The sequence below is a fragment of the Mchenga conophoros genome, linkage group LG11, assembly GCF_057382185.1.
Source record: "Mchenga conophoros isolate Kocher_MC1m ecotype Shallow Benthic linkage group LG11, M_conophoros_male_GT1.1, whole genome shotgun sequence".
Taxonomy (NCBI): domain Eukaryota; kingdom Metazoa; phylum Chordata; class Actinopteri; order Cichliformes; family Cichlidae; genus Mchenga; species Mchenga conophoros.
Window position 1 is genome coordinate 15,981,681 of NC_140536.1, and position 51,022 is coordinate 16,032,702.

The 51,022-nt window shown below is 40.9% G+C and overlaps 1 protein-coding gene and 1 pseudogene across 1 annotated transcript; one reads left to right on the top strand and one right to left on the bottom strand.

Annotated features, from left to right (window-relative positions):
- Positions 1-2,556: 2,556 nt before the first annotated feature.
- Positions 2,557-32,369, top strand: LOC146563810 (uncharacterized; annotated as a pseudogene).
- A 2,419-nt stretch (positions 32,370-34,788) lies between these two features.
- On the bottom strand, positions 34,789-37,561 carry LOC146563811 (uncharacterized). Its single transcript, XM_085291127.1, has 5 exons — positions 37,199-37,561; positions 36,599-36,940; positions 36,347-36,481; positions 35,191-36,265; positions 34,789-34,922 (listed from the first exon to the last, which is right to left on the bottom strand). The coding sequence occupies exons 1-5, from the start codon at positions 37,559-37,561 to the stop codon at positions 34,789-34,791; spliced, it is 2,049 nt and encodes a 682-aa protein (XP_085147253.1).
- Positions 37,562-51,022: the final 13,461 nt, after the last annotated feature.

Genomic DNA, 51,022 nt, shown 5'->3' on the forward strand with positions numbered 1-51,022 from the left:
ATTGCCCATGAAAAAGTTGTGTATTTAGGTGTAGATCATGGTTACTAAACCTGAATGTGACAGTGGGTTTTTTCAATAGTGCTTTACTTCTTAGCACAATGCACTGCCATGGTAACTTATGCTGCAGACATGTGTGGTGTGAAACATTTTTGGCTACTGTCCAGATTTCCTTTTTTTGTGTGTGTATGTCACACTTTCATGTTTCAGATCATCAAACAAATTTAATTTGACAAAGATATTATACAAAGATAACACTAATAAATACAAAATGCAGTTTTCTAAATGAAGGTACTTATTATTAAGGGGAAAAGATTCAAACCGACATGGGCCTTACTGAAAAAGCAATAAGATAAATTATACGTTCGTGAGTTATAAGATAAATTAACTGTGGTGTATCACATCTTTTGAAAAGCTGACTTTAATTTCCCTAGCCACACCCAGGCCTAATTACTGCCACACCTGTTCTCAATCACAAAATCCTTTAGATAGGACCGGCCTGACAAAGATGAGTAGACCAAAAGATCCTTAAAAGCCAGACATCATGCCAAGATCCAAAGGAATTCAGGAACAATTGAGAAGCAAAGTAATTGAGATCTGTCAGTCTGGATAGATCTGGTTATACAGCCATTTCTAATGCTGTGGGAGTACAGCATCAGAACCCCAGTGAGAACCATTATCCACGAATGGTGGAAACATGGAACAGTGGTGAACCTTCCCAGGAGTAACTGGCCGAACAAAATCTCCCTAAGAGCACAGCAAAAAATCTTCCAAGTTCACAAAAGACCACAGAAAAACATCCAAACAACTGCATGCCTCACTTTCCTCAGTTAAAGTCAGTGTTCATGACTCCACCATAAGAAAGAGACTGGGCAAAAATGGCCTGCATGATGGAGTTCCAAGACGAAAACCACTGCTGAGGAAAAGGAACAGAAAACGCTTGTTAAAAGCCAGACATCATGCCAAGATCCAAAGGAATCATCAAGGTGTTTTGCCAGAAAACACCTTGATGATCCCCAAGACTTTTGAGAAAATACTGTGTGTGTCACTGTGTATGGCAGTGTTTTTCCGACAGGTTCATGTTTCGTCTCCTGGGTGGAGTTGACCTAGTTTCCTCCCTGGAGCCACACCTGGATCTCATTATCGTGGCAGTACTTAAGGCCAGCGCTGACTACTACTCCTTACCAGATCGTCTGCTACCCAGTTCAAGTCCATGAATCATTACTCACCTGTGCCCGTGGCTTTTCATAACCTGGTCGCTGGTCTGCTCGCAAAACCTCCGCCACAGACTCCAGTCTCATTCTGACCTGCCTGCCTCTCTGCCAACACATTTGGACTTATGAAATCGGATCCTATCCTTAACCCTCACCTGGACCAACACTGTCTTGCCCTCCCTCTCGTGACATGCCTCCATCTGCAACCAAAGTTTCTGTCTTCCGGCTCTCAATCTGCCTAATCATGTCAGCATCATGAATTGCTTCCTGGAACCCTGTTGCATAATCATCTCCATGACCCCCAAGTGCTTGGAGTCTGTATTCACAGTCATAGATCCCTGCTCTAGTTCTTATTTATATTTTTCTCTGTTTAGCCATAGTTTCTACGTTTTCTAAATAGTATTGTCGTACTGTTGTATATAGCCCCCCACGCACTCCCCTGTAAATAACTCCCCGCACATCTCATTAGTGCCTGTGCTCTCTAGTCATTGTAAATAAATTATTTCACTTCATGCTTTGAATATCTTTGTTCGAATCTGCACTTTGGGTCCACTCTGCCTGGCAGCCACACTGGCCCTGACAGTGTGGACTGACAAGACTTTTTGGAAGGGGTGTGTCCCATTACATTTGGCATAAAACTAACACAGCATTTCAAAAAAGGGAACATCATACCAACAGTAAAATATGATGGTGGCAGTGTGATGGCCTGGGACTGTTTTGTCACTTCAGGACCTGGAAGACTTGCTCTGCTAAATGGAACCATGAATTCTGCTCCCTACCAAAACATCCTGAAGGAGAATGTCCGGCCATCTGTTCATGATTTCAGGCTGAAGCGCACTTGGGTTCTGTAGCAGGACAATGATCTAAAACACACCAGCAAATCCACCAATGAATGGCTTAAGATAAACAAAAAGAAGACTTTGGAGTTGTCTAGTCAAAGTCCTGACCTCAGTCTGATTGAAATTCTGTTGCATGACCGTAATGCCAGGATTACAAGGCTGGACTCAAGTGCAGGACTCAGAACTGTGCAAACAGAACAGGGATTATTCAAAAAACCAGGTGGAATATTTACATATGTACACTGAGAGGGGGAATTGGGGTCCAGGGATTCCTAGGGTAGGTCCAGGGCTGGGGAAAAGACACTCCTCACACTCGTCTTTACTGCCTTCCCTGTGTCCACGGAAGGCAGGCTGGGGTCCAGGGAGGTCTGTGCAGGGGAGACGGAAAAACAACGATTAGCCAGAGAACCAGGTGGCACAAAGAGGAATACAATAGAGAACCAGGCTACACTAACTGAGAATAGTACAACAATCCAACGAGGAATAGCATTCCACCAAGACCTTAAATGGTGTCAGGGGCAATCAGCCAGAAGGAGCATCAGGTAAGTAGATGGTGAGGGGTCCGAGGAGGCACAGGTATCCAGACATCCCCCAAGGCGAAGAAGGTGAGTACAACAACCCGACCAGCCACACAGAACCCTGACACTTAGCAACAAGTCTGCAAAGATGAGTGGGCAAAAATTCCTGGAAAAGACTGATTGCCAGTTATCGCAAACACATGATTGTAGTTGTTGCTGCTAAGGGTGGCCCAACCACTTATTAAGTTTAGGGGGCAACCAGTTTTTTTGCTCTTAGTAATAATCACCTTCACTTAGAACCTGCATCTTTGTCTAATATTAAAATCTTAAAAGTCTTAAAAATTAAAAAATTTTTGATGATCTGAAACATTTATGTGTGACAAACATACAAAAGAAATAGGGATCCGGGAAGGGGGCAAGCGTTTTTTTCACATAGAATATTTAAGAGTGTAGTCATAAAAAAGAAATTTCTATAGAAGCAATTGAAAAATAGAAACTTTTTTATCATTTAATTGTACATTGCTTATTTGCTTTGTGTAGTATGAATGGCCATAAGTGAGGTATTTATTGGTAGGAAAAGCTGTAAATCTCCAAAAGTTGATTCTGTTCATCTGGATGTAGCGTTTTCAGTGGGAGAAACCTTTCGTCACTCATCCAAGTGACTTCTTCAGTCCCAGCTGACAGCAGGTTTTCCCAATCTTATAAACAGTACATTTGCATAATGAATGAAACCAGCCCACTTAAGGAACAGTGGGCAGGGAGGTCAGTTCCTTCATACTAACGACCAGTGTTGGGCAAGTTACTTTGAAAAAGTAATTACTTATAGTTACTAGTTACTTCTTCAAAAAAGTAACAGTTAGTAACTGAGTTACAAGATTATAAAAGTAATTAATTACTTGAATAGTAACTATTGGGTTACTTTTTAAAAAAATGTTTAACCCTCTGGGGTCCAGGGTATAATTCGCTATTTTTAACTACTTTTGATTTTACCTCTACATTTCATCTTTAAAAACTATTTACTTTGCCATGTTTGGTGTCATCCTTTTCAGCACAACCTCACGAGTCTGAATTTACAGTTATGTTTTTATTTTGACATACTGTATTAACACAATTGATCTAAAATTAGACACAAAACACAAAATCAGAGTAGAAAAAGTTATATTTTTTACTGTAACAACCACAAACATTAATGAATCATATTTCACAACATTTGCAAACAACAAAGTTATTTGCAGCCCTTTACCTTTTACCCCTTTTTTAATAACCATTTCAAACTATTTACATAACAATCAGGTGTTCTGCATTCAATAAGATGCCACACAAATTATTTGTGCCATTGCAAAATTTTCTGTCCACTATAAAGGAGAACATCACAGCCTGATACCTGCAGGTCTGACAGCAGGAGGCGCATCACTCCTGTTTTTTACCTGGAGACAGCAGTTGCCTCATTGTTCTGACACACAACACAAAACTGTCCACAACACTACACACTACCTACACAAGACAACACATTAACTACACACTCCAAACATGCTAAACGTCACAAATCTCTCACATCTCAAAACTCGCTCTCTCTTTTTTTCTGCTGTCTTTCTCTCTCTCTCTCTCTCGCTTTCTCGCTGTCACGCCTCAAACTTCCCCCTCTTCTTAAACAACCAAATGTCATGTTGCCATATCATTTTTGATTGGTTGACATGGTAAATTTTTCCACCAACAAAGGGCAGGTTTTTTTGTTTTTTGGTCATAAGCAGAGAGTGCTTGCTAGCGCTGTCCTTAGATGTTAGACGTGACGAAATATTGAGGAAAAAACGTCGCGTATATATTGTTTATCATGACTCTGGTTTTACGTGGCCTATCAACACAATTTAAAAACTGGTATATATCACTTTGTTGCTTTGTCATCTTGAAGTGGTCATGTGATTGGCTTACCACGACTACTTTATTCTTCCTCAGTCAAACAGCAGCACTCTTGCGATTGTTTGCCCCTTAGCTCCAGGTGTTGTGCCAAAAAGTGATTGTCTGCTAGAAAGTGATTGCCGCCCGCGGGAGTGCGCACAGCTGCTTAAAGCTGTAGCGCCCAGATTACTTACAGCTACTTCCGTGCAACTGATATAAGATGTGGTAAGCTGAAGACAGCTTCAACCGTCTGTTTGTTGAAAAATAGTAACGCGACCGCACCGCATTTTCTTGTTAGTAACAGTAACGGCGTTGTAATGATAGAAGTAGCAATTAGTTCGTTTACTCGTTACTGAAAAAAGTAACACCACTAGTAATGCTGTTGTTCACATCACTGCTAACCAGTGTTGGGACTAACGCGTTATTAAGTAACGCGTTACAGTAACTACGTTATTATTGTGGTAACGAGCACGGTAACTAGTTATTATGCCAAAACCGGGAACGCGTTACTCGTTACTGGGATTTAGATAGGCTCGTTATTCGTTACTTCGTGTGGTGGCTATCGCGGAGCTTCCACAGATTCAATAACATTAGCAAGTGGTGGAAGCCAGCAGGTGGATGAGAGAAAGGGAGGCAAGAGGAGAGACCCGAAGCGGCCGCCGGTCCGAGAGTGTCAGGTGAACTGAACTTCAGGTAAGAAGTTATGACCTGCAGTCTATCTGGGTCAGATATGAACCAAGTTTAAATGGAGTTTATTTTCGTTATGCTGACTTTTTCGTACTGCGTGCTAGCTAGCATGACGGAGTTTCTATACAGCTGGGTGGGTGCTATGTTACTGATGTTGAACTTTATTTTGTTCATAAGGTTAATTATTAGAGTTGCCAACCGCCATGTAAAAAACAGAATCGTCTCGTATTCAGAGAAAATATTACGGGTTTCGTATTGAGGTGAAAAGGAACAGTTTCTCCCAGACTTCAGCTACAATGAAAAAGACACAAAGCTGGAGTTATTCTGTGTTTACGCTGCACAGCTGCCTCTTCTTCTCTCATCCTCTCACCCTCCCTCTCCTGTTTCTACTTCAATCATGAAACTGATCAATGATCAGCTGATTGGCTTTTCTCTCTTGTTTATTTATCGCCCACTTTGTTCCAGAAAGAGGAAACCAGCGGATGTCGCGGTAAACAACAGCAGCACTTTTAAGCTTGATCAGCTGTTGTTAGAATTTATTTAATATTAATTTCTAGTATCAGCTGATGTTGGCTGGAGCCACAGCTGTAAACCTGCTGGTTATGATATTGGTTTGGTTATGTGATGAGAGGGAAACATGAAGATGAAACCAGGAGATGTCCTTACTGAATCATCAGAGCTGTGATGGAGAAACAGGTTTACCTTTTAGGTGACATGAATGAGTTGAAGGGAAGTTATGAACTGTTTCTGAGAGACAAATAACATCAGGATCCTTTTCTAAGCAGCTGACAGCTGGTAACTGTGCAGGGGCGGGTCTAGCAAAGTGTTGCCACAAACAATTGATAGATTGATACATATATACCATCAGAACAGTGTACATCACAGTCACAACAGTGTTTATTTTCATTCAAAGGCTTTATGATTTTTCCTATAATGGTGGGCCGGTCTCTAGTCAAAATGCCCAGGACGATTTTTTTGTCCCAGTCCAGCCCTGTATGCAGCTCATCTGCAGTCTGGTGTTACCTACATCTTCCTATTCAGAAGGCAGAATTTCCGAGTTCTGAGTACAATCGAAAGCACCACGACTGCAGTTTTCGTGTTGGATGTAAAAAGCAGGCTAGGATAGAATCAGGCGTGGGATTTCTCTTGTGGAAATGTGCACATTATTTTTTCCTTTCTATTGGTAGGTGGCACAGTGCACTTGTGGCAAGTAAGCAAGCTAGAAGACTGGCAATCTTGCCGGGTATCCAGTTACGGAAGCAACACATTAACAAGAGAATTCTGAGTAAAACCAAAGTTACTTTCCCTAGTAACTAGTTACTCTGAAAGTAACGAGTAACTTGAAGTAATTGAGTTACTTTTGATAGAAGTAACTAGTAATGTAACTAAGTTACTAATTTAAAGTAACTTACCCAACACTGCTGCTAACGACGTACAACAAGTAAGTTTGACTTACTTGTTGTACGTCGGAAACCACAGCACATTACGTTGAGTGTCCTCAGCGGCCAGAAGAGAGAAGGATGCGACATCGAGGATGTGGACAAGTGGGTGAAGAATTTGTCTGACAGACAGCTCACCCAAACAGAGAAAAACATCCTTGCTAAAGGGTTGAATTTTGCTGTCACGCCGAGACAAATCCCGCTAGTGGAACTGATCACAGCCACAGAAACAGCAATTCGAAACAACAATATTGCAGAAGTGGAAGCAGTGCAACTACGGATAAAAGTGTTGGCCTGTCTCAGCAATGCAAAGCCCCCAGCATCCAACATCACCATGGAGGAGGGGAAGGCACTCTCTTCCATGGTGAGGAGAGTGCCTTAGTAATGACAACAACATTATCATCCTTCCTGCAGACAAGGGTAGGTGCACAGTATTGCTAAACCAGAAAGTCTATCATGAGAAAATTTTGTCACTGCTCAGTGACGAAAATACTTATGAGCCCCTGAAACAAGACCCAGGAAGTGACTACAGGAAGAGGATGATAGACTGCCTGAAGCAGTTAGAACAAGACAAGGCTATCGACCAGACCTCATACCACAGGCTATACCCAGGGGAATCTACACCAAGTCTGTATGCTTTACTGAAGATATATAAACAGGTTACACCTTTAAGACAGATTGTCTGTATGATCAACTTGGTCGGAAGCGTTGGAGGTAGTTCGTAAGAGATTACAGGATGACCCCAATCTCAGCAACAGGACCACTCTCAGCATTGACCAAGTGTTTTTGCTTTTGGAACTGTGTCTTCATTCCACCTACTTCACATACAAGGGTCAGTTCTATAGGCAGAAACATGGGTGTGCCATGGTTTCCCCAGTTTCATTCATCGTGGCCAGAGATGGGCAGTAACGCGTTACTTGTTAATCTGATTACTTTTTTCTAGTAACGAGTAAAGTAAGGGATTACTATTGTAAAACGGTAATCAGATTACCATTACTTTCCCATAGGAACGCTGCGTTACTGCGTTACTAAAACCGTGATTTTTTTGCGGGAATGTCTCATGACACGTAAGCGAGTGCAACGTTCGTGACAACAGCTGTGTGCAGATTAACAATGGATAATATATCGAGTGCGGGAGAGAGTATGAGCATGCAGCGTTTAAAGCGTGGAAGTACTGACCTTACTTTGAGTTTGATTCCATAAAAAGTGACAAAAACATTAGTGTCCGTTGTGCGTGGGAAGAAAACTTCTTTTTACAGCGAAAAAAACCCCCTAAACAAGCACCGAGTGCGCAACGACATAATGGGAAATTTACAGAGAAATTCACGGATTCTTCCACTGACTGCTGCGGCACACCTGCACCAGGGTAAACCTCCGCCTACCCTAGTCCTGCTTTACAGGTGAAAATAGAGCAACAGGACCGCTAATCTTTGATTTTATTTATTTTCTGCTGTGTTTTACTTGCATGTATTTGAAAGACTGAGTGTAAACACAAAAAATATTTTATTTTATGTGCTGGAATGTGCAGACAATAGGTTTAAATGTTAAACTAATTTCTTCAAGTCAGAGAATGTTGCATATAATTAAATTTTTGCTTGATGCATAAAGTTAAAAGATTAAAACTGATAAAACAAGTTTAAAAAAAAGAGACTTTTCCATTTGATTACATTTTGTATGATGGATTATGCAGAAACAGTAGAATTGGGCTGAAAGATCTATCGCTTTATCACCTATTCAGGTTGTAAATCGTGTTTTTAAAAAGTAACTAAGTAATTAATTACTTTTGAAAATAAGTAATAAGTAAAGTAACGGGATTACTTTTGGGGGGATGTAATCAGTAATTAGTTACTGATTACTTTTTTCAAGTAACTTGACCAACACTCATCGTGGCTAATTTGTATATGGAAGAAGAAGAAAAGAGGGCGTTGTTATCCTACACTGGAACACCACCTACACTACAACAGAGCGAACACCATTCCCACAGACACAGCGGCCAGGGAAGCAGAAGAACATCACATCAAGAAGGCCCTGAGTAAATGTGGTTATCCCAGCCGGACTTTTGTCAAAGCTGGGAAGGAGGCAAAAGAAAGCTCCAGGCAATCCAGGAGAGAAGGACAACCGCTGCCTAAGCGAAAACCTGTAGTGATCCCGTATGTGTCAGGAGTATCGGAACAGCTGAAATGCATTTTTTCTAAACACTGTGTGGCTTTTGAAGCACCAAAAATTGGTCCAACCCAAGGATCGGGTCCCCCGACACAAACAGAGTAACATAGTGTACGCTGTTAAGTGCCCAGGAGGATTGCCAGGATTTATACATCGGGGAAACCAAACAACCTTTGGCAAAGCGGATGGCACAACACAGAAGAGCTACCTCGTCAGGCCAGGACTCTGCAGTTTATTTACACCTACAGGCCAGTGGACACTCTTTTAATGATGAGGATGTACACATCCTGGACAGGGAGGAACACTGGTTAGAGAGCGGAGTCAAGGAGGCCTTTTACGTGAAAAGGGAAAGACCATCTCTGAATCGAGGAGGGGGCCTAAGGGTACATCTTTCACCATCTTCCAGGCTGTGATTGCAGCTGGGGATTGCTTGTGGTGAGCAGCAGATCAAAAGACTTAAGGGTTATTATTATCATTATTATGTAATATTATTATGTAATATTCAAAACTGAACTGTAAATGTTATCTTTTTCAATCATTTTTTCAAGGACGTAATTTTTTTAATCAGTGTTTTCATAAAAGCCTTTATGCATTTAATACTACTAGGGGGAACACACATGAGATTGAAGCTGGACAAGTTTGAAAATAAAAATGAATATCACTTTAGCAGGCTTCTAATTTGAAAAGATTCTCCACTCAGCTTTGCAGTTTCTAATATGATTGAAATGCGGCCAAGATGCTGCTCATTTTATATTTCCACTTGTTTCTCCACTTTTCCCCCGATACAAATGCATTTTAATCCGGCTCACCCGTCTAACACATAATCCAGTCATTAAGTCTGATGTCATTAGCCATTTCCGGGTCCAAACTCCACTACAGGTCCCAAAGTCAAACGAACACTGAGAGTTACAAACTGTCTAAATTCTTTCATCTTTAATAAAATGATCAGTGTGGCTGCTCTACCAGGTGTAACAATTACGTTTAAAATGCAGGCATCACCTGCACAAAGAGTAGTAAACGTCAGAGCAGCAGTAGCCCTGAACAGCTGATCACAACCAATACACAAATAAAACCTACTGGAGCTCTCAATAGAAATTATTGTGAGTTGTGAATCTTTTTCCCTTCCTCAGCCACTACAACTGATTTTAGAGCTGCCCTGCACGCTGCATCCCACTTTAACACTTCTACCTATTCATTTTCTGTTTAGAGGCAAAGTCACTCTCTACAATTTAGACAACAGAAAATAAAGCTGGTTTTTTTTTCTCTGCTTCTGTTCATGTTCCTGTTGATAATTTAAGTAATTCAAGCTTAGTATTAGAATTACAATTTAAACTGAAGTAAAATTTGTTATCTCATTATTCTTTTATTACATGAATATCGTGCCATGGTTTATTTATATCCGTATTATGCAGGGCTCTAGAGTGCGACCAAATTTTTCAGTGGTGCGACTAAAAAAAAATATTTGGTTGCACCTGTGCGACCAACTGTTCGGGTAGCAAAAAAAAAAAAAAATCTGTAACCTTCCCTGTGGTCAACAACAGACACACATTTTGCCCCTATCGTGGACTAAACCAATCAGAGATAGTAAGGGGCGGGACCTCTCTGATTGGCCGTGGTCCAGTTGAAAGTGCAGGTGGAAGTGGGAGGAGAGTAGCTTGAATAAAGCGATATCAATTCATTAAATCCTGAATCGACTTTTAAATAGAACTGTGTTTTGCCAGAAACACCAGATTCTCAGATTAAAGCTCACAAAACCATTTCAACAACAACCAAACAGCAAATGAGAGCAGGTACACGGATTCCACACAAAGACGTAAACACAGAGCGGACCGACGCATCAGAATCAGCTTTGTCTTTCTCGGCTTTCTCACCCGACGGCCCGTAGACGGACACGCTGTCAGAGCTTAGCGATCCTGATGCGTCCGGTCCGCGCTGTGTTCACGTCTTTTTGCGCTGATTCTGAGCTGCAGGTTTTGTCTCTCTCCAACCAAAATTCACTGAGCCAGCAGCAAAAGAAGCAGCAAACTGCGCTTCACATTTGATCAATGTCGTCATGAATTTTGCTGTTTTGCTTCCACGACTATTAAAATCACACTCCATGCACAGCTAGCTCTCTCTCTATCTCTCTCTGTACTTCAAGAACAGTTTCCCGTCTCCAATCTCTGTTTTCTGTATTACAGGGAGTGCAGAATTATTAGGCAAATGAGTATTTTGTCCACATCATCCTCTTCATGCATGTTGTCTTACTCCAAGCTGTATAGGCTCGAAAGCCTACTACCAATTAAGCATATTAGGTGATGTGCATCTCTGTAATGAGAAGGGGTATGGTCTAACGACATCAACACCCTATATCAGGTGTTCATAATTATTAGGCAACGTCCTTTCCTTTGGCAAAACGGGTCAAAAGAAGGACTTGACAGGCTCAGAAAAGTCAAAAATAGTGAGATATCTTGCAGAGGGATGCAGCAGTCTCAAAATTGCAAAGCTTCTGAAGCGTGATCATCGAACAATCAAACGTTTCATTCAAAATAGTCAACAGGGTCGCAAGAAGCGTGTGGAAAAACCAAGGCGCCAAATAACTGCCCATGAACTGAGAAAAGTCAAGCGTGCAGCTGCCAAGATGCCACTTGCCACCAATTTGGCCATATTTCAGAGCTGCAACATCACTGGAGTGCCCAAAAGCACAAGGTGTACAATACTCAGAGACATGGCCAAGGTAAGAAAGGCTGAAAGACGACCACCACTGAACAAGACACACAAGCTGAAACGTCAAGACTGGGCCAAGAAATATCTCGAGACTGATTTTTCTAAGGTTTTATGGACTGATGAAATGAGAGTGAGTCTTGATGGGCCAGATGGATGGGCCCGTGGCTGGATTGGTAAAGGGCAGAGAGCTCCAGTCCGACTCAGACGCCAGCAAGGTGGAGGTGGAGTACTGGTTTGGGCTGGTATCATCAAAGATGAGCTTGTGGGGCCTTTTCGGGTTGAGGATGGAGTCAAGCTCAACTCCCAGTCCTACTCCCAGTTTCTGGAAGACACCTTCTTCAAGCAGTGGTACAGGAAGAAGTCTGCATCCTTCAAGAAAAACATGATTTTCATGCAGGACAATGCTCCATCACACGCGTCCAAGTACTCCACAGCGTGGCTGGCAAGAAAGGGTATAAAAGAAGAAAAACTAATGACATGGCCTCCTTGTTCACCTGATCTGAACCCCATTGAGAACCTTTGGTCCATCATCCAATCTGAGATTTACAAGGAGGGAAAACAGTACACCTCTCTGAACAGTGTCTGGGAGGCTGTGGTTGCTGCTGCACGCAATGTTGATGGTGAACAGATCAAAACACTGACAGAATCCATGGATGGCAGGCTTTTGAGTGTCCTTGCAAAGAAAGGTGGCTATATTGGTCGCTGATTTGTTTTTGTTTTGTTTTTGAATGTCAGAGATGTATATTTGTGAATGTGGAGATGTTATATTGGTTTCACTGGTAAATATAAATAATTGAAATGGGTATATATTTGTTTTTGGTTAAGTTGCCTAATAATTATGCACATTAATAGTCACCTGCACACACAGATATCCCCCTAAAATAGCTAAAACTAAAAACTACTTCCAAAAACATTCAGCTTTGATATTAATGAGTTTTTTGGGTTCATTGAGAACATGGTTGTTGTTCAATAATAAAATTATTCCTCAAAAATACAACTTGCCTAATAATTATGCACTCCCTGTATTCATTCGCTTATTACCCACCAGTCTACCGTTGTTTACAGCGCTGTCGGCTGCTGTCTTTTTCTTTTCTTTTTTCACTTAAATGACCTCGGACAAGAAAGCCTATTTTTTCTGTTGTTCAATACTGAAGAAATTTAAACTTTATATGCAGAACATTGTAGAATATTTTTAAGGTTATCTGCTATAAAAAGCCAGACCAGGAAAATCTCCTTCATGTTTTTCTGTGTTTTATTCTCAGTTACTTTCACACAAAGGCATCTGCTGTGATGTTCACAATTCTGATGAAGTCAGTACTGATAAATGATCAGAATTATAATATTTCTGACTGTCTGAGGCTAAGTTGAATCCAATCGGGACTTTGAAAACCGGAATCGAATGGATTATAGAAATCAGTGATGATACCCAGCCCTAGTGAGCAGCCTAGGCCCGACAGAAGTGGATGTAGCTGTAATAGGAAAAGAACTATTGCTAACTTTTCTGTTAAGTTAAGGCCTGATCCTTCTGAAATTCATAGCCAGTGCTCTGACACGGTGTCATCAATCTTTGAATGCTGAAAAAGCACAGTGTATCCAGAAAAACACATTATATTATATAAATTATTATAAAATTTGTGTGCGCCTAACTTTTGTGCCGGTACACCTAACTTTTTAAAGTTAGGCGTACCGGTACGCCCATGGCAAAAAGTTAGTCTAGAGCCCTGTTATGTGTTTAACCACTTCATATTTTTCTAATATGAAGGGGTTACATCAAAGTTTACTTCCTTTGTAAAATGAATCGCTAGACATTAGCCATTTTTTTGTGAGTGGTCAGATGCTGGCAGCACCACTCCTGTCACATGAAGATACTCCTAGCTAGATTGATATACCCTGTTTTAACTTCTCAAGTTGATAAACACCTTTGTGTGACTACCACAAATGTTAAGGTGGGTTAAGCCAGATAACACAGGTATTCTGGGTATATCAAACTTGCAGTCCAGGGTGCAGATGCGATATCTACATAGGCTACTTAATGTTTTGTTCTTACTGCACTTCAACTACATATACTCTGTTAAGAGAAATTTGTGTAGGGTAGCATCTAGATACATACATAATTAACTTACAAAGGTAAATAAATCTAACTAATCAATCACAGTGACCAAAAGAAATGGCAGGTACTGAAAGTTAGAATGAGATTGTATGAGCATATACTGGTTTCAAAAACTGTATGTATTAGAACCTGCCCTACAAGCAGTTTTTGTTAGGCTTGTGGTTCTTTTTCAAAGTCTTAAGTCTGTATTTAGTGGTGATTGGAACAGGATCATGGATGCAAATCTTGCTGACCGTTTGGTGACTATTTACAGGTTACATACACTTAGCATAACACTGGAAAGAAAGTCAAACGCAAACAGAGAGCTTAATATTGCTCACAATATCATAGTAGTAGCAATTGCTAGCTATTGCTGCTACTATGATTTCTTCATAGGGGAACAATGAAATTAACATAATATATATGAAAAGCAGCAGAATTAGAATCTGTAATAAATGGGGTTTAAAAAAACACAGATTTAAATACCCAGTAAGTTGGAGATGGGGTATATACAGACATTTACACATATATATGCTATGATCCTTATGAAGAGGATTTTATATGAAGAATTTAATATTCATTGTGTTGCTTTTCATCTTTTTTCCATCTTTTCTTCTCTTTTTGGCAAATTTCCAGGCAATATGTGTCAGCATAGCCGCTGGGACTAATTTAAGTTCAGCACCATTAGGTTCTATTCAGTTGGCAGTTGAACAATACTGAATAATACCGACATCAATATTCCTGACAACAATCTTGAGGAAACATTTACAGCCTGACTTTTCTGCCATATTGCCCTATTTAAATTTTAGAAAAGTAATTAAAGGTAATCTATTAAGCTACAATATTTTAATGAAGTAATAAAGCACTTCTATTTTTTAACAGGGTAGTTTATTTGTCTGTATTTCTAAAGTAATCTTTGCAAATCTGTTAGCTTTGGTACACTTTGGGGTTGGAATGCAGGAAAGTAAGTGGAAGTGCAAAGACATGGGAGAGCTAAAAGGGCAGGCAGGCTGAGGGCTACCAGGGAGTTAGGGAGTGAGAATTGTGCTTGAATTAAGAAACACAGCAGCTGTGTATGCAAGTGTGCTTGTGCATGTACATGAACATCAGAATATGTAAGATCATCAAAAGCAGAGTGCATACTCAAAGGTCCTCTTAATAATGTGTTTCTGTGTTAGTGTCTGTCATAGGATGTATGCATGTTTCTGTGTGCATGTGAAAGCAACCAAAGAATTTTGATTTTCCTATGACTGTGTCTTCCGGTGCTGAATCGGTCGGGGGTTCACACTAGACTCATGCTGGGTCCCTCCAAGCACTCACCCTGCTCCTCAGCATTCATTTGTCTCTTTTCCTTTTTGTTCCTCTCTTTTGCTCTGCCTGTCCAGTTTTTATTCTTCTCCTCTTTTGCAGTGTCCTCCTGTCTGTTTGCCTCTCCTTCTTTTCCTCTTTCACTGTATTTCTCTCTTTCCTCTCTGTCATACTCTTTTTCTTTTTTCCACCACATCCTTTCGTTTCATGTGTGGATGGTAGATGCTCATGAATTTATGGATTTCTGCATGGGGGCTCTCTTCCGAGGGAGACCAAAATGATTTCACAGCCTGCTGTGTGGAATATAGTCTCGTGCAGGGACAGGGTGGGAGCTCAAAGTACCAGACAACTGTTTTGTTCTGGTCCATTCTCTACCACAGAGGGAGTGGCACACCTGAAATAGACCATAAAGTGGCCTTTCTTGTAGTGGTCATATGACCAAAATACCCACACCATTTTTTCTACTTTTATTTTTCTGATGCTTGTTGTACTATTTCTCCTATTAAAAGTCTTGCAGTTGCTTGATTTTATTTTATTTTTTTGTTTGTTTCTTACGTACTTTTTATTTTTAAAAAATGAAATCAGTGATTTATTGTATTATCAGCTTTGGCAGTTCAATAAACAAGAGATGCAATACAAGACAGATAAATGTACTAAATAGTTGCTCCTAGCTAAATATTGTAGCTATTAAAAAATAAAATACAAATCTGGGACTGGATTGTCTAATGTGACAAATATCATCACATGACCCGACTGTTCTTTTTCTTATCATATCAAATACAGTTTACATAGACATTTATATATTAACATGTATAACAAATAATTTCCCCACTCACCCACCTGGGCGGTCATTATCTGTACTTATGTTGTTACACTTATGGTATCAACTTTTTGTTTCATACTGGGTAGTGGTTCTGACACTCATTAGTCCTTGGCCACCTTCCTTCCACTTAGTGTACAGTCTCAAGGTGCTGGACTTGGGGTGAAACCCTCCATGCATGTTAAGGAGTTTTCTTGTCTTGATGTCAGTGGCTTCTATCTCATCCTTTGGTCAGCTTATTAACCCAGCAGGGTTTCTAACGATCAGCAGGACGTAGTTGTTGATTGGTCAGATCTCTGTTCTTCGCATTCAGGTCTTGCCTTACTCTCTGAAGATATTTAGGGGTTGCAGCTTTCCTAGCAGCCTCTTCATGGTTCCGATTTGCCAGTGGGATTTCCACATACTTCTAGCTGTCCTCAATGTCTGCAATCTTGCCTTCTGGTAGTGCAGTACCATAAGTTCTGACTAACTATCCTCTTTGCTAGTATCTGAATCTGACAACACTTCTCCGGTCATGACTGATGTCATTGCAATACATCTTAGAAGTGTGGATAAGTTAAACAATGTCGTGTGGCCCCTAGTGTTGTTCACTACATCCCCAAGGAATTCCAGATGAAGGCTCTTAATGTGTAATCCTAGGCATTCCAGGATCCATGTGTAAGACACTGAGTTGTAAGCTTTCTTGTAGTCAATCCAAGCAGTGTGCAATGTGGTCTTATGGTCTCGAGTGATTGGTCTATCTACCAGTAGCCGATGTTTTGCTCCTCTGGTGTTTCTGCTAATTCCTTTCTGTGCCCTTTCTGTGTCATGTATTGAGTCAAGTCCCTGTTCATTTTACCCGCTATGATGCCTGATGGGAGATTCCATGTTGCAATGAGGCAGGTTATTAGATGGTAGTTGGATGAGACTGGTCTTTTTGGGGGGATACTTGGGGATCAGGACTGTCCAGGTTTCAATTAGGCATTCTGGGTGTCTCATCCATTACCAGCTAGTTTATTTGTGGTGCCAGATGTTCATGAAGTGCAATAAGCTTCTTTAGTCAGTAGGCATAGAGATCCAGTTGGGCCTGATGCTGTCCAAATCTTCATGCTTGAGACCCTTTTTTGGATGTCTGCCACTGTGAAGGTTACTGGAGCCTGTTCACGGAGGTTGCTATGGTCTGTTCTTGATCTACTAGCCACTGTTGTTATGTGTTACATCCTTCTCCCATATGCTTTTCCCATATTGCTTTATCTCCAGCTTTGCTGGGGCTGCTGCTGCTGTTGTATTGTTCCCTGGTTTATTCTCCCATCTTCTATCTCTCTGGTATACCCTCTTCAAGGGCAGGCCTCAGATGTGGACAGCTTGTTGTACTTCTTGGGCATTTCTTCTTTTTTTTTTTATCACACCTGGAACTACTATAGCTGGCTAACTTCCCACCACCAGTGCCAAAGACTTCACGCCCCAAGTACCTCAACAGCTACAGGCCGGTGGCTCTGACATCCCACCTGATGAAGACCCTGGAGCGGTTGGTCCTGGCTCAGCTTCGGCGCCTAATAAGCTCATCACTGGACCCACTTCAGTTTGCCTACCAGCCTGGCATTGGAGCGGATGATGCCGTCATTCACCTCCTACATCGTTCCCTCGCTCACCTGGAGACCGCTGGAAGCACTGTGAGAATCATGTTCTTTGATTTCTCCAGTGCCTTCAACACCATTCTTCCCTCTAAAGGACAAGCTGGTGAACTCTGGAGTGGACCATCACCTCACTACCTGGATCCTGGACTACCTCACCGACCGACCACAGTATGTGAGGACTCAGGGCTGTGTGTCGGACAGGGTCGTCTGCAGTACGGGGGCCCCACAGGGAACGGTTCTGGCTCCGTTCCTCTTCACCATCTACACTGCAGACTTCTCCCACAATTCCACCCAGTGCTTCCTGCAGAAGTTCTCTGATGACTCTGCAATAGTCGGCCTCATCACTGATGGGGATGACAAGGAGTACAGAGGTCTGACCCAAGACTTTGTGGACTGGTGCCAGCTGAACTACCTCCAGATCAACGCCAGTAAAACCAAGGAACTGGTGGTAGACTTCCGCAGGCACAAGCATTCTCCACTGCAACCACTGAACATCCAAGGTATGGACATTGAGGCTGTGGACAGCTACAGGTACCTTGGTGTTCATCTGAACAATAGACTGGACTGGACTCATAATTCAGACGCCCTCTACAGGAAAGGGCAGAGCAGGCTGTACCTGCTGCAGAGACTCAGGTCGTTTGGAGTGGAGGGCCCACTCCTGAAGAAATTCTATGACTCTGTTGTGGCTTCTGCTATCTTTTGTGGCGTGGTCTGCTGGGGCGGCAGCATCTCTGCTGGGGACAGGAAGAGACTGAACAGGGTGATCCGAAGGGCCAGCTCTGTTCTAGGATGCCCTCTGGACCCAGTGGAGGTGGTGAGTGACAGGAGAACGGCGGCTAAGCTGTCATCCCTGATGGACAACATCTCCCACCCCATGCAGCAGACTGTGACAGCACTGAGCAGCTCCTTCAGTGGGAGACTGCGGCACCCACGGTGTGGGACGGAGAGATTTCGCAGGTCTTTCCTCCCCACTGCTGTCAGACTCCATAATAAAGACTTTAACTGATCAAGCACACACATCCATACATATGCAATAATACTAAGTGCAATAATCCTTTCTGTCATCGTTGTATTTTTACTCAGTTGTATATAGTATTTGTATTTGTATTCTATTTTTATCTTATTGTATATTTATTTTATTTTATTCTACTGTATATAGTATTTTATTTTATTCTATTCTGTACAGTTGTGTACTGTATTTATTCTTATTGTATTCTAATTTTTGCCTCATAACTTTTGCACTGTCCACTTCCTGCTGTGACAAAACAAATTTCCCACGTGTGGGACTAATAAAGGTTATCTTATCTTATCTTATCTTATTCTGACCTGATCTTGTTTTGGCCTCTGGTCTCTTCATCCATGAAAATCTTTACTAGAAAATTTCCACGGTCATTAGTACTACATATATAGTTTCCTCTCCAAAATAATATACACGTTGTATAATTTACAATATTTGCTTATTTGATCTTATTGGCTCTTTCAGATTCAAAATTTGAATGTTTAAAATAACATTTGGTTTAAATATTCAATAGTAGACTGTGAAGAGTAGAGTGTGTTTTTTTCTCAAATTCTCTTGCTGCAGAGTTGCATAATAGAGACACAGGGAAAACCTGCCATCAAAACTGAACCACAGAATATATCATACAGGAGGGATTCCCATATCCTCTGTATTTTTACTGATGTACCTTTTTTTTTATCTGTTGAGCTGAAGGTTTTCAATGAGATACAAACCTGCATTATAGAAACAACTGCAACATCTGCTTCCCTAATCATGATGTATTATGTGATTGCACTTCAGAATAGTAATTACAGCATGTAAGATCAAGAAACTTAATTTGTTCAATTCTTCAAGCAGAAATCAAGCTTCTCTGGGTGGTCCTCCAAGGATGCAGCAAAACTCTCAAGCATTCTGTATTGCTTTAAAATATCAGTTTTGCTTTCTTTTTTTTACTCGTTTAATATCATCCTTGCTGAGTCAAAACAGATACACACATATACATTTGCAAGTATGTAATTTAACTGAGGACATATAAAAGTGGAAGACATTATCTTAAAATTAGCAGTGGTCACAAAAATCAGTGTTTTGGGGCATTGAGAAAAAATTTTGAATATTGGCCCCGCTGCTCTGGTAATCAATCTGCCTGCACACAATATGAGACTGCTGCTGATTGTGATAACAGCACTGTGTGTGTAGTTGCTGATGATTATGCTTGCCACTGTATGAGCTTATTAGTTGTATTAATACTTTGGTAGTGAAAAAGAAAAAAAATCTGCCGCTGACAGAGGAATTATTGCTTCTGTATAACATTATAGGGGTTCTTCAAAATATCACCAGCTTCCTTGATGTTTTTACAGGGGGAGACACGTGCTTTTGTTTTACATATTGTACTGGTGTAATGCTAAAGACATATCCTGGCAAGGTAGCACACAAGCCAGATGGGTGACAGCTGTGGCACAAATTGTGACCTGCTTCAGAAAGACAAGAAGACAGCTTAATCACTTCATGTTCACTTCAGCAAGACAGAAACAGACATTATCTGTGCACCCTTTCAAACAGGTCCAATGACATGTAAAAGACAGACAACAAAAGACAACAAAAGTAGTAAAGTTTTTTTTTCTTTTTTGCTTTAAAATTGTGCTATAAATGTATTAATGGGCTGATACATCACTAAACAACAACGTTTTTAATAATGAGGTCTAATTTAGCTGATGTAGGCCGTCTATGTCTTTGTACATATATTTAAACTACCATATTACTGTTATGAAACAGTTACTAGAAGAAATATGATTATTAATTTATGAATTTGAAACTGTCTCCATGACAGTAACAGAAAACTTTTGACCTTGAAGTTACAAATTTGCTGCTTAAAACAAATAGGATCACTATTAAACTATAAGGGTTCTGTTCAAATAAAATCTGTGTTAGCATGCAACAGTGTGTCAACAACAGACATCAACTTGATAACATTTTGCATCTCATATTGACTGATTCAATGTGCATGTTGTTTTATGATAACGTATATAGGAGGGGGGGAAAACCCATTTGCAGTCCATCTGGGTCGGATCCAAGCTTTAACATTTAAGCCACTTTATAGTATAGTTGAGTCCTCAACCTTTAGTGTAGAGGATTACTGACAGTGTAATCTCTTTTTAATATGCACTGTTCAACAATATAACTTTTTGGTTGCAACAATAAAAATCATTTCTACATGCTACATTCGGCAACATTTTGAACAAGCTGCATTAATGGAAGAAAATCAGAGAGACTGGATTAAAGTCAATCGAGTCTGAGTTAAAGTTTTACGATGGACAGTATAATGCCAGAGAAATTCCTCAAGAAAACCTATTGTGATGTCTTTGCGAAGGGCTACAGTTTCATTTTATAGGATATTTCAGCTTTTCTCTCAATATTTTTCTACATGGCCGGCTTTTCATTTTCAAATAGCCCATCATGTTTTCAGTCCATGAATATTGAAGAAAGTCTACTATCTTTATTCTGACACAGGGGGTTCATGCATTCAAACATTCAAAAGCTACCCACACTAGTCACTTCCTCCACTCTTCTATTATATCAAAGAACGTCAAAAAGTGGCTCAGAAAGGGAATGGATCAGTTACAGCTGAATAAATTCCTCCCAGATATACTTCTCTTATATAACATTTCACTCTTGTTTGATAGACACAAATCCCCGTAAAGGATAAATTGTCCGTATATACCCTAAGGAGTCAGGAAAAGTTTTCTCTCTTCAACATAATCCCACATATCTATCTGTCAGACACAGAGGAAAGTTTTATTTGAATATTTGTGGTGGAAAATGAAAAAGCAAAAAGGCCAAAACTCTTAAAATGTAGCTATCCAGAAGAAGTCCTTTTATATGTTCATTCTGTAATTCAAAATATTGCTTTAAACTGATTATTTTGAATTTCTTTGATTATTTTTAAGGCATTACATAAGGACAGAAATACAGTGGTTACAATATAATCTTGGTTTTTCTTACCAACATAATCACACTATTTTTATGGTTTTGCTCACCAAAACCGAAGCACAAATGTCTGTACAACACAGCAAACCATAGTTCTTGTCAGATAAATGGTACCAGATTTATAAAGATAACCTTACTAGCCATGATTGAGGAGAGCTGGTAATCAAAGCAGCCACACCTCTAACATTAGTATCCAGATAGTTGAATTATAAAAAACATTTACCCACCACACAGTCTTTATGAATGTGGAAATTATCCATGGAACTCAAAACTGTATTTGTATCATTCAGTGCAAATACACTTTGTACTAATAGTGCTTTCAATAATATAAACATGCTTTTACTGATATTTTACTGATAGAATAAAGTAGGGCATTTTAATATGGAAGTGTATGAGGACTGATTTGCTTTTGGAGCGAGCCTTGAGTGGCCTTTCGACAAACTGTAGTTTTTGACACTTCCACATTGGCTTCATTTTTTCATGCATCCCCTGACTGCAGAAAAGTTTCACAATGAATAATTTACATCTCCAATTTACTAAATGTATGAAAATTGTAGTGCTGTAATTTAGATGCAGTCCAGTATCTATTTAACAAGGTTATTCACAGTTCTGTCAGTACTAAGCTTACCTCTCAATATGTGAGATAAACCTTCTTCTGTGAAGGATCTAGAAATCTAATATTCAGGACTAGAAAAAATGAACACATATAATAAACAAGCAACTCCACATAAAAACACACACACCAGATGGTTTGAGAGAGATTTGAGGATTTGCTCATAGACTTGGTATACCTCATCATGACCTTATTGGTAAATAGTCCTTTCCAGGAACCTGAGTAAACTCAATAAAACTAGCCTCAAAACCCACTGCACTCCCCAATGAGTGCTGAGACAGAACGAAGGGAGAAAGAGAAAGAGAAAGAGAGAGAGCAAGAAAAAGACACTGAGAAATAAATGGAGAAGCAGATGGGGAGAACAAGGTATTGAGATTGAGAGAGATGAGGAGGGAGGGAATAAGACAGGAAAGAGAGAGATCAAAGACAAACAGTGAAGCAGCTGAGACAAGGAGAGCAACACTGAGCGAGAGAAAGGGGAACCCGGTGGTGGAAAAGTAATTCAGCGCTGCAGGGAGATGTTGTGTTCCGTTTCTGCTCTTGGCCTCACCAGCTGTAATGAGCCTCAGATTACAACTAGGCCCCGACCCTGACATGTGCAAAAGGCATTGCTGCTCAGGCTGGCAAAGCTGGAGACTGCACTTGGAGAATCAGCTCATCATTAAAACATATTGCCCTCAGCCAGAATAATTGAAAATAGGAATGTGTGCTGTTGTTCATGATGAGTGTTTCTAAGACAGAAGGGAAAGAGAAAGACAGAGACAGACAAAGAGATTGGAAGTCTATGAAAATTGAGAAATTCACAGGTGAAAACTAGCCACTGGTGCTGTATACTCAGTGAGACTCAAAAAAATTCAAGGAAAGATTAAATCGTGTCAGTATGTTACACAGACGCATGATAACAAAACAAAAAAAACAAAAAAAAAGCAGTAGCTTCCCAAACACCAAAAAATGTAGGGTGTTTATTAATGTGAAAATGTTTTGCAATTCATTAATAAGCACTTATTATTATATTATTATATAGTAATATTATTATAATTATGTTATAATTTCCCCTAGGGATCAATAAAGTTTTCTGATTCTGATTCTGATAAGGAATCCAATTCAAACCCAAACCCCTATATCCCACAAATATAATAAAAACAGAGCTACAACAGCTTCCTTTCATACTATTAATACCTCACCAGCTTCTTATGTACTGTATGTTTGTAAGAGTAATCCTAAAAATGAAATATATCTGTGACCTTTGAAAATGCATGAAAAACAAAATAAAATGTAGATATATTTTAGTGCTACAAAGCAGTTGCAAAGACTCTGTAATATATATATGACTCATGTTAGCGGTGTGCAGTGTGTTAACCCTTGCAGAGCTGCAAGGTCTAATATAATCCCAGGCTGGGCTTTCAAAGAACGTGCCCATCAGCTAACAGATGTGCTGATGGACAATTTTTTATCACATCACTAACCTAGTCCTGAAATACTTCACTATTGCATGAGTGAATTCCATGCTGTGGCACTTTCTACTATAGTACAAGTGTTGCTGGTCATAGCATGTTTTAAAGAATCCATTCCTATGACAGCAGCCCCTCGTGGATACACAGAACTGCTTCACAGGCTATATCACTGAGTCTGTCTCCTGGAGACACAATGCTGTCTACAGGTAACAGACCAGCCTACTGTACATGAACTTCCTCCCACTCCTCTATAATAGAAGACTGGCTGGAAGCCCCTTACTTTTACATGTAGGCTATATAACCCACAAACACAGTGAACACAGATAAATGGGCCTACAGATGTCTTTACTTTCTGAAGAAGTAACAGAGAGTAAGAGAATATTTTTTCCTGAACACCTTCTAGAGATGTGATTAGGGGAGCATTCGGCCATACTGCATACATCTTTAGAATTCACACTTTTTTGGCCCTTCTCCAGGCTAGATGGTGTGCCAGCAGAATAGGAACTAAGTGATGGTGACTGTTCCAGACATACGGTGACTGCATCTCTTGATTGTTAGAATGCAAAAAGCAATACTGGCAAATGACGTTTAAAAAAAACATTTGTAAACACTGGTAAAACATTCTTGACTGCCTAAAAGAAGAAATAATAAATATAAACCCATTAGTTATGTGCGATAACATTTAGTTATCTCAACTATTGCTTGTGTTTTGGGATGTATACCTGTAATTTAAGAAAATCCCCAAAAGATATTATGACAAATAGTGTTATGTCACCGTGTAACTGTGTTCTGTTTTAATAGATTTTCCCTGAGAAAGTTGCTCTTTAGTGCCTCCTTCTGGCATGACCTGGGGTAACATGCACAAATCTGTCTCTGTTCTATGATGTCATCAGAAAGTGCATGCTATTGTTTGGGGAAAAGACTTCTCCTGTTCTCCTGTTCTCTGCTGTAGTAACAATTGTCTCCCTTAAGATGGTCTGTAAGGGCATTGTCGGTATGTAATTCTGTTCCATCCTTTATAATGAACAAAATCTACTTGAAGAAATGCGATTGCAGTGTTTGCTTAATAGAAATGTTTGTAAAGAGAGGATTCGCTAATGCTTTTGGCTAAACAAGTCATTTGTACCGTTATTGTGTATTTGTCCTTGTCTTTGATTTCTAAGAGCATTTCATGTTGTTTTCTCAGTTTTACCCTACTTCAACTGGCCTAAGTAAAGGGAGTGAAGTCAAACCCTCTTGTCTGTGTGGTCATTTCGAAGAGGAGTTTAGTCTGAATGTCGACTCTAGCAAGGCGTTAGAGGCAGAGGACATTTCAAATAGAATGATGTGAGAACGTGTCAGCAGCTGCATGTTACCAGCCAGCTGGAATCTATGCTGTCATTTGGCCCTGCTATTTCACTGTGCAGTGAACCACCAATGCACTACCATCACACCACACTTCACCACCAGCAAGGATTTTTCTTTTTTATCACATACACAGAAAGGGTTTTTGTTTTCCAAAATGTGAAATGGAGCTAATGCACTAGGGAAATATAACACAATTTCAACAAGCACTGTAGCAAGACATTTGTAGAGCAGACAGAATACCAAAAACATAGCACTGTTTTCTGTGCTTGTAGAAATCACTTCATGCAAGTCAAATGATTTTCCATGTTCATACTTTTGTGCATGGTGGTGAGAGTTTGCTTGATAAATGAAGGACGAGTACATAATGTCCTCTCCTTTACCACCACCTTCTCCTCTACTACATACAGTGCTACCCTTCCTCATTTTATTCCTCCCACATGTTGTGTCATTTGAGTGAACTCACGGTGCACTGACTTGTTTTGATTGTAACCCTTTTGAAAATTCACTTTAAGAATGTAGGATTATGACTTAGTTTTGCATCAGTGTGAATATGGACTAAATATTTTCTAATAAAAAATTGCATCCTATGCAAATTCTCATTTTTCATTAAGTATACTTGATTTTCAATCTTAATACTGACACCAAATACAAATTGTTCATCTTTTTTTTCTGGTCCCTTTAGGGGTTGCCACAGCAAATAATTTCCATTTCACCCTGTTTCTGGCATCCTCTTCTGTCACACCAACCCTGTGCATGTCCTCCTTCACTACTGTACATCAATAAATTTTCTCAGTGGTCTTTCTCATTTCTTCATGTCTGACACCTCCATATTCTGCATTCTTTTTCCACTATCTTCAGTATACTCCATACAGCCTTGCCTCTTGCCTTGTTTGTTCTCAAGCCACTCAACAGGAATTGTCCCACTGATAAACTCATTTCCTGGTGCCTCCTAATGAAAATATTAGCATCTTCAACTTTTCCATTTCCAGTTCCATCTCCCATCTTTTTTTGTCAGAGCCACCATCTCCAAACCATATTCAGACCTTCCTCACACAGTACCACAGTTCTTTCTCTTTGCACCCAATCACATGCTTTCTCTAGATCCAAAAAGACACAGTATAATTCCATCTGACCTGCTATTTACTCCTCTATCAACACTGAGGCCATACTGCTGCTTACTGCTCATCACCTTCCTCTTTAGAAGACAACAACTTTTTCCCATGTCTTCATAGTATGACTTATCAACCCTCTGGAGTTACAACAGTGCTGTACATGACCTTCTTTAAATTTGATACCTGTATGTCATCCAATGGTCTCTCTCCTAGGCAATTCCATACCTCCATATGTACAGTATGTCATTCCACATAGCAAAATTGGTATGGCCCGGATCTGGCCCATACATTGTGCTTACACATGGCCCACATACCGCAAAGAATGACGGCCCTTTGGTGGCCCAGATCAGATTTGCCAGAGGTGGCCCACACTGATCGCAACGTTAGTGGTTCGATCCCTGGCTCCTCCAGTCTGCATGTCAAAAGTCTAAACGTGCATGAACGTAGTTAGGAAGCACTCAGTTTAGAGAAAGTGGGTGATTGGGTGAATGTGGCATGTTGTACTTGTGGCACTTTGAGTAATCCAGGAGAGTAAAAAAGCATTTTATAAGAATCAGTCCATTCACTGTCTGAACAGAGTTTTGTCATGTTACTTTTTGCACTATTATGTTCTGCCACATGTTGTTATTACATGGCTTGATTAATGTACACATTAGGCTGATATCTGGGGCCAGAGCTGAAACTGTTTTGAGCCAGCCAGACCCAAATGCCTTACACCTAAGGCATTTGGGTCTTTATAACTAAAATAGGAAAATAGGAACATAAACAGTGCCATCACTGCCAGACCTGGCCCACATCTGGTTGACATACACTCTGCCATGACAGAGTCAGTCAGAAGTGCCAGCTTGATGCCAGATCCGGGTCAGACCTGTTTTCTATGGGCCTGGGCCACATACACCAAACTACAATCAAGCCAGATATGGCATGCCATCACATAGACAGTGCCATCTATGCCAGGCCTGGCCCACATCTGGATGACATACGTCTTATCATGCCAGAAGTCATCCAGCAGTGCCGGCTTGATACCGGATCAGGGTCAGACCTGCTTGCTATGTGGGATGTGGACCAAGTGTTGTTCCACTGGTCATCCTTTGTTTAGCTGCCATCACTTCTTTTTTACTAATCCTGTCCTCTTTGCATTCTCTTCTTTCTCTGTATCTTTCTCTATTTCTCTCTTTCTTTATTGATGTCACACCCAAAGTCCAGCTAAAGTATGGGGCAGATGTTCACAGTACTTTTTTGATTTCCCTTCCAAAAGGGAGAACAAAACCTACTTCCCTACAAACCGTTCTATACCATACATTTTCCATTTCAGTTCCTTGATTGCATCATATACAGTGAGTGGTGTCATTCTCCACAAGTCACTATTCTTGCACATAAAAAAACATCAACAAAAACACCCAAAACAGAAAATAGACCATTAGTTGGGCTTCTATATCAGGCTTCCTTTTAATGGCTAAACCTCAGCCACTTTTCAAATTGGTGCCTTTTGGACTAGTTTTTAAAATGTAATTTGTTTTAAGATGTGGAAAAGCAAATCAATTCTATTTAACTACATGCAGTAAATCCACTGTATAGATTATGTAACTATAATAACTTTCTACCTCTGTAGTAATGACCTGCAATTATTAAATTGCACTGTAATCAAATTTCTGAAATCCTTTCTAGTGCATGTCCTATAACATGAAATGAATGTGCAATGCTATGTCAAATATGCCCCAAAAATATGCAATTAAAATATGATGAAACATACCTTCCAGCTTTGGCCAGCTTTGCTGAATATGCTTTGATAACAAACTAGAGGAGGACAGTTTATGCAAAACCTTTAACAATAGCTATCCTGGAGAAAACATATTGTTGATCATGTAACATGTCAAATGTATTTCTATATTATGAAGATGTTGGACAAGATGAACAAGACAGCATTCTGATGCCTCTTGAGGGGTGGTTGAGAAATTTGATCCACAGAAGGCAAGAATAAGCTTGTCTAACCAGGTAGGACAAACAAGCTCTTCATTAGAATGACAGATCATTCTATCTAGTACTTACGCAAGTGTTATTCAAGTGTTAGCACAGAGACATTATTGTTTACAGAGATGTATGATAACAATATTTCCATATAAACTCAAGTCGATTTTTCTTTTTATTATTATTTTTGTCTTATTTCATTAGGTAAACATAAAATAACAGATGCACTGTCCTTTCCTTACTGTCCCTGTAATGTGCAAGTTCTTTGCAGTACTTTTTGCCAAGAACATAAATAAAATTTGTTGTGGTGTGAGTCAGGATATATACTGGTAAATATTTGATCGAACAGCTCTCATAGTTCACTACCGGCCATGCCACGAGTCAGAAAATCAAGGGAATTGTCTTTGTGATTTGATGCAATATCAATCTGGGAAAAAATGCTGTAGCCGGAAGGCAAACACACACAGACTCACACACTTCCCTTCTGCCCTCATGCTTGTTAAGATCCTATCTATCTTGTGAGAGAGGGTGAGAGCCCTTTAGATATACTCATTTCCATTCAAACACACACGTAAGCACACATAGACACAACATAGTCGTGTACTGCACATAATAACAAACACACACACATACGCTAGATTTGGAATTCCAAAAGCACCTGTAGATTATAATGAGACACAGTTCTTTTTGACCTTGGAAGCACCAAAAGTGAAAGCAGTCACCCTCCAGGAAAAAGCTTGCTTGAAAAAATAAATAAATAAAATCTATTGTCTGTTTGGGAATCTGTGTGTCCTAAATAATATGCTAGTCTTCATCTAGGTGTTCCACTGTGTGTGTTTGTCTGAGACCCAGGCCGTATACTACATCGACCGAACACCTGCTGCTGTGGTAACTAGGATGTCAATGTGCACAGGAGAGCTTCATAAATATATATTAGAATCAGAGCTGATATTAAACGAGGGAATAACCCAGGGAATGATCTTGCTAGGCCAGTCTGATCTGGCTTCATCCATTTTCTCAGCTCCCTGTCTGTCGGTTTCTCATCCCCTGGAGCCTACAGTATGTCTTTATTCAAAAGCAATGCTGACCAGGAAATTAGTGCCTTAGCCAAATGTACAAATCTTTTTAGGGAAGGAATTTCATATACAAAAGTGAAAAAAGAAAAACTATTCATAACAAGGCTAAAACAATAATAATTATATGGAGGTAAACGCAGTAGTATTCATGAATTTTTACTTTAATATCACACTTGGAGAGCAGTTTGTGTGTTTGCTTATTAAATGTTTGGCTAAGGGACCCAGCCTGGGACCTGCTTTTTTGTTACACTTCTAGGTTACCAATTAATTTTTTGAATCATTTTTACTGGCACATAAATATTCACCCATTTTAGTTTGGACTTGCCAAAAAAAACGTTTCGTTTTTGAAATCTGGAACTACTGTTGACCAGAATAATATATTAGACAGAAGCAACAAATTTACATAGAGGGACAAATTAGTGTGTGGCTGCAATTGCAGCGGCCCTGTAAAGTTCTGCATGGAATCTACTAACAACTTGGAGTGTGTGTTCTCCAGCTACTCTAACTTCCTCCCTCAGTCTAAAGACGTGTGTTAGTTTAACCCAGACCTTCCCAAAGTGTGGGGCCCGCCCCCTAGGGGGGGGCGCAGAGCCATTGCAGGGGAGGCGCGGCATGAAAAGGGAAAAAAAACAACAACCAGTGCTTGGACACTGCTAGCACAGGGTTCCCACACAAACGCAAAGCAGGAGATGAAGCATCACTGAATATGTTTCCAAACCAACTTCATTCTAAGCCAAAGACTAGAAAATATGGTGAAGCATATCTTCCCTTTGGTTTCACCTGCACAAGTGCCAAGGTAGGTCTCCCCTGCAAAATTGGTTTTCCCTTCGTAGGGAGTACCGCTGGGCTGTTCAAATCATGGACAAACAGTATCCCACATTCTTGATTTTTAATTCACAAACACTTGTTGTAATGGCTATCTACTCCTGACATTTTGGAGATGTTTTTAAACCCATTTTGCACAAAGAGGCATTTTTTTGAAAAATTTATTGATAGCAATGTTGAATATTATTACACAGGAAAAAAACAACTACATGTAAAATAATTACACCGTGACACCTCTGTCTTTCTAAATAGAGGGACAGTAACTGCGTGTTTAAAGGGAGTGCAGAATTATTAGGCAAGTTGTATTTTTGAGGAATAATTTTATTATTGAACAACAACCATGTTCTCAAGGAACCCAAAAAAACTCATTAATATCAAAGCTGAATGTTTTTGGAAGTAGTTTTTAGTTTGTTTTTAGTTTTAGCTATTTTAGGGGGATATCTGTGTGTGCAGGTGACTATTACTGTGCATAATTATTAGGCAACTTAACCAAAAACAAATATATACCCATTTCAATTATTTATATTTACCAGTGAAACCAATATAACATCTCCACATTCACAAATATACATTTCTGACATTCAAAAACAAAACAAAAACAAATCAGCGACCAATATAGCCACCTTTCTTTGCAAGGACACTCAAAAGCCTGCCATCCATGGATTCTGTCAGTGTTTTGATCTGTTCACCATCAACATTGCGTGCAGCAGCAACCACAGCCTCCCAGACACTGTTCAGAGAGGTGTACTGTTTTCCCTCCTTGTAAATCTCACATTTGATGATGGACCACAGGTTCTCAATGGGGTTCAGATCAGGTGAACAAGGAGGCCATGTCATTAGTTTTTCTTCTTTTATACCCTTTCTTGCCAGCCACGCTGTGGAGTACTTGGACGCGTGTGATGGAGCATTGTCCTGCATGAAAATCATGTTTTTCTTGAAGGATGCAGACTTCTTCCTGTACCACTGCTTGAAGAAGGTGTCTTCCAGAAACTGGCAGTAGGACTGGGAGTTGAGCTTGACTCCATCCTCAACCCGAAAAGGCCCCACAAGCTCATCTTTGATGATACCAGCCCAAACCAGTACTCCACCTCCACCTTGCTGGCGTTTGAGTCGGACTGGAGCTCTCTGCTCTTTACCAATCCAGCCACGGGCCCATCCATCTGGCCCATCAAGACTCACTCTCATTTCATCAGTCCATAAAACCTTAGAAAAACCAGTCTTGAGATATTTCTTGGCCCAGTCTTGACGTTTCAGCTTGTGTGTCTTGTTCAGTGGTGGTCGTCTTTCAGCCTTTCTTACCTTGGCCATGTCTCTGAGTATTGCACACCTTGTGCTTTTGGGCACTCCAGTGATGTTGCAGCTCTGAAATATGGCCAAACTGGTGGCAAGTGGCATCTTGGCAGCTGCACACTTGACTTTTCTCAGTTCATGGGCAGTTATTTTGCGCCTTGGTTTTTCCACACGCTTCTTGCGACCCTGTTGACTATTTTGAATGAAACGCTTGATTGTTCGATGATCACGCTTCAGAAGCTTTGCAATTTTGAGACTGCTGCATCCCTCTGCAAGATATCTCACAATTTTTGACTTTTCTGAGCCTGTCAAGTCCTTCTTTTGACCCATTTTGCCAAAGGAAAGGACGTTGCCTAATAATTATGCACACCTGATATAGGGTGTTGATGTCATTAGACCACACCCCTTCTCATTACAGAGATGCACATCACCTAATATGCTTAATTGGTAGAAGGCTTTCGAGCCTATACAGCTTGGAGTAAGACAACATGCATGAAGAGGGTGAAGTGGACAAAATATTCATTTGCCTAATAATTCTGCACTCCCTGTATATGTAAGCGTGTAAAACCTGAAGATAGAGACAAAATACTGTTAATCTGAATATCTGCCATTCTGCAATTCATCTCATGTAAACAATAACGTGGCGCACAGCGTGACGTGAAAAAAGGCACATACCTTTAACGTTGCATGACGAACTCTGTATTCCTCGTCCACAAAACAAACAAACAAACAAATGAGTTTTAAAAAAATCTCCGTTTTCGGTGATTCGAAATGCCGTTTACGTGTGGACGAAACAGCTGCGTTTTCAAAAATACCCGTGTAGGTGTGGACTTAACGTAAAAGAGTTAGTAGTTTATTTTCTTACTACCTGCTGATTACTTGCATTTGCTTAATTGTTTAACCAGTGATTATAAGTTGGCCATGGATGTGAAAATCTACAAAATATAGTGATGAGTGAATGAATAGTTAAAGTGCGACACATAGTTAAAAAACTAGACTTAAAACAGAAATAAATGGGGAGTCATGACATTATAAATATACCTCTGCTGCCATTTCTGTGTGCATCCTGGTTCATCCCAAAGACAAAACTCCTAAACACAAACTTAGCAATGTAGCATATGCTGTGCAGTGCAGCAAAGAATGCTCAGACGTCTACACTGGAGAAACCAACAGCATAGAAGAGCCACCTCGACGGCACAAGACTTGGCTGTACATCTGCATCTAAAGGACAACAGTCACTCTTTTGAGGATGCCAGTGTTCACATTTTAGACAGAGAAGACAGATGGTTTGAAAGAGAAGTGAAAGAAGCCATCTATGTCTACTGTGAATGACCATCTTTGAACAGAGGGCATGGCTTACGACACCAACTGTCTGCCATCTATAATCCAGTTTTGAGATCCCTCCCCTGACGCCTTAACACCCACTCACATCTTGGGTCATTTGATTTCAGTAAGTCACATGATAGGGTGGGGCAAGGTCTCACAATGGGTTCACCCGAAACCTTGGCTGACCCGTTTCCATACCTTGGGACGTGTGATTAAGCAGAGGATCAATAGGAGGTCCACAACCCTCTATGGGACACTCCCATAATGGCTTAAAAATCTGGGACTCTCCACCAATTGCTCTAAGAACTGAAGAAGCTTCTCAGATGAGAGGTGAAACGTCTTCAAGAAATGTAATGAAGTCCAGATGCTTTTCTTTCCAAGTTTCCAAGTCTTTCCAAGACCACTATGACCCGGGTGACTTAGAACCTTCAGAGACGTCTTCTTAGATACCTATGCAATAAGGCCACAAAGCTATGTTAGTCATAAAACGTGCATGGTGCACCTTCCTAAATACTAGGGATGGGTATCGTTTAGGTTTTATCCGATACCGGTGCCAAATCGGTACTTTTGAAACGGTGCCGGTGCTCAAACGGTGCTCAAACCGGTGCTTAAAGAATGGAGAACACAAAATTGGTCCAAAAACCTCTCATGTTCAGCTGTTTTTTTGTAAAAAGATAACAATGTTAGCCTTTTCTGCAGCTATGGGGCATATATGGTATCACTCTTGGCTGGAAGCAGTGCTTAAACAATGAAAAAAACACAAACTTTGTCCAAAAACCTCTCATGTTTAGCAGTTTCCCTCTTTTTCTTTGGTCATTTTAGCCTTTTTGGCCAGGGTGAAGGGAGTATCTGCCATCAAACAAGAAGACAGCCGCATGTAGCTATGATGATGTTTGCTAGTTCACCTTACATGCATTAATGTAATAACGTGGTTAGCCTACTCAACGTAAATCACACAAGAACAACATTAAGCTACTCACGCAGAGAAGAACGGCCACTGCTGCCATCAAATACGGCGCATTTCTCGGCTTTTAAAAAAACGCTATGCGTCGCCAGGTGTTTCATGAGATTCGAGGTGTTACCTCCTTTGACAGTATCACAGTATCAGCTTAAAGCACTTGTTGCAGGCTGCTGAGTTTGCATATTTTGCTGTGAAGTACAGCCAGACTTTTAACCGCTTTGCCTTGGACATTTTTAATCTGTAGCTCTGCGCTAACAGAACGTACGTACCTGGCCCCGCCTACTATCCTCGGAAACGTAAAACGATTGGCTAAAAGTGTATCACAGCTCAGGAAAAAAAAAGCACCGAAATAAAGCACCGAAATGTGCGCTGCTTTTCGGTCTGGTTACTACCGTTTATGTCAGAACCGGTGCCATCATGGCACCGGACACCGGTACCCATCCCTACTAAATACAGACAATACCTTTTGCTAAGAGTATGGCAAAGACCATCATTAAATCTGACTATTAAACTACTTTGTGTCATTTGTTTGATATTGCCATACTAATCGCTAACCAGCTCTGCATTTGTCTTTTATATATTTTCCCATAGTGTACAATGTGCATACAGTACACCAGTCACTTTATGCTAGATAAAGCGACTGTCACGGATATAGGAATTATTTCTCATTTCCACATATGATTGTGTGTATCAGTCATATATACACCAGATATGCACACTAGCTTGCAAGATGATGTATGACTGACACAGTACATAATGCTAGCATATAGATAATAAGATAACAATTTAAAAAAGCAAACACATTGTGACTGTCATTTCACATGCAACTAGTTACTAGTTACAAAGGGTAAGTTTATCTTAGACTAGTTTATAAAAGCATTGCAACTATTGCTATCAATGTAGCACACATGTTTTAGTATGAAAACCCAAATTACATTTTTTAGCTTTTCTTAAAAATACAGGTCTGGCAAAACATGCATCATTTGAACTTCCTGAGAGTTTTCCAGATTCAAGTTCAAAAAGACCCTGGCTGATGGACTTGAACCCAGGGCAGACTTGGTCTTAACCACTGTGTCGCTAAATAAGACTTGCAAAGCTGATATATTATGTTGCCCATCGAGAGGGGGAAGGGAGGATCCATCTTGCCTGACGTACAAAGGAGGTGGAGAGATACATTAAATCCTATCACACCACACCATTCTCCTGTAATTAGAAAAATAATGAAACATGCAAATGCACATAACTTCGAATGCAGGGAATATGAATGGGGCTCTTAATGACCCTGATAAATTTGTATGAGTGATGCATTTTGTTTCTGGGGATGTCTAAACTCTATTCCTGTTGGCCCAATCAGCCATAAGTGTCACGGCTGGGGGAGGGAGCCGTGTGGTGTGGAGGAAAAGGAGGACCCAAAATGCAGCAAACTGATGATACGAATGACGTTTTATTTACAGGGTGGTAGTGGCAAAAACAGGCAATGCAGCACGAGTAATTACAAACGGAAACCTAAACTGGGAGAAACTAAAGAGCAAACTTGAAATCTTACAAAACGGAGAGCGGAGCAGAGAGACGCAGACCAAGGACCAGGATACCAAGAAACACAGATGAATGCAGAGATACGCAGAAATACACGGATGAGTGCAGACGAGCCGACGAGGAGCACAGGCAGACACCAACTATAAATACACACACCAGGTAATGAGGAAATGGCACACAGGAGGGGATACAGCTGGAACTTAATGGGCATAACGAGACACAGACCTACAAAGTAAAACAGGAAATCTAGAACCCGAACCGGACACAAGGGGGGAGGACACAGAATAACTAGAACAGAGGGAAATAGTCACAAAACACAAAACGCTGGGTCAACGACCCAGGACCATGACAGTACCCCCCCTCCAAGGGCTGGCTCCAGACAGCCCAAAACAAAAACAGACGACCAACCCAGGGCGGGCGGCGGGGGCCCAGGACGGAGGGACCAACACCGAACAAAACAAGCTCCAGCGGACCGAGGGAATTGTCCAAAACAAAAACACACATGCTGGAGTACCAGGACAAAACACAGGTCAGGAGGCCGGCCCAGAGGCTCACAGCTCAGAAGTCCAGGACAGTTTATCTTCTGAGGCCGGCCACGTCGGCGACGCAGATCCATAAGCCGACCAAGCGGAAGGCAGCGGTGGCGGAGTGGAGGCAGTTCAGGGGGCCGCCCGTGCACACGGCAGCGGCGGCAACAGGGAAACCGTTCAGGCGGCCGACCGTGCGGACAGCAACGGCGGCGATAACAGAAGTCTGGAGGCCGACCGTGCGGACGGCAACGGCGGCGATGACACAAGTCTGGAGGCCGACCGCGCTGACGGCAGCGGCTGCGTCTAGGAGGTCGTCCATGTTGACGATGACGCTCCACCAGCGGCCTGGCAGATGACCGCCGATGTCGAGGCGGCAGTTTGGGACCCGAAGTTGGCGTGGCCGTCGCAGCACCAGACGAGACCGAAGCAGAGGCTGGACCAGACGAGGCAGCTGATGAGGATGCTGAAGCCGGGCCAGGCGATGCTGAAGACACGAAGGCTGGAGCCGGACCAGGCGAGGATGAAGCAGAAGCTGAAGCCGGGCCAGGCGAGGATGAAGCAGAAGCAGAGGCCGGGCCAGGCGAGGATGAAGCAGAAGCAGAGGCCGGGCCAGGCGAGGATGAAGCAGAAGCAGAGGCCGGGCCAGGCGTGGGTGAAGCAGAGGCTGAAGCCGGGCCAGGCGTGGGTGAAGCAGAGGCTGAAGCCGGGCCAGGCGTGGGTGAAGCAGAGGCTGAAGCCGGGCCAGGCGTGGGTGAAGTAGTGGCTGGACCAGGCGACGGCGTGGGTGAAGACACAGAGGCCGCAGCTGGCGAGGATGGAGACACAGAGGCTGCAGCTGGTGGCGATGATGGGTCTTGGGGCTGGATGTGCTCCTCGGGCCCCCCAGCTGACGAGACAGGAGGCTGGCTAGGTTCTCCTGAACCTCCAGCTGATGAGTCTTGAGGCTGGACGGGCTCCTCGGGCCCCCCAGCAGGCGAGACAGGAGGCTGGACGGGCTCCTCGGGCCCCCCAGCAGGCGAGACAGGAGGCTGGACGGGCTCCTCGGGCCCCCCAGCAGGCGAAGCAGGAGGCTGGACGGGCTCCTCGGGCCCCCCAGCGAAAACAGTCTCTGGACCAGTGGGCACCGGGGCCCCTGGAACACACAGGTCAGAACCAGTAGGCGCACGGGCCTCTGGCAGGCACAGAATAGAGCCAGCAGGCGCACGGGCCTCTGGCAGGCACAGAACAGAGCCAGCAGGCGCACGGGCCTCTGGCAGGTACGGGTCAGAACCAGCAGGCGCACGGGCCTCTGGCAGGTACGGGTCAGAACCAGCAGGCGCACGGGCCTCTGGCAAACACAAAGCAGACTGCAGCTGCACAGAGCATCGACTCAGCTCAGGCAGCGACAGCCGGATGCAGTCCTCAGCTGGCTTCTTAACCTCCAGGGGTCCAGAGTCAGCCGGGGGCTGGGACCCAGCCTCTGGGGAGGCCCTGGAGTGCGTCACAGTCTCTGGGCTGGCCAGCTGTTGCGGACTGACTACTGCGTTATGTGGTGTGTCTCTCTGCTTGACATGAACAGGTGAAAAACAGTGCTTTTCCGGTTGGATGGACTGGACTTGTAGTACAGGCGGAGCTGGTGAAGATGGTGGCTGAATAGGTGGCTGAGCTGGTAATAACGCTGATGAGTCTCTTGCCAACTGAGCTATTGACTGAGCCACGGATTGTAACAAGGTGTCTAATAGGTCTGGCTGTGACTGTAATGGAGGTGGAGATTGAGTGGCTAACTGAGGTAGCGGCTGCAGGGCAGCTAACCGAGCTACCGGCTGGGCAGCTGGCTCAACAAACACAGCCCCGGAATAAACAGTCATGCGAGCTGGCGAAACAGACGGAGTGTCTTTTCCACTCACCACAGCCGGCAGTTCCGAAGTCCTAGTCTTCGGCTGTGGGGTGATGCGCCGACGGCGCGATCGTCGCTTCCTCCCGGGCAAAACCTCCGGCGGGCCGGGCAAAATCTTCGCCACCGGGCTGAGTTGGGAAGCGGTAGCGGCTGGTGGGTGAAGGTGCAGTTCGTTGAGTATGAAGTCCTGTGCGAGCGGGTGAAGAGAGTCCAGCAGCCAGGAGTGAGCAGAGATGAGCTGCTGTAGCCTGGCTTCTACAGCGCGGAGACACTCCTCCCCCTCATGCTGGAGCCATAGGTTAACCAACCTGGAAACAGAGTCAATTAGTTCCTCCCGAAGCTCCTCGGGAGGTGCGGATGCCGCTGGGTCCATGTTTGGTCGGCTCGTACTGTCACGGCTGGCGGAGGGAGCCGTGTGGTGTGGAGGAAAAGGAGGACCCAAAATGCAGCAAACTGATGATACGAATGACGTTTTATTTACAGGGTGGTAGTGGCAAAAACAGGCAATGAAGCACGAGTAATTACAAACGGAAACCTAAACTGGGAGAAACTAAAGAGCAAACCTGAAATCTTACAAAACGGAGAGCGGAGCAGAGAGACGCAGACCAAGGACCAGGATACCAAGAAACACAGATGAATGCAGAGATACGCAGAAATACACAGATGAGTGCAGACGAGCCGACGAGGAGCACAGGCAGACACCAACTATAAATACACACACCAGGTAATGAGGAAATGGCACACAGGAGGGGACACAGCTGGAACTTAATGGGCATAACGAGACACAGACCTACAAAGTAAAACAGGAAATCTAGAACCCGAACCGGACACAAGGGGGGAGGACACAGAATAACTAGAACAGAGGGAAATAGTCACAAAACACAAAACGCTGGGTCAACGACCCAGGACCATGACAATAAGACCTTCCCCAACCTTTTCTGGAAATGAGATTATCAGGGGTTAAGCAATATATGGATACCAGGCATATGTGTGTGCAAGAGGCTGCTGAATGACACAGTCCTTCTGTGTTATAAAATAATTTCTCTGCCGGGATGATGAAAAGGTCAAGCTCAGCAAATTGAAGAGGATTTTTCAGTCTTATGGCAAAATGTCTCAATTTTCAAAGTCAGACCTTGAACTTGCAAGGTGACAAATAGTTTCAGGCTTCAAACCATCACCTTAACTCAACTGTTGGTTTTTAAAATCACCAATTTATCAGATGTCGGTCTTGTCCATGACTTCCTTGTGGCAGTCACGGAAAATTGAAGACTTGCTCTGGACTGGCAGCCAGCATTGTTTGTGGTGAATAATATTTTCAAAAAGCTTTTGCAGGTGATATCAGAAGTATCAGATTTTAAGACAAAGTGAAAAATGAGGCAAAAAACTTCATTTAGCTTTGTAATTTGATGTCAGTATCCTAGTATTTATGTAGTATGTTCCTTTAAATACAGTCAAAACAGATAATTCCAAGTTAAGGAAATTTTGGATAAAAGCATAGTTTGTATGGTTACGTATGCTGGTTATCAAAGGGCATGTAGTGATACTGTAGCTTTTTACAGTAAAACCTTTGCAGAACATGTTGACCTCACAATATTATAAAACTGTTAAGAATTTCTTTTTTTCTATTTCCTATCATTATTGAGCCAAGGAAATAATAACACACAAGGGATGGCTTAGTTTATCTATATCATACCTCTGAGCCTAAATAATAATGGAGAGAAAATAAATGTTACAAAAAAACAAAATCATATTTCATTCAAAATTCTTGATACATCGATACCCAGATTGACCTACAGCACACTTTCTGATGATCCATATGACATGTATATAAAACTATTTTTTCACTTTGCAGTTTGAGGACAAGTCAAAGTCAAACCTATAGCTCATTCCATGTGTGGGTGTCTCGATTCATTTTCTCTTGACTTCCAATTTAGTGAGGTAGAGAAAAGTAAACCCCATGGCAGTGACCTCTGCTGTAGAGCCATGAATAATGGGGACTATTAGTTGCAAGGTAGTGCACTCTGAGAAAAGCAGTGATTTCAGCTGCAGGGCTATTTAATTTAAACATGGGATAGAACGAGACAGTTTGCTAAATGGTTTGCATACAATATCAACTTGAATGTGGAGCATGCTTCAGGTCAGAAAACATATACTTTGCCTGTTTCTTGTCTCTGTCCCACAGGTGCACAATGAATTTAGAGGCTCCCGTCCTGTTTTTCTCTCAGATGCTCTTCTGCTTAAAAGTGTGCAACTATGCAAAATGTAACATTAAATCATAGCCTCATTTAATAGCAACTATCTTAGTAACAATTTATGTTGTAACCTTTAAAGTGCCTAAGGTTATATTTTTAGAAAGTTGGCTAGCTAGTTAGCTAATAAGTGGTGTTTACTGGTAAAATTTGGACAACATTTGGAAACACACAGAAAAACAGAAACGACAAAAAACAACAACAACAAACAAAAAAAAATCAGTGAAGCTTCCAACACTTTTTTTCCTGTAAAATTGGTCCTAACATAATGATAGCCAGGCCGGGAGACTGGCTGTCAAAGGCATGTGGGGGGAAATTACTCACTCATATGCAACAGATAAATGTTTGCTTCCAAGACCTCAAATTAACTTAAATGAACAACAGAAATTAAAGGCAATTAAAGGCATAATGCTAATATGTGCCATACCAGGCAATATCGGATCATTTGGAGTCACCTGGTCTATGTCTTCATTCTGTCTTTTTACCTTTATGTCACTGTCACATTCCTTCTTCATCAATGGGCCCTCACTCAGAGTAAACTTCACACTTCATTAATTAATTCATAACCTAAAAGCTGAGTATTGATTTTCAGTAATGGATTTACAAAACTGTTGGACACCTTGCTGCAGGGATAATTAAAAAGAATGAGTATTTGCAATAAATCATCCTTAAAAGGGTTAAAAGTCATCAGAAAGAGGACTTACAGTATTAACAAACAGGCTGTGATATCCTCAGTCATTAAGGACACCAAAGGACAGCTTTTATGATTGTTTTTTTTTTTACCATGGTAACACCAACCAAAGCGGGCTTAATGGGTGTCATTAAACACAGAGAAAAAAAACGTAATTGTCAAGCACTGAAACTCAGAAGTGACGTATTGTTAGAAGGTAATTGATTAAGTCAGTAAAATAGAAGTGGATAAATGTCATGGAGCACACGTTTTTTCTTTACATAGAATATATTTTGATATTTGAAGGGACAGAGACACATGGATTCATACATCAAGTTAACACCTAACACTCATTACCTATACTATGCGTAACAGGCAAATGTTGTAGATCAGAAAAACTGCAACAAAATCTTTATTCGATTGGAGATTTAAAAAATAAATAAATATACACAATACAAACAGATGTAGGTACATCCTCTTGGCTTGCACTCCAACAAGGTCAATTTGTCATTGAGAAGATGTAAATGTATTCAGCCATGACCTTTTATCATAGTAATCACAGCCTACACTTCACTTGGGCAAAACTTGTGATTTAAGATAGGAGACTGTGTTTTATAACACTCTTTAATTTTTTTTCTCACTCTGCCTTCCCTCCCCTTTGTCCAATTGCCTGTTAGCTTCTCGCTCTCTGCTCTCTATCTTGCCTCACCTCCACTGTCTTTCTTCCTCACACACACATGAACACACAGTTTCATACCAAGGGAGACCATAAATCTAGTTGGTGTGCCAGACTCGGCCATGGACGCCATAATTACAGAGCATCAAATGAAAGAATTAGTGTCCCTTTTCTCATTACCATGCAAGACTTGCAAGTCCTCTGCAATTTCTCAGCTTACCTCTATTTTACACCTACACAGACAACACATATACCTCCTTTTCTTCATGTCTTGTGTAAGTGCATGCATATGCCCAAACACTGTGTATTTACAAGGACTGACGCCTACAATATGTGCAAGTGTGCACCTGTATGTGCAATCACAATAGCACTTGGATACTCTTACACAATGAAAAAACACATTTAAATCACATTTGTTGTCTCTGAAATTACTTTACAGGAGTGCTGAGAGTTTGAGGATGGGCTGGGTATTTTATTTCCTCTGTCTATACCCAGAAAATATGAGACAAATGTACAAGCTACACAAAAGGAACACTCGGTTGTGATACTTGACAAATTGTCCTTGTCATACCATTCGAAATCTTTGGTGCTATTTGAAATTCTCCAATCAGAGATCCAGCAAGTGCTGCATAGATGCCATGACAGACAGACAATCCATCCATATGGCCTCCAATATCAAATTCCCTAAGTGGAATTGCTCCAATCACAGACTCCCTGTGCAGACTCAGCGACTGATCTGCAGCACCCTTCCTTTTGCTTTCCTCTCACCTACCTTTCCTGTCAATTACCACTCTACAGATAGATGGAAAACTGCACATCTCAGCACTCTGAGAGCCACCTCTGCTCAAGTATTTCCCAAGGTTTTGATTGCAAAATCATATGAAAAGCTTGAGATAGTGGCTTTTGAGGACAGCTCCCTGTGGAATATAAGAGCATACAAATGGCTGCCCTTAAGTCCTAACTGAACATAACAAGGAGAGAGAGTTAAGAAAGAAAAGGCTCTTTTTCTCTCTCACTCACTCTGCTTTTTTGCTCTGTGTGCGTGTGTGTGTCTGTGTGCTAGAGAAACTACATTTCAAGATTTGTTTCACAAAAACAGCATGTGTGCTTGTTACACAGGAACTGAAAGACTGATTCAACTTAAGATTTAAATGGAAAAGAAATAGAAAAATTAATAAAGGCTCGCTTCTAGTGAAAATGCCTGGTATGTGTAAAATTTAGGGGTAGGTTTAAGGGTAGCAAAGTATTTTGTTACTAGCTTTAAAATTGTGGCATGTGAACATTTCACATTATTAAAATACGAAATCATGTCATGGTCCTCCAGTCCTCCTTTGTGTCTCCACCGTTTCTCTCTCTCCTTTGTTTTCCCTCTCTCTCCCTCTCTCTCTTATTCTGTTTACGTGCTGACTACTCTGTGTGTGTGTGTGTGTGTGTGTGTGTGTGTGTGTGTGTGTGTGTGTGTGTTGTAACGTGCGGTGGAGATGAAGCCAGCCGCGGAGGTGTGCAGGTGGATAGCGAATGAGCAACAGCTTCTGACTTTCCAAAAAGTACTCATTTATTTACAATATCAAAAATAAGTGCTACCTCTACCACACATTACTGAAGAGCACACTAGTCCGCGTACACACGGGAGCATCCATTACAGGAGTGCGAAGAAGAACAAAAAAGGGGGTGACACCAGTCGTGAGACAGGAGGCGCCGCCATGTGGTGATACACTGCATTACGATAGCAACTGTTACAGTGTGTGTGTGTGTGTGTGTGTGTGTGTGTGTGTGTGTGGAGCTCCACCCTTTCCTGGCCACACCTGAATCAATCAAACACCTGTGGATCGCAAGGCAATCAGCTGGCTGCTATTTAAGCTCGGACCTGACCTTCAGTCTACACCTCAGTGTTGGCTAACTGTAGTAGTGTCTGTGGGACCGCTCTTTGAGTCTTTGTTTCTGGTAACTTGAACAAAATTTCTAATGTGCCTATTCCTATGCTTAAGACGACCCAGTGGAGCTCTGAGAGAGTGTTTGTTTCCTGGCAGAGTTATGAGGTTCCTAATGTTCAGACTCAGAGAACCAGGGACTTGGAATCACAGAACCTTCCTTCCATATGATTTTTTTTAATTTAAATTTAGCACTGTTCAAGTTATTGAGGCCATTGTAAACATATCAACTTGTGAGTTGTTGACAATGTCTATAAATATTTACCACCCTGAAAGACAGTCTTCAGTATAATTTTGTATAACATAAGTATACTGTGAATGTATTTTCTATTTCAGTGTCATCTCAATGATTGTATAGAAAGCTAACTTAAATTAAAAATTCATAGTCATATGAACTACTTTCTTATTGATTTCTTTGCCCCATTTACATTTTAATGATGTGTGTATTTGAACCTCATTGAACCTAAAAACCTCTAAACACAATTGTTTCCTTACTCTGTGACATGTAGTTATCATCTATCAGTACAGTCCTCAATAACCACCACCCATGAGGTTCACTTATGACACAAGACCTTGGATGGAACATCATAAAATAAATCATTTTAACATAATAAACTTTGCAGTAGAGACTTAAATGTACACGATAACTGTCTGAAAATAAGAAATGCTTCTAATATTTTAAAATACCCTGCAAGTTATCACATAACACAGAACTCACATTAGTATGATTTTCCTAGTGACACATCTTGCCTTTAGCCCCCACAAGGGTCAGGGATCAATTATATTTTGTACCATTTCTTGCCAGATAATAAGTGGAGGTTTCACAACATTAATAATGGAGGCAGCATAGTCTTATTTTTATTATTAGTGTGTGTGTGTGTGTGTGTGTGTGGGGGGGGGGGGTCGTGTTGGTGTTTTACTGTGCAGTATTGGTTAGACAAATTACATGTAACATTCTAGCTACAGACTAGCAGCACATCATCAGTGGTGAACATAATGATTCTGGGTTCAGACCACCTGGGTGTGTTTCTGTGTGGAAGTGGCTACTTCACTTCTTTCCGTAGTCCAAGACATGCAATGTGGGTTAATTTTTTGAGTCTAAATAGGTTGTAGGTGGAGGTGTGAATGGTTATCTTCCTCTATAAGTCAGAGAATGCCATGTCAATGTTTCCCCATGCTTTTTTAAATAAGTTGATAAATAATACTGCATATACAGAGGCATTGCTTGCCATCAGGCACAGCAGACAACTGCTTATAGGCCCCAGGCCACTGGGAGACCCCTAAGGCCTGACAGACTTTAAACTACAGCAGTGCCATTTTAAAAAAGGAGAGACTTAACCTCCCTGCATGATAGTGTTTAACCAAACCTAATGACAACATTGAAGCTCAGCAAAATTTGAGAGGAGAGAAAAGAGAAAGGAAAAAAAAGGGGGGGGGGGGGGGGGGGGGGAGAGGATAAATAAAGCAAGACCAAGGTGAGTGGAGTAGATAAGGATTAAATATGTTAATATCTAAATGCTGCTAGCCTTAACAGTAGGGGAGTGACACTTGAGCAATGTAACTTCCACTAGAATCACATCATTTCTTTCTTTCTTTGTTTTTTTTTACATTGGTTAACTTAGCTAGCAGAGGGGTTTAGTGTGTCCAGCTCTGCATGGCCAGCAGTTAGAGTCAGGACCCCAACAAACACTAGAATCACCACTGCACATTAACAGCACTTTAAGTACATCTACTCCAATGAGCTAACAAAATCCTGGCTGCAGTTCATATAACAGCAAAGAAATTACTGACTTGAATAGATGTCAATAAAACAGAGTGCAACTCTCTAGCACAAACAGTTTCAGTTTTTTATCCCCTAGTTATTTAGAAATGCCAAACTCTTACTGTTAAAATTTGCATTCATATGGCTTGAGGCAGTGAAGATGGCTGCAACGTTCACCTTTTACATCACAAATCTCATTCATCAAAGAGAATGGGACATCCCATTAACTCATTGCTTATTCAAATACAGAATCCCAGCAGGTGGATCCTTTGCCTTTCATGGCAAAAAGGGTCAGCGATCAAGAGCTGGTCAGAAATGAACTAAAGGTATGAATATCACTTCAGAGTTCTCTCACCGAGGGGATGACTGATGACTGTTTTTCTGCCTGACTGCCACTGTGGGTTAAGACAAGGGGCTTTATGATGCATGGACATCCTTTGTTACTAATTAACCTTCATACCACACTAATTAATTAGATTCTTCCAAGGTCAAGCTTTCTAAATGGGACAATTAAGTGCCTTCCTCTTAAAGTATTTTGCAATAAATAGCCCAAAGAATATTTTAAAAAGAATGTGAACGTATATATTTAAAAGAAGAGATGCTAAAAAAAAATGTTTTAAAAATATCATTACACTAAGTAAATATTAAATGTGAAATATTATGAATTGCAGAATTATTTTAGCATGCAGTAAACCATTTCTCATGACAAGTGATTTTAAAATACCAATTTAAATAATTCAAGGTCAAATAATAATCTGAGAAAGGAGGCTAAAATAGCATTATTTATTTATAAAATGAGTATTTATTATTATTGTTATTATTATTATTAATAAAAATAATAACGAGCATAAAGTGTGATCAAGACCAAGGATGCATCTGGCTTGGGAATTTCAAAGAACAGTTTAAAAAAAACTGTAGTGACAGGCAAGCAAGGTAAAATGTGATGATGTTAGCATGCTGTGGGCCTAACAATGTTTTAACAACACATTAGATTTCACTAATGATGCTGGTAGCTGCAAAGCGGTAAACATTAACACACATTTTTATTTTCTTTGCACAGATAGACAGACAAATTACAAAAATATGTGGTAAAGGAGAAAAAGTGAGAGTCAGGAAATTAAGCCTGCTTGAGTACACACATTTTCACTAGAAGGCGTAATGGACCAGTTGGACAGGACAGCTTGCTTGTGTTTAGAAGAAAAAAAAAACATATCAAATAATGACAGAAGCAAATGCTTGCACTGCCATAGTCCTTTACATACACATATACACATATGCATGCATTTCACATTTGAATGGAGTGCACAAAGATGTGAAGACATAAACAGACTGTGGGCTAGGTATCATTTGAAAGACAATTCCCCCTGTACAATGGAGCCGATATCTGACTAACGGTGTGGAACCAGCCAAATGTGGGAGCCAACTGGTGCCCACCCTCGGGCTATCCCTGGATTTGGACCAAGTACAAAAAATTGTGTGTGTGTGTGTGTGTGTGTGTGTGTGTGTGCGTGTGCGTGCGTGCGTGCGTGCGTGCGTGCGTGTGCGTGTATGTGGTATAGGGCCTTACAGACAGTAAGCTCTGGCTCATGAGATAAAATAATTGCCTGGAATGGAATATTATGGTTGACTTGAGGTTGTGCATGTGTGTGTGTGTGTGTGCCATGGAAATACCATAGAACCTTTTTCTCGTGTGTACTTTGCTAGCGGAACAGTTATGTCTCACCATCAGTCAATCAGTAGTACATATACAGCAACTTTGATAAATGGCTAATTGTTTTCCTCATTCTCAGTTGAAAAAACTTCTTCAGAAAACTGTGTATCTGACAGAGATTAATAAACAGCAACGCCATCTTGGATCTCTCATGGATACATCCAATGTTTTATTAAACCCCATATAAATGAAAGCATAGGGTGCCTTTTGCTTTTAAATACAGCAATGTTCTTTAATTTGAGCATGGTGGAAATTTAGATAAGTTTATTCAGAGAAGGCAGATAAGTGATAGAAAATCTATCATTATCATTATTACTTATTCACTGGTATGATACTGTTAGATGACAGGCTCGGTTAGAATATTTTGTGGGACAAATTAACAACTCTAACGAGGTAAAGACTGAAGATACAAGTTACCCAAAGTAGATACTCTCAGAAATTCTGCTGTGCTTTTACTACATAAAAACAGAAGATTTCACACTTTATATTTGGTATCACTGACATGGATCAGAGGTTCAGTATTCAACAACCAGGCTAGAGCCAGTGGCTTTCTATGTACCTACCTGACCAAAACACAGATGATTCATGGAAAGTGTTTAACACATTAGTAACACTCTGCTCATAAACAGATTAAGTTTTGTTTTTTGTAAGATAGATTGTAAGATACATTTTTTTTGACAGAGCACAACTGTTTTACTGTGATTCCACTGTGTATGTGTTTTAAGTACATATTATGAATTTAAGTCTGTTTAATTCTGTTGCAATTCTTTTAAATACCATATCAAATGTATTTTGGATAAAATCACACTGGGCATTCTGTGCCGTGCCAGACTCCCAAGATTTTGTGGGCAAACACATCCAGGCATTAACTTCTTTATTAAAAATTTCAAGTAAAGGATCGTTGTTTGTTGCAAGAGCTGAATCTCCAGCTATGCCTGAGGAGTCTTCTGCAGCTTTCTGTTAAAGAGTCCAAATTCTCCAACACTTTTTGAGACAGTGTTATGCAGTGTCAGCTTGTCCCAAAGTGTAAAACTGTCTAGGTTTTCTGTCAAATTAAGAGCTATGTTGCTTTTAAAATGAAATCCTTACAGGAAATGTTGAATTTGCCTTAACAGCACTCTACTCTACAATATACTTCAGGTCAACAGATGATGAAAGTAGATCTTGTTCAAATATAAACAATTGTTCTTGCAGTTGTTACTGTTTTATTAAATGTGTTGTAAATAATCTTAATACAGTGTCATGGCATCATGAGAAGGCATTTGGTGACAGTTTGCCAGATGCATCTGATTGCTAAAGTTTTATTTTGGACAGTACAAAATTAATAATACCACTCAAGTCATATAATTTTCTGTAGTATTAAGTCCTATAATTTGTATGTCAGTGGCACATTTTAAACAGCAGGTGCTGGCTGAAAGTGCCTTGCAGAAAAGGATGGATTGTCGGGCGTTGTGTGGAGGCGAGGAAGAAGGAACCCAAACGCAGGACTGGCAGGTAGGTGAAGGTTTATTATAGGGAGTGGGTGAACAGAGGGTGAACGGACACTGACTGGCTGGACAACTGAACGGCTGACTGAACTGAGGGAACACACGGGAAGGACAACATAACATCAATGACACGACAGTGAACGAGTAGAAACAGAGGGCTTAAATACACAGACTGATGAGGATTATAATGAGAGACCGGTGAGTACACAGCTGAACATAATCTGGCTAATGACACAAGACGAGCTGACACAGGAAAAGCAGGAAGTGAGCACATGGAAGTGGCAAAATAAACTGAACATGAACAAAACTGAAAACACTGGGTCACCGACCCAGGAACCCTGACATGGATATATTTCGTAAAATCCTGGGAAATTATTTGTTATTTGTCTGTGTTTATTAATTTACCAAATAATAAATATTTGTAGACTGCACAGAATCCTGTTTTCCTTAATGTATCATTTTGCAAAAATGCACATTTTCCACATCTTAACAAATGTGTTATACATTTATAAGCAAATAAAAGCCTGAAAACAGAAAACAGAGAGAATGTGTGGGTGTTAGCAAGAGAGAGGAAGGGCTAATTAGAGAACACTGTATTATATTCATTCTCATACACTAGGGACACCCAGTAACACAATGCCTTGGCACAACGAGACAAAATGCCACATCTCCAGGTAAAATTTATTAGGGAGTGATGCTAGATAATATGGATGCCCTGGCTCACATAGGAAACAATGTGTTATCTAGTTACCATTACACCCAGCTAGCTGTGAAAAAAGCTTAGATTAATGATGCACCTGTTTGGTCTATATGGAGTACTTGATAATGGCCTGCATGTTAGGGCTTATTAAGATGCCAGAGAAGGAGAAAACGAGTGGATAGTAGGAGACCAAAATGAGGAAAATAGGGCTTCAAGAAAAATAAAGAAAGGGGAAAAGACAAATACAAACTGAAAGAAAGAGGCAAGAACTGAATAATATAAAATGGGAAAGAAGAGAAAAAAGTGGGAAAAAGAGACTCGAACACACATATTATTTTATAAATTTGACCTTTTGTTCATGAGGGTCATCTTGTATACATTTAGACAGTTTCCAGGATTGCTGTTTTCACGTTCTTTTTGAAAGGCCCCTTTCAGGGTGTACTGGCACAAGATGGCACACACAATAGCTCTATTTCCCCTCTACCTCAGATGCCTTGGGATGTTACAGTAGAATTCCTAACTGACTGCCTGTGGGGGATGATTTTATGGTGCAAAACCCCATAAATGTTGAAAAAATGACAAGCAGGGTACTGGTTGTGCTCAGACCTTATGTGACAATTTTGGGTTTAGAAATTGCAGTTTCTTCCATTTACCAGTGATCTTTGGCCTGTAGGTCATTGCCTTTGATTTTGTATGGATGCGGTTGTGAAAGTTACTGATCATTTGTGTCATCACTTTTTCGATGAAACAGTGCACACGCAATTGTCTTTTTTTTGCCTACATGAAAAACATTCTCAGAAGAGACAGTCTGAAGTTCCATTTACTCCACTATGAAAGAAATACTGAGAGCAAAGAGTGACAATCATCCACCTGCTATGACAACCTGCTATCATTACAGTGTCAAATGACCCCTTGGGCTATATTATATCCACCCAGTGACACCAATTACTAAACAAAGATAAGTTGTAATATCACCAACATACATTTATACTGTGTTTTGTCAAATGTTAATGTTACATGGAGGTCATTTGGGTGTACTTTGAGTATGTGTTGAGGCATTTGATGAACTGTAATGCAGCCAAGACTGCACCAAAAAATGATGAGGGAGCCTAAGATGTTTCCTTTTGGGTCAACAGTATTTCACAGTGATGGCTACAAAATGCAGTTTCACAGCTCACAGATCTCTTTGCACACATTTGTGCAGAAGAATAAATATATTTGTATTATTTTGGTGAATAATTTCGAAGTTAAAGAATCAGTTGCTTTCCATATTTTACAGTCAGAGCCCTGAGAAAGTACTGAAGATGTTCTGTTCTGAGCCTATTTCTTCCATTATGGAATATGCTTTTGAACAATACCAGCATCAACTTAGCTATGAAATCATCTTATTACCATACAGTCTACTAATCTGCACTCTGGAAAAGCAAGTTATGTTATTCCTGTGATGACCTGTAGGGTACAGTGGTATGACAGCTGGAAAAGGCTCCCTTGGAAACCTTAATGGGATAAGTGACTAAGAAAATAAATCAGTCCTTCACTAGCTATTAATTAGGCATGAAGAAAGAAAATACATAGTTTAAGAGGATTGCCATTCCATGTTAGACATTTTAAATATGTATCTAATATACATTGTATATAGCTGTTGTGGGAAGTTGCTTGAAATTTTGCCATAATTACAGTCCTGAAACTGCTGAAACTGAAGATAATATGGCAGGTAAAACATCCTTGTTTAAGACTTGTAATACATTTTAACCCAAATTGTGTAGTTTGCATTTCAATAGCTTAATAAATAATCTTATTCAGCATAAATTGAGGAGTTTGTTCCTATGTCTCAGGTGGGAGTCAATGGAATGACTATAGGAACCAGCAAATCATAAGAGGAGTGCATTTGCCATTACACACTGCACATTCCCACAGGGACAGTTGAAAAGAAAGGAATGGATAATTTGCTGATCAGGGCATATTCCTTTCCTCATCTCTCTTGCTGTGCATGCATAGTGTCTCCATACCAGAACCTGTGACTGTGTGCGTGCTTTTAAAGGCAGTGATGTGTGCCTGTGTACATGTGCCGCATAGGGAAGAATAAATGAAGATGAACATTCCAGACCCTCTGCTCTTTTCTTGTGTTTTCCTCTATTTTTCTGTCCCCCACCACCAAATATGTATTGATTGCCATGCATATTTATTATCTGTGCTGAACCAGTGGCTCTCTGGGGCTTTTAGAGGTGATAGGCCTCCTCCATAGAGCAGAATCAACAATATTGAACAGACAAGGAATCTCCAAACCTGCCTTTAAGCACTGATGATATAAAGCATTCACTTCTGACTCATTGCATACTCATTGTCCACTGGGTGCATATTATGTACATTGCATGCAATTGGATGTTGGTTTTATGATGGTATTAAACAATGATTCAGTTTTTTCATTTAAATTTTTTGCACTGTATGTGCTGGCATTTTTTATTTTTTATACATATTCAGATCACATTGTGCCTTTCAGTTTTCTTTTTCTCTTGTTTCTGCATGACGTTTCTTCTTTCTTTATGTTTTATTAAATTTTCAAATTTAAACTTGATTAAAAGGACACTCAACATCACTAATCTTGTGATTCTGATTTTATACCGTAACGTATTTATTAATACTTTTAT

Bases quoted from the DNA above. Each gene is read 5' to 3' on its own strand.
- LOC146563811 (XM_085291127.1), bottom strand. From the start codon at position 37,561: ATGGACCCAGCGGCATCCGCACCTCCCGAGGAGCTTCGGGAGGAACTA. The intron at 36,266-36,346 runs GTCCAGCCTCCT...GGGCCCGAGGAG, and splicing joins CTGGGGGGCCCGAGGAGCCC to CCCGTCCAGCCTCAAGACTC. The intron at 34,923-35,190 runs GTTGGTCGTCTG...GTGTATTTATAG, and splicing joins GCCCCCGCCGCCCGCCCTGG to TTGGTGTCTGCCTGTGCTCC.